A 71,779-nucleotide genomic window follows, 5' to 3' on the forward strand; every position below is an offset into this window, starting at 1 on the left:
CATCGACTGCCATTTCCTTGCATGCGTAGTCACGGGCAATCAGGGGCAATTTTGGAGGTGAATGACAGTGAACACACATGTTGTAGAATTATACCAAAAGGAGAATTGTAGATTGCGACCTCTTCTATGTTTGCAAAATAAGCACTCAAGCCAGGCGTAGTGGATGAAAAGTTCAATAATGTATATTATTCGATTAGGAGCCTCGAGGTGATAATTATCATGCTACATTCTGTCAGCCTTGCCGCATACCTTATGTGCAGAGGCATATTTCAGCAGCTGTCACCACCTAATTTCAAGAATTCTGTAAATCATAAGTTTAGTCAACCTGTTTATCCGTTCATGAATACGAAGATGTGCAACGAACGAAAAATAGACCGCATGGAGCGGATTCTCCAACGGAGCAAGAAGATAACTATAAACATAACTGAATCAGCACTCGCTGTTGTTATTTTGGTTCTTAAAATATTCCTCTTACTGCTTTAGTTACAGCGCATTCCCATGGAACAGTACAAGAGTTGCATTGTATGTTTACAGCGAAAATCCTACTTACTAAGCTTGTGCCCCCACATATCTTCTACGGCTTACTACATCGAAGGGGCCCGAGCCTACCAGATCTTTTCTAATGGATCCGCTAATCTGTTCTTAGATGAGTTTAGTTTTTTTTTGTTTCGCATTCTTCTTTTATTCTTTCTTTCTTCAGCCTAATAATGTCATTGTGCTGACCTCTTCTTGTTAATGTTGTTTGGAGTCGCTGCTCTCGTTTTAGAGAGCCCATAGAGGAATATTCCACCTACCCAGCAGCCTCTGTCCCTCGAAGCTACTTCAATATCTTTGAGTCCCTGGAATTTCTGCCCATGTGCATCTTCATTGGGACAGTTCGCAGGCGGAACCGGTGAAATGCTGCAGCATGCTGAATTCATATCGACTGTGTCTCTACCCATATGTAGCGCGATATTCATTCTGACATTTAGCTAGTTTATATTATGTTGTGTCCCCTTATTGCTTTTGTGTGTGTGCGCCCCCGCGTCCTCCTCCTAACGACAGTTCGCATCCTCCTCCTAACGACCACTCAATCCTCCTCCTAACGACCACTCGCATCCTCCTCCTAACGACCGCTTGCCCCTCGTCGCACGCTGTCGCCGGATGCCCCCCCACGGTGCGCCCCCGCACCCTCCTCCTGTTCTGGGAAGCCACTCCCTGCCGTGGACGCTTCTCCACTCCCTCCTTTCTTCGGGCGGCCAGTTCGGCTCCTGCCTCGGTCGACGCTGGTCGCACCCTCATCGGCTTTAAATAAACGAAGTCTTAAAGTACCGTGTGCGTCTTTCGCTGCATTCAACACAGCGACCGGACACGACAGTGGCGACGAGAAAGTGGATTCGACCCGCGCTACGCAACGCTATTGACAAGCCATGGCTACGCGAGGGTTTCCCAATCAGATACCAGAGTTCAACGGCTCATCGTGGTCATCGTGGGTTGGACGCCTTCAGTTCTACTTTGAAGCTAACAACATCACAGACCCAGCCTTGAAGAGGGCCAACCTGCTGACGCTGTGCGGGGAGCAGACCTACGATACTGTCTGCGCCCTTATTCAGCCAAGCACACCAGCGGCAGTGTCTTACGACGACATCGTAAAAGCGCTGCAAAAGCACTACGACCCAAGGCCATCCGAGGTCTACAGCCGGGCTCGCTTCCAACGACGAGATCAACTGGGAGGAGAAACTGTGAGCGCCTACGTAGCCGCGCTCAAGAAGCTCGCTGCCGACTGCAATTTTGGAACGCTGTCGACAACAGCTACCGGGCAGGAGGGAGACGCAGCTTCTTCTGCTAACACCACCATGCTTCCCTTGGACGTGATGTTACGCGACAGATTTGTGTGCGGACTGAGTGACGAGTCACTGCAGCGACGCCTGTTCGCTGAGAAGGACCTCACATTCAGCAAAGCTTACGACATCGCCGTTCGAGCGGAGAGCGCCGGTCACCAGCAGAGAGGGATTCGCCGGAACACCGAGCCGGTACACCAGACAAGCAACCAGGTGCGCAAGCCTTCTGTTGTTGTAAAATCGGTCAAAAAGGCACAACGCTGCTGGCGGTGTGACGACCAACACAACCCCCAGGGATGTCGATTCCAGTCAGCCACGTGTAATTTTTGCCACAAGCGAGGGCATATCGAAAGAGCATGCATTACGAAACGGAGACTTGCCAAGATAAAGTCACCTTCCCAGCCTAATCACAGCGTCAACGCCTCAGAGAATACGCCGCTATCTGATCTCCATGGAACAACATCAGCAACACCATCTGTGTTGTACGACCTGAACACCATGAATCTCGGCACGCGACCGAAGATTTTTACAGAAGTAAGCGTACATCACCAGCTGATTAAGTTCGAGGTGGACTCCGGCGCAGCCTGTACTCTGATCAGTGAGGACACGTTCCGAACTTCATGGCCATCTGACGCACCCGCCCTGCAACAAGACGACACGCACCTGCGAACGTGGTCAGGACAGAATCTGCCACTATTGGGCTCTGCCAACGTGCAGGTTAACTACAACGGCCAGACCCATACGCTACCTCTGCTTGTTGTGAAGGGCACAGGATCAAGCCTTCTAGGGAGAAACTGGTTTTCTCCACTAGGCGTGATGATATGCGGCAAACATCAAAACGCCGATGCGCTAAGCCGTCTGCCACTAGACGCAACTGTTGACGAACCATTTCCACCAGGAGACGTTCTGATGTTCGAAGCACTGCCAGAACCTCCGCTTACAGCAGGCACAGTTGCAGCATCTACGCAGAAGTGCGCAGCTCTCCGGCTAGTTTACACAGCTGTTCAACAAGGCAACGTGCATAAACTCAAAGGGGACAACTTCGACGCTTACCGCAGGCGAGCTACAGAGTTGAGCACCCATCGCGGCTGCATCATATTTGGGTCCCGAGTTGTGATGCCGAGAGAACTACGCGCACAAGCTATGTCTCTCATCCACGCCGGACATCGGGGCATCGTTGCAATGAAAAAGTGTGCCAGAAGCTACATGTGGTGGCCTGGCATTGACAACGACATCGAAACAGTGGTGCGAGAATGCAAGCCTTGCCAGAGCAGCCGGAGCGCCCCGCCGAAAGCTCCTGTCCCAGAATGGGAAAAGCCAGACACACCATGGCACACACTGCACATTGATTTTGCAGGACCAATTGAGGGCTGCACTTTCCTTGTGGTCGTAGATGCCTACACAAAGTGGCTTGAGATAAGGCAAATGGGACAGACGACTTCGGCAGCAGTCATTGACAACCTCCGATCACTATTTGCAACGTTCGGCCTGCCGCGCAAGGTAGTGTCGGACAACGGAACACCGTTTGTGTCTGCGGAGATCCTCAAGTTTTATCGCGACAACGGGATCTCATCAGTTACATCGGCCCCCTACCACCCAGCGACAAACGGACAAGCCGAGCGCTACGTAGCCGAGCTAAAACGCGCCCTTGAAAGAGATCAGACAGGCTCGCTGCAGCGCCGCCTTGCGCGCTTTCTCTTCAAGCAGCACACGACGGTTCAGAGCACAACAGGCGAGACCCCCTCGAAAATGATGTTCGAGCGTGAAATGCGAACCCAGCTCACAGCCATCCTCCCCGAGCCAAAGGCAGAGACGTTCCGGGAAGAAAAAGCAATTCCGCGCTGCGGCACGCTTAATGAGGGGCAGCGCGTCCTCGCCCGACAGTTTCTGAAAAAGCCACGCTGGGAGGAAGCTACAATTGTCAGACGCATAGGCCTGCGCTCTTGGCTCGTCAACATACATGGCACAGTAGCACGCCGACATCTCAACCAGCTGCGTAGATTTACGACGCCGTCTGAGAGCTGTCCGCCAGCGGAGAGAACACGTGCACCATTTTCCCACATAGCCTGGCACCTCTTCCCGGAAGAAGAGACTTCGCCCAGGACAGACCCAGGAGACACAGCGAACAACAGCCAGCCTACAAGTGTTTCTCCCCCGAGCGTACAAAGCCAGCGCGCCTCCACGCGTGAGCGCCGACCCCCTGCACGATACCAGGCAACTTTCTAAGGGGGAAGGAAGTGTTGTGTCCCCTTATTGCTTTTGTGTGTGTGCGCCCCCGCGTCCTCCTCCTAACGACAGTTCGCATCCTCCTCCTAACGACCACTCAATCCTCCTCCTAACGACCACTCGCATCCTCCTCCTAACGACCGCTTGCCCCTCGTCGCACGCTGTCGCCGGATGCCCCCCCACGGTGCGCCCCCGCACCCTCCTCCTGTTCTGGGAAGCCACTCCCTGCCGTGGACGCTTCTCCACTCCCTCCTTTCTTCGGGCGGCCAGTTCGGCTCCTGCCTCGGTCGACGCTGGTCGCACCCTCATCGGCTTTAAATAAACGAAGTCTTAAAGTACCGTGTGCGTCTTTCGCTGCATTCAACACAGCGACCGGACACGACATATTACGTTATAAATGGTTAAGTGATTAAAAAATATGTAATACAGCTATCAGCGAGCGACATTGAAGTTTTCACTCGGTGTGCATTGTCACGGCCACTTGATGCAAAGCGCACACCTCGCTTTGCGCTTTGCATGAAGCGGCCGTGGAATTGTCGACCATATGATACAAAGGTCAGCTGCTAGAATACGCCGAATGCAGGATAACGATATTTTACCAAAACCAAAGAGATGGTTCCTGCTCGCATGAAGTTTTAAATAAGGGTGGCCGAGACTTCACTTTTTTTTTTCATGAAATATGTCCCAATGATTGCCCATATGTGCTGAAGCCAGTGAGTAATGACGGCTGCCCACAAAAGTGGTCCTGGTTTTAAGATGAAATTTCTTTCAACGCTCTTCAAGGCGCCGATACCCTCAAGCAATCTGAATAAGTACGGATATGTAGGAGAAGCGCTATGGCCGTGACATCCTTGCTTCTAATATTCAAGAGTGCGTAGTAATGCATTACTCAGTGGGCGAAGTGTGGATTAGTGATCAGCGTATCATCTATATCAACATTTTGTCATTCTTTTCGTTTCTCACCAGAAATTTGACTGAAGCTTCTCAAGGTGCAGTAAGTGTTTTATTTACTGCAAATACTGAAGTCACTCTGAAAACTAATTTGTGCCTGCCGTTTTTAGATTTTAATTATTGTGATAGTTTAAAATTTTTAGGCAGGCACTAGGCGACAACGAAATGTTCGGATTATTGTAATGACAGGGGGCGTATAGTAACTAAGAAACTACCTTGCGCTGCCTGCCTGCGCCTAATGGCAAATAGCTAAGTCTAGACCGTCAACGTATCCATTAACAACGCAGGTTTCAACGTGAACTTTTAAAGTAAGCGGCGTCTTTTAATGACATGACATAGCGAGAGATGGTTAATAATGAATGCCCTTGATAATCTTGATCACAAATTCTTTACCACCCACATATGAATGATAACACCACGGCGCTGTGCTGTTCGTCTTTTCTGTGTCCGTGTCCTAAACCTGCACTGCGTCTTTTTCAGCTTTCATGAATTACCAACTAGCGTTATCAACCACGCTTATAAATATACTGTTTTTCCCTCCGTGTAAGCTACACCCTGGGTATAGCTTACACGGAGGGAAAAACAGTATATTTATAAGCGTGGTTGATAACGCTAGTTGGTAATTCATGAGAGCTGAAAAAGACGCAGTGCCGTATCTACACCCTCCAGACGCATTGTCCCTCGAGGTTCTCGCCATTGCGCATGCCCTCCAGTCATTTGCCCTCCTTCCCTCTCTCCAAGAGTACACAGTCTATTCAGACTCACAAGCCGCTATACGCCACATATAGAAACGCACCCTGACCCCTTCTCTCCAACAGGAGGTCGAACGAGCGGTCTCCGCACTGCAGCCTTCCATCGTTTTCCTGCGCTGGGTCCCTGGGCATTCAGGGATTGACGGCAATGAGCTGGCCCATCAGCTCGCCCGCGACACACTTTTCCGGGCACCGTTGATCCCCTGGCCCAAGCCCTCGGAGGACGGTGGGAGACTCACTCTTCGCCGCACCATAAAAGAGGTCTACCTTGAGCTCCGCCTCGACAAACGCCTTTACCCTCCCCTTAATCCATCACTCACGGTGCCGGAGTCTCGCCTTCTTCGGCACATTCAGATGAATGCAGATAACCCCCTCCCGCCTCTTCCTCTATCGCTATCGATCGGACCCTTCCTGTCCCAACTGCCCCTGTATCTATGCGGACCTGGCCCATTGCCTCTTCTATTGCCCGGCTGCTCAGCAGTCGGGTTCCTTCCCCCCACCATCTCTATCCATCACCACCTGGCTCGACTAGCTTGGCGCCGAAGGGGAAGAAGAACAGCGGCTTCTGGTCGCCCAGGCGGTCGAAATGCTCGGCCTATAAATTTTGGTCGAATAAAAGTCTTTTACTACTACTACTACTGTTTTTCCCTCCGTTCAAATCATTTCTATGCAAATGACAGCCACTATAAAAGCAACAGAAATTTCGCGCTTGAATATAGGGATTGCGTCGCTCACTGCGTGCCATTTGTCACGCAGATTTGTTCTCAGTCGAAGCAGTGGTGTGGGCAGTAGCTCCACGCATCTCTCGTAACTGGAGGAAGGTAAGCTGCCGGATTTCCGACAGAGACAGGGTGAGGTCATAGTCTCGTTCCAAGGTCCGCTTCACCTCGAGGCCGATAAGAGAGTCCATGCCCAGGTCGCCGAGGGTCATGTTTGTGTTTAGGCTTGACGGCTCATTAACTCCTGCAAGAAATCATTGCTACAAATGTCAAAGTTTCGCCTAACTCTTCTGAGGAGAAAACGATTTTAGGCACAACTTTAGCTCGCGCTGAAATGCTTAGAAAGATGAAAGAGACACGCCCGGAAGGTAACTAAGCTTCAGATATGACATGTGCCATTTACAGATTTATATTAAGATCTATATTATAAATCTTTTAAGGTTTATCAACATTTTTATCAAGATAGTTTGTTTAAGCAACTAGGTACAACAAGTATTAACTGCTTCAAACGCAGCAGATTGCAGCAGTGGGCGCTGTCTTGGCTAAGAGCTCTTCCGATTTCTCGGCTGCACGCGCCTTCTAACTCGTCCTCTAAGGATGGATTCACACGTTGTACCATACGCCTGCGGACCATCTGTCAGGTCCCGCTGCGCTGCCCCCTTGTGATGTCCGCGCCTGGTGAACGTAGGGAAGAAACCACGCACATCCCTAACACGATTTTCGCCCCCTCCTCCAACCAACGCCTCTGCAGTTGGCGGTAGGCTGCTTATGCGTGCTCATTGCCTTCCACCACCATCATGAAACAAACTCGGTCACCACGGAGTGGAAGTGAGACGTCCTGCGATACCTGGTCTACGGTGGTCCGCGGGACAGTGGTTCGTCGCGCCAGTCTGCCTTATTACTCACTCGGAGATTAAAAGAAACATTGCGATTGGCAACAATACCTTTCAAAAGTATTTAAGATCGAAAATGACAAGCGTGCATATGGTGGAATTTAGTATTATCAACAAAATGGTACTGCCTGCCTGACCGGTTTACGATAATGACTGCTCACCGAAGATTCGTGCGACGACATCGACAAGATCGCTTGTCCCAGTCTTCTCTTCCTCACTCGTGGTGGACTGGTCCGCCGTTAATAAGCTTGACACAACTGGCTGCTTCTGCCGCAGGAACCGGTCGAGCGCATTCATGCAGGAGTAGATCTTCTGCGGCGCGTATCCGGCTACGTCCACGTCTCCGCCCATCGTTCGACGCAGCAGTCCTACGTCAGCTATAGGGCCCCACTGGATGGCCAGGCCTTGATAAGCAAATCAATAGAAGGCTTGGTTAGAATGACGGCGCTGTTGCATTAGTGTCTAGATTCATCAGAAAGACTGCAAATCAAACCTTGTCAAAGTTTCCGTTTGGTTGACTAGCTAGAACTTCGTAGATTAACCAATACAGGGCCAAGGGCGCGTTATTTCACAGCTTGCTACGGTTTAAAACAGCGTTGAAACAAAAAAAAAATGGGGTGGGGGCGGACATCTTGTATGCTCCAAACTTCAACTTGTGCCTCTTCGCTCCCCGTGTCGTGTGGTAATGTGATTGTGATATGCACACGGAAATGCCGAGGGATTTTCGGAACGCGGCGTGTTGACGGTGGTGAGTCGGACAGCGGAGCGCCGCGCGTGCCAGCTCCGCGTTGCTCGTGTGCATGCGAGGCAGGCACGACGAATGGAGAGCTCACCTGTCAGTAAACCGAGGTTTGAAATAACACACCGCAGCGGAAGTCTGGTCAATCAAGCGTGGAGGTTGCAGCCGTCGGACGTTGCGTCCGTGCTGCCGGAGACTTCCCTTGAATCAACGACGCAAGCCTACTTCGTCCCCATTCAAGCGTGGAGGTGGCAGCCGTCGGACGTTGCGTCCTTGCTGCCGGGACCTTCCCTTGAATCACCGACGCAAGCCTACTGCGTCCCATTCAAGCGTGGAGGTGGCAGCCGACGGACGTTGCGTCCGTACTGCCGAAGACATGACTTGGATCACTGACACAGGCCTACTGCGTCCCTTTCAAGTTCGGAGGGGGCAGCCGATGGAGTGAGGATCCGTGCTGCCGAGGCTTCCTTGGATGGGCTGCATAAGCCTACGGTGTTTCAGGATGCCGTCGACGGGACTTGGCTACGGTTTTCCTGCTGCAGCTGCCAAGTTCTTGGGGCGGCTGACAGGCGTTCATCAGCGTCTCCCGTGTTCATCTCCGCTCCTTACCACCTGGCTCTCTACCATCGCTTCCCTCGACGCAACGCCAGCGACGCTTTGCAAGTCATCAACCCGTGTCCTTGCTGCCTGCAAAGCATTCGCGCTTTACCTGCGCTGCTTTGTATCTGGCGAACTCTTTCCTTTTATCTGTATTGTTGTACGCTGGTCGAGTGCGTGTTTTTCTTGGTGTTTTTGTTTTTTTATTGGCTCCTATCCTTTAAAGTATAAACTAGGCTTCAGTTTGTTTTGTTTGATTTGTTTGTTTTCTTGCATGAACCTGCACGCGAAAGCGTTCCCCTTCGGCAGTCGGGGATGCGTCACCCAATTCACGACAGTGATCCATATGAGCAGTCAGATTGGAGTGTGGAGCGTGCAGCATAGGCGAAGAACGCGTGACAGGTGAATGGTACTGCAAATTTCATAATTTGCTCACGCTTTCACGGCACTTTTACTTTATACTTTGACCGCTTTCAAATTTATTACAATCATCAACTGATTACATCGGTTTTTGTTTACAGTTTCCTTGTCACCATTACAGCTCTGAACTTTGCTTGAAGTTTTTGGCTGGTACAAAAGGAAAATGAGCGCCTGTTGGAAGAATTGCAATATCTTCGGTGTTAGTTCACTTAAATATCACAACTCTGCTCGTTTAATATTTTCCGTGAGGTATTGTTTGTGAAAGCGCTGAATCCTCTGTCGTACAAGGCAGATAACTTGCATTGTCTCAGCGCATGCAAGCTTTTTGAGTGCCACTTACGATACCGACGACTAAAAAGGGAAGTGAGGAACTGCAGAAGCAACAGGCATAAGCAGCGTATTAACGAAACCGAATTTAGGCAGCTGCACACTTAGGTAGAACGTTTATACGAAGGCACAATGTGAACCTGCCTGTAAAAGGGTACGGGCACATAATTTCAAGTGCAAACAAATATGATTTGCTTCATTTGCGTAAGCAGATGCCTTCTAGCAAGTATAGTAGAATATAATTCAACATGTTTTGAATGTTGTCCGTAGAGCCACCCGGCATTTCCACCCGCTTCGAGTGACGCCGAGGTGTGCTTTGCCTCAATTAGAGTGACGTCACTGAAACCACTGGTTATTCACATTAGAGACCAGTGGTTTTCGAGGATGCCGATGTCTTCAGCAATGTGATTGTCCAGGTTGGCCGGTCGAACACCCCTGCTCAATTTCACAGTATTTGCCCCCGACATGCATGCTCATTAGCAGCCAATAGGTGAATAAACATTTTAACTTGCCACGGCGAGGTTGAAGATTCCGCCGACGGGTCCCATGGCTAATGCTTCTTCCATGATTTGATGAGCACCTTGCTCCGTCGAGACGTCCGCCTTGGTCACAAGCACCTCAGCCCCAGCATGCTGCCACCGCCGGAGGCAGAGCTTCTGGTATCCGCTACGCACTCCAGTACGAGAGCTGAGCAGCAACTTGCGACAGCCGCGGTCCACCATCCAGTCGGCGAGCTCTAGACCCATGCCACCGAGCCCTCCAACGACGACGTATGACTTGTGATTGTAGAAGTAGGTGCGTGCAACGACTTCGAATGCAAATGGCGGAGCGGAGCCCCTCTTGTATGCACTCTCTTCAGCTCGGACCTACGCCGAACGAACGTCATTGAAATGGCGTTGTTTTTCTACGCGAGTAAAATTTATTTTCATGTTCTGGCGACACGAAACACGAAGAATACAAGGGGTGGAGTTTTAAATGGGGAAACAGCTGCGTTCATTCATCCGTCCTTTAAAGCACTGATTAATAGTAGTTGCTCTCTCTCTCCTTTTTGAGTACTTTAAATCAAAGGAAAGCGCACGGTGGACGTAAGCATGAATAAAAAACAGTATAAAAGAAAATACCTTCTTATATGACGCCAAAGAAATTTTTAAAATCTTTGATCGGAAATTTCAGAACTTTGTAGTAATTTAGAACATCTCCCTGCAGCTGCCACTAGTACACACTTCGAATTACATATGGCACCTCACTTCATGCACTGCCTCAACCACGGCGTTTGTTTTTATTAGTGTTCAATACTTCCTGGAAGTAGAAATGCAATGGGGCTCTAGCTCGTCCAGCAAAAATATTAATGGCGATAACATCCTTGACAATGTGGGTGATCAGAGCAAGCTTGTCCTACTTGTGTTTTGAGATAGTTGCATTTACTTCAGAGGCAGCTGCAGCGCATGAGTGTGTGAGGATCGTGTTTCTGCTTTGGGAGGGTTACGAGTGCGTTACGCTGTGAGAAATGGTGTTAGCATAGACTAGAGCACCTTGTCGTGCTCCGAATTCTTAGACAGCATCCCGATATCATTCGGCCTCTGTTCTACCTACTTCACGTTTGTGGTTCTGGTCTCCCGCATGTGGGCAGCTTTCACAACACGGCTTCCCCCCTACCCTCCAAAAGCGACTTATGTCCCACCTCGCGGCTGGTGGTTTTGTCATAGCTGCAGTTGCAGCTACTCCGCAGGCTTGCAGGATGCCAAGCCATCTATTAATAGAAAGGTGTTTCTGGTAGAAGCTGCTGCATTTCTGCATTTTAATGCAGGAACGCATTTTAATGCATTTCTGCATTAAAATGAGCACGAGGCATGGGCTTTGTGCTCGGGATAGTGACACGTTTATACACTTCTTTGCGCTCAGACAACGGTGGGCATTCATACCTGGAGCCTTCTCTCTAACAAATAAAACTTCGGTTGGGCCTAGTTGGTACATGATGTTGTGAAGGTGTAGGTTGCGCAACCACGGGACGAACCACGAAGAAAAGACACAGAGATACATAAGTGCGCTTGTGTGTGTCTCTGTGTCTTTTCTCCGTGGTTCATCCCGTGGTTGCGCAACCTACACCTTCACAACTTCTCTCTAACATCCGCCGCTATGAAAATTCCATACACATGACAGACCAGAAAAACAATGAATAACATAACTTACTTCGAGCACCACTTTTCCTACGTGCTTTGCGGACTCCATGAAACGGAAGGCCTCTTCAGCTTTATCCCATCGGAACAGATGTGTGTCAAGCGGCCGCACCACACCAGAGGCGATACCCTCGGAGACCAGGTGACGTACACGATTCTTTTCTTCTATGGCAATAGGATCAATGTCGTGCAGTGCTTCCAGCAGGATGCCGTGGAATGTGATGCTCTTGGATGAAAAATACTCTCGGGAAGTGGACTTTTTGGAGAAGTTGCATTCTGCGATGTCAAGGAAGCGACCACGATTTGCCAGACACCGTACACTGGCCTGGAACTTGTCCTCGGGAAGAGAGTTGAGCACAAGAGCTACGCCTAGCACGGAAAAATAAACGGAAAAGACATTTTTTGAGATTTTTGTACACGCCCGAGGGTATAATTAGGAGCATCGGCAAAGCATAAAGTTTGCGTTTTTTTTATATTGCTTGCTTACACCTGCCGCTATAATTTTGGTGCGACTATTTTCTTCGGTGATACTGAAAATTTATATCCTTCCTGAAGGTTTTCCTTTGCTGCAATAGGATAGGCATTATGTTAACACTCGTTTTCTAGTCTATACTGCGACAAGGTGACTTCGTGGTGATTAGCAGCTGAATATTTTTCGGTGCTCTCTATGATTGGAGAGTGTACTTACCCTTGCCTTTTGTTTCTCTAAGGACTAGTTCCTGAAAGGAACAGTCTCCAGAACCTGCGATGTTCTCATTGCCCAGCTCCGGAAAGCGACGTTTAAAAAACTCCCGGTCTTCATTACAGCCTAACATGTGAGAGAAGGAAACAAGAAAAAAAAGTTCTTTTGTTGTGTTCCAATCCAGTATAATGCTCATAAAAGATGGACTGTTTGTTATTAAAAATAAGCAGTAAATCACAGATCACAGCAGGGATTGCCATCTCAGGAATGCGAACGCCCCGAAATGCAAATTTTCTTTTCCCTCTAAACACTAGCACTGCTGCTTGCTTGAAAATGCCGCCGGTGGGATCATAGACTACGATCTCCCCAATATGCGGAAGTCAGAGGTTAGGATTCTACTACCGGTATTTTTTACTGCCCTGCAATAAGGAAATAAAAATTGTGATTTTTTCCTATACACGATTGCCTCTGAAACACGCTATATTTTCATTCCCTTACCTGCCTAATAACCTTGGATTCCATAGTCTTAATATAAGTTAAAAAAGACATGGTACGATCAAACTGTGGCAGCTCACTGTTAGCTAGGCGTTGATAGGCCTAACCTGCTTTGAATAGAAGCCGCAGCAGATGGTGCTTTAGAATCACGCACTGCCTATCATAAGGGTTCGAATTCTGTCAGCACTGCACTTTAAATATAATATTGTCATTAAAATTAAGGTGCACTTCGTTTCCGCAAAACCTCCGGCAGCCGAATGAAGGGCGCCGCTGTCTATAGTTGTTAGGTCGGCTTCAACGCATGACAGTGATGTGGCGTGGAACACACGCATACAAGATGCCGAAGCCCGTCCTCAGGCAAATCCCACGTTCACCCCACAACGCGATTCACAGCTCCTCCGCTGCCAGCAGGTTTCGAAGGATATGCAGCCGACCGGCCTCCGCGTTCGAAAAGTGATCGAAAATCTCCGTTGGGTGAAGCACCAAGTGCCGGGGCGCGGCGTGCTTTCGGTATATTGAATATTCCGCTGAACCCGAACTCAGTGCTCGTTATACGAACTTGCTGCACAATAAGCTAGTTGTATGTCAAAAGGAACATCTTAAGCTTATTCCGAAGAAGTTTAATTCTATCTTCCTCTTAAAACTCACACTTCAGATGGCTTATGATTGCCTTGTAGACATGGCCTCAGACATTGCAGTAGTTAAAATGAGGTAATGAAATTAGAGAACCTTATTACTTTTGCGGTAATATATTGTGTAATAAATACTTTCCTTGTCTAGAATTTTAGTTGTCTAATCTTTTTCTTTGGGCCATCAAGTTAGCAATAAAAGTAATTCACTACTTTTGAATTTACTGTTATTAAAACTGCACCACTGCTTTTTTTTTTCGGCAGAGTTTTGCTCTCTTCTATGCAACATAGGGCGCCTCAAAATCAGGAACGACGCGCGGCGAAACTGGCCCCGTGTAACTGATTGGTAGGTGTAAACCGATGTACGACCGGGCGCCCATAAAGCGCTCTATGTTTCCGAGACCACCGGTGTCCCCAGTTGTCCGGTCGCTGCTGCAGAGGAAGCGCATGTATAGTGAGACTCTGTCAGACAAGAATACGTAAAGTTGTGCATGGATCGCTGGAAGGCCAGATGGCGCACATGGGAGTTCGAGGAGAGCGAAGAACGCACGCCGGAACACTCTTATGTTTAAGTTAGTCAAGGGGACAGCGGTGTCTGATTGCGCTCGATACTACGAGACGCTGCGGGACATGTGGAACTGTCATGGCACGAACGTTCCCGAACGGAAGCTGACGGTGTGTATAGCACCAGCCAGTCAATAAATAACCTTCTTCGGAGGCTTCAGTTGGTGCAGGCAGCTCCTGGCAACAGGCAGCTAGTTTCACTTCTCTTTCCTCTCTCGAGTGCAGTGAAAGTGATCAGTTCTTGCTTCTTTTTTCCTGTTCTGTTTGTTTTGTTCGAATTGTGTGATGTTTTGAATGGACAGAGCTGGGAGAGAACTTATTATGGGGCGAGTATTTGTTTTTTATTTACTTTTGGAGATATTTGCTTAGGCAGCACAAGTTCAACAACGTGGCGCGCAGCTGAGCGGACCAAATATTTTTAGATTTCGCTTTTTCTGACTAATTAGTGTTTGGCCATTGCACCGCGTGTACGCTGGGTCGGGTGCCAACATTGTGAACAATATATTGCTGCCGTGTCCACTTGTGACGCAGAAAACAAATTTTTAAAAATCAAAATCAAAAGGGCGCGATTGCATGTCAGCTCGAACGTTTAAATTCACCGCCTGATGTAGAGAAACGTCAGCATTTTCACGATTTTTCAGAGGCGGCAAAGGCTGAAAGGTTTTTCATGCTCAAAACTAGATGATTGTCATAGGCTGCAAAAAAGTAGCTGCTCAGCACGGCCAAGGGCACCCTTCCAGCAACGTGGCCACAATTTTCTCTGCTCACTTTGAATCTGAGATGATTCCGCGTTGCAACAAATAACAGATGTGAAAAGCTTGCAATAGCTGTGACAACTGTACTTTTGTGCATGAAAACTGCAGTCATTTAAATATATTTTAATTTCTTTTCAAAAGTAACTGTAGTATAATGCCGTTATTTTGGATCAGTATTTCGTAATAAATTTAATTACAACCTTTTTAGCGAAAATTGATTACTAATGTTAATTAAATACCTGTAAAAAGTTATTTCGCCAGGCAGGCCTAGCTTCAAAGAAACACTACAAAAGAAAATGCCTTCACAAGTAGGCATTTGTACTCGCTATGTCACACTGACCAACGGTGGTAAATACGGTGCATCCCATGGAAAGAGCGATAGAGATGGCCGCCTGTCCGACGCCTCCGCTGCCGCCGTGGATGAGGAGGGCCTCTCGCGGCCGCATGTTGCCTCGTACCAGGAGAGCGTAGTAAGCGGATGGGTACGCCACGGGGACCGTGCAAGCCTCCTCGAGGCTCCAGGCGTCGGGAACCACCCACAGCCACTCCGGGTCAGCAGCAACCGACGTGGACACAGCCAGGGTGGGCGCTATACCCATGACTCTTCGACCGTGGGGATCGCGACCCGAAAATCCCCGGCCGAAATCGCCTCCCGAGGCTGCCACGTCACCTGCGCAGAAAGAAAGCTTACAAAGATTTCTTACTCTTTCTTCCGTGAGTAGACGTCAGAACATGAGGAATAATTACCGGCAAGAAAACAAAGAGCTATCAAAATGTCTGCATGACACTATACTGTAAAAGAGTTTGGAGACTGTGCAGAGATAATTCTATTAAGGCATATGAAGGCCATGCAGAGAAATTCGCATACAGTAATAGAGAGTTAATGCCATAACTCTGGTGAGCAGCGCAACCTGCTTAAAGTACGCAGAAAGCTTAACGTGCGTTTAAAATCATATGGGAATTCAAGAGTAGGAAGGGAGCCTTTGACTACTTTTTTAATGTCACGAGTAATTTATCGCAAACTGGCAAAAATGAAAATAGACGAAGAAGGGAACCACAGTTTTGAAAATGATCAAAAATTTATTGTCTGCCAGCTTTTGTCAGACCGGTAACTTCACGTTCCCCTTCTATGACGAGAGTTGAGGTTCCTGAGGCTAGCATGAGGCTTCCTTCATTCCGCAAAACCTCCACGAAACCTCAAAAAATACTTCTTAAGCCCAAGACCTCAACAAAACAAATCTCAGTGCTCATAACGGAGTAAAATAACCACGTGGTATATCGGTTACTGCTCTTAACACCACGTGATGGTCATTACCGAGATAAACAACGCAGAAAATAGGATACTCCCACCTGCCGCACGCAAAGCAATAAAATCTGCGGTCATTCGCCCATTCACTCACTGGGCAGCGCGCCCGGCGAAATGTTTCCGGTGGCAAGCCCGAGGTCGTGGAAGTTCAGCGGAGCATAATACACGTTGCAAAGGAGTTTTCTAGGGTGGCTGGCTGGGAGGCTGTATATCTGCGGAGATTCGCACCACTGGACGCTGGGAAAGTCACCACGATTCTGAAGGTTGAGGAAGGCGAACTGCGTGGTCCGCTGGAGGTCGTCATCTGCGATGAACGTGCCAAGAACGAAACAAATACGAAGACTTCGATTTAGAAAGAGCCACAGCTCAAAGGGAATGCTTACGGACTCGATCCTCAATTGCACTAATTATTTCACTGTTTTTTTTTTCTTACGATGAAATGAAGCCTCAAGTTAACACTGCCGACGTCATCATCTTGCGTTCACACTGTCTTACTTAGTTGCCACAAGTAGTATACGGCATCTGAGACATAAGTTTAGCCTTGCTTGTGCCAAAGGCGAGCTTATTCCTGCGCTGGGTTTGAAGTGCTGTCGACTAATACACGCTAATTTATTACGTAGAAATCACGGGGCGTCAATACCGACACTATACTTTTCTAACGGCCCTTATTTCATGCGCATTTGTAAGCTTTTCGACCACTAACCAGCTATGTTCATCCCCCATAGTGCTGTTCCCTTTAGACTTTCGTTGTCGCTTTTAAGTTCCAATTGGCAGGCAAAAATCCCAAATGAGAAATTTCGCAAAGACATTATGCTCGGGCCATCCCTGCCGCATCATACTTAAGGTAACTATAGCATGCTAAGAGCACTTTACACAAGGGTGAAATGCGGATAAAGGTACTAAGGGTGGAGTACTCACGCGGGTGCATTGTCAGGTGCCTGTAAGAACCCCACTGCCCGTCATGGTAGACATTCATCACGAGGTCTCTCTCGAGCAACTCGCTGAATGCCGCATCCCTGTCCCTGAAGCCATTAACCTTGCTTGAATTCTTCTTACTCGCATCAAATATGCACCTGTTGTGAATAAGCACAAAAATATGTGTATTGCCAGGTACCTGTGCCAGCTGTAGCTGTGTTACCGAATATAAAAAGGCACTGTTCTTGGACCCACTTCATCTCCTTCGCGCCTCTTACAGGTTGACCATTTTAACAAGATAATCCGCGGAGAACTCCGCATTCATCATCTCACTTGCATAAAGCCTCCGACATTCCTTTTCGAAACAATAACTTATAGCAATACAAACGGTAAGCAACCTGCCAAACAAAAGCAGATAGGTCATCTCTGTTCCCCAATAGCATGGGACGGAAACAGCGTCCGGAACGCAGAAGGTTTGCAGGTTTCTTTGTAACCAGCCCTCTAGACACTTTAAATAAATGTTAATGGCATCAAGTGACGCCTCCTTTTTTCCCGTATTTAAAGCTTTATGTGTATTCTCTACTGACGGCTGTTTTTAGCTATGCATATGGTGTTTTCCACCACTTGTTTTTCGTACGTAATTATGTGTGATAGATATAGAAGAATTATAAACTGAGCAATACAAGCTATGAATTGACAGAATGGTAAGATACATTCATGTGTCGCCACTATGTCATGAGTAAGTTTGAATGGCGCTTAAAAAAAATTTACACAATCCTCAACAATACTGCTAATCCGCTTCATTTTCTTTGGTTTGTATTGCGAACATTTTGGCATTTGCTGCGCTGTTTACATGCCGCTCTAAAACCCGTACACCGACACCCATCCGATGACTTGGGCGCAATTGAAATGATAGAAATGAATTTTATGAAGGAAGCCAACGGTGACCAAAATCAAGTAGCATAGGGAAATGTTTTCTCTTTCTTTTCATATGATTTCTGGTCGTAATGAGTGGAATAAAAATTGTGCAATTATTTTGTCCTTGAGATAAAATTGAAAATAAAGCAGAAAAAAAAAACACAACTACGTGCCTCCGGTTGGATCCGAAACCACTACCGCTCCTCTCTTTTTGCATTTCTTAATAAGCCGTAAAGACTGAAATCATCACATGAACAGATTTTCTTCGAATCTTAAAGAGTAACTGCTGTACAAATGGGGTCAAGAGGAGAGAAAAACCTAAAAGTTGTCAATCTTTACTGTATAGTTACGAGTCGTGCTGGCAATAATGTTCATATCTACGATATCGAAACTGGCTGCCGATTGAGAAAGTGGCTTCATTTCGACGTTTACCTTCTACAGCAGCGCGCATACTCCTCCGTCTACTGTTCACAGTGTTGTAGTCACCTTCTGAATAGCGGCCCCTTTTAGCTGTTTCATTACTTAAAGATGAGACTCAACCAGAACATGCAAACAACTATTAGGATGCTTACCTTATATTGGTTGTGCCCATCTCAGCTCGGAGGAAATTGATGAGACGAACGACACCACTATTTCCAGTATCGTCTGCAGCAAGCCACAAGTTCTGCCTCGTAGGCTTCCGTTCGCATTCTGAAGCGCGTGATTTCAGTGTCTCAACCCAGCTGAATTCTGCGTTGTTTGATCTAATCACTTCTTGCGGTGTTGCTTCGGCGACAACAGTCACTTTTCTGAACAGAAACAGTGTGCGCCAGTTGTTAGACTTCAGTCCCACGAGCTTCAGTCCGCAGGCTTCAAGAGCTCTTATCACACTCTCGTTTGTATGATGCGTAACTGCAGCCTCGCAAACCTCCCGCAAAAATATCTCTGCGGGTGTCAAGGCTGTGCGTAGACACAGAATCAGAAATCCCCGTTCTTTGCATCGGGAGGACAGTTGTAAGGCCAATCTTTCAAGACTGTTTGGAAGCCTGGAGCCAGCCCACGAAATGACTATATCAGCATCTGGCAGTTCGTTTGTGGAGGCACATAGTGGATCGCATGAAGCCACCCTCACGCCTTCCGGCAACTGCAGCGAACCAAGACAGTCCGGTCGTGGATGGACTACGGTGTAGTCAACCTTGAGCAGGGCATTGGATAAAGGGAGGAGTTTTAGCACTCTCGAAGCTAAGAGCAAGTTGCTTTCTTCGAATGCCAGTTCCAGCACTCGGATCTTCCTAGCATCCATGTTTTCCATAGCGACGTCGAGAAGGTGCCTGAAGGGATTTTCTTCTAAAATGGCAGTGTTGAGGACGTCTAAGTCAAGGTCATTCTTGTGTTCGGTCACCTCCCTCCGCACGACCGATTCCAATGAAAAAATGCAATCTCCCAGCTTCCTTTGTACGGTGATCAGTAGAAGTAGTAGGCCGCAGTTCATGTCATATTTCTGAAGGTATCGGGGGAGTAATTCTTCTTGGAAATTACAATGATCCTCTCTTAGTCCTGAGAAAAGAGGCATTGTCTCGCCGCATACCTCCAGGATTTGTCGGACGACACAGTTACACAACTCGACGTAATCACGCAGGGGCGTCTGTCGTTGCTGTTTCGCCGGCCCATCGTCAAAGTACGGCACAAACACGTATTCTTCCAGTCGCGGTGTCGGCTGTGCGGCACGCTGTGGCGGGATAGTAGTCTTGAGGCCCCGGATGGTGATACCTCCAGCGCGGCAAGTGTTGAGACAACTATCGTAGGTGATTTGTAGGCCTGCAGAACAGAAAAATTTGAAATTTGAAGAGCTACAGACAATGGCTTCTCGTTTCTCAGAAAGAAAGAGCAAATGTTAAGTTTTCGTCTCAGAGCGCGGACATAATGTCCCAGATTTGCTAGCCAGTTTATCTTCTCATATCCAGTGGAAGTTGTGAAGGACGAAACCGCGCGGTAACGGTGTCGCTTCCCATGGACACTGGTTAGATTTGGCTGGAAAAGATAAATGATAAAAAGTTGTAGGGTTTTAACGTAGTTAAACCGAGTAGACTTGCGAAAGCATATGTTTAGCCTGGTTGGCTCATGGTTTTGCTTTGCTGGGTTGTCGGCATGTCTGGCGACGATATTACGAGTATTTCGATAGGAGTATTAGATGCTTTATGAATACGACGACGTGCAATGCACAGCGCGAGAGTCCATATATTATTAGTTCAAATTTATTATTAGTTTAAGAAGACGGCGATGCGCAATGCACAGCGCGAGATTGCGTATATTAGTTCGATAATACTATTAGTCGAAGAACACGACGATGTGCAATGCACAGCGCGAGAGTGTTTCATGCCAGCACGAGACGCGATCGGCTGCTGCGATGTCATGGTGCTCTTGTGCAGTGGCTAGCGAATTATCTATTCCCGCCGCCGCTGGTTCGAATCGCCAGCTGTGGCAATATTTATTTGTTTATGGTGTGGCCAAGGTCACCCTCAAGGCCAAGCTTCACACAAACTCGATGAGCTGGTAGTACCTCGTGAAGTTGTGCTTTCGCACTAAAACAGTAGCACCTTGTTTAACTTTATCAAGATGGGAAGGACTTAGGGCTACCGAACAGAAGCCTTAAATAAGCGTCGTTAGAGAGAGCCTAAGGTTTGCACGGGTAGGCGCAACCCACGTGTGCTGTGTCTGTTACGTCCCAACGCATTTACACATAGGGCAGATGCAATTGGTGCGGGCACCAAAAGCTTACCCAGCTCACTTACTTTTTAAAAAAGCATCGCATGCAGCGTGATCATGGTTTGAAGCAGAAGACGCTACCAACGATGTTTAACTGACCCTCGTACTCCTGCATTAGTTTTCGTTTTATTTTTTTTTTCGGTACTTATTTTTCATAGCCAAGGCAGATGCGCAGGCAACATGACTGCAGAAATTATTTGCTGGTACGCATTACAGAAGGCTACAGCAGTAACTCGAAAAAATAACATTGCAGTGTCCACATTGTAGCTTTCACCTCTGAAATATCAGACATTATAAGGGTGAAGATACTCTCTATGTGAAAGCTTGTGCGTGCGTATGAATGCCTACTAACAATTGTATACGTAAATGAAGCGGCTTTGTTCCAGCATAAGGACTGATATGAATTTGCTAAAGCTCGTGTATTATTTTTAAATTACAAGTTTCTTCAGCTACGTACACATATCCTGATATTGTTTATTTTTATCGCAGTGACTTTGCTTGGTTTCTTTTCTCGTTTTAATATTCGCAGCAGCTGGAAACTGCCGCACTTTTAGGACATAACCAAATTAGAAAGCTTAGCACTGACCTCCATCTTTAGCTGCCCGGACGGCTTGAACGTGAACTTGAGGGTCAATGTTACACGACTGGATCTTCGCCAACACACTGAATGTTCGTTGCAGGTCCAAAAAGGCTTTGAACTGAAGCATGCCGTCGATGAAGGTCACCCAGTTGTCCTCCCACTTGACCTTGCCGTACGGAACTGAGTTAAAGACAAAGAAAGCAGTGGCTTCACACTACTCCACAGTGCACTAGATATACGTGGAAATGGACGACTAATCACACGGCAGCCTGCGAGAAGAATCGTAGAAGGCTGCACATCATCGCATATTTAATCGGCGGCTGCATCATCTTTGTTTAACGCTACAGCAAATAAAAAAAACACTTGTATATTTACCTACAATCTTAACAGATTGAACTCCTTAAATCCCGTTTTTTTTTTAAAGAACAAGGCTCCGTCCTTTTAAGTACAGTGCTGATGCAACGAGTGCACTGCGAGTACAGCGCTCGTCTTGTCTCCTTCTATAATCCTTGTCGTTCGCGCTGGTAGACTCAGCATGGCACGCTACAAACTAGTCAAAATATCTATTCTCCTGCAATAAGGAGCACGTTGACTCAGATTCTCAGAACCGTTTATAACCAGATAAGTCTACAAGAAAGAAACGCTAGCTGCTGAGAGGGTCAAGCGAGAGACGAACCGTCTAAGCTAGCCTTGAGTATGCTCTGGAATGCTCCGCGATACTCGTAGCCACGAAGCCTAAGCTCCTTGTAGACGTCCTCGGCGTTCAGCTCGTAGGTCAGAATGTCAGTGGGCAAACCCCGTGAGTCTTGGTGGGGGATCATCTGTCCGTCTTCGATGATGTGAGCGCGACCGCTTGCCACCAGTGTCCCGGCCTCGCTGATCTCGAACTCCCCGGAGGCTGGCAAGAAGTTCACCAGAAAGCGCACATGATCTGCGTGGAAACGATTAGGGTGTAAGCTACGCAGAATGCTGTGCTTGTTTCCTTATCGTGAATCCTAATAGTAGACATGGTCCTCTATATTTATTTTGCAATTTTCCTCTTTTGTAGACAGCTAACAAATGCCATCTCTAGAAATCAAAGCCATTATAAGGATGCTGAACTTTCCCAGGACTGAACTTAGCCAGCGAGTGTAAATTCACGCTATTTTATTTTTTGTTACACCTGCCTCGCTTGAGTCTATGACAAGATGGAAACAAAAAATGCACGAGTAAATGCTGACAGCCAGCAGCGTACGAGATACGAGGTCTGTTAGAAAAGTATCCGACTTTATTTTTTTTTTCCGAACACCTGATGGATATGAAACAAGCGCGCTTGCATCACGTGACATTGAACCTTCGTGCGCATGCACGAATTTTTTCCCGCCTGCCGATAGCGTCAGCCGCTGGGAAGCAGCATTTGAGTGAGGCGGTGCGCAGTGCTGTCGTCGGTTTTTTATTGCAAGGAAAATGGCGGAGTGACAGGAGCAGCGCTACTCCATCAAATTTTGCCATGAACTCAGCGACAGCCAAGTGGAAACCATTCGGAATATTCAGACGGCTTTCGGTGAAGATGCTATGAGTAGCACACAGATTAAGCAGTGGTACAATTGATTTAAAGATGGCCGCACATAGGTGGAGAGCGAGCCACACTCCGGTCGGCCATCAACATGCCGAAATGACCAGGTAATTGCCGAACTGAACGCTGTGGTGATGCGGGACCGCCGCGTGACTATCCGAGAAATTGAGGAAGAGGTGGACATGAGCAATTTTTCCGCACATTCCATTATCACCGAAGATTTGGCCATGGAGAGAATTGCGGCGAAATTCGTGCCGAAGCTGCTCACGGTGGAGCAAAAGCAGCTTCGTGTTGAAGTTTCACAGGACATGCTGGATTCCGCAAACAGTGACCCCGACTTAATGAACATCATAATAACTGGTAACGAGTCTTGGGTGTACAGGTACGACCCGGAAACCAGATCCCAGTCGTCACAGTGGAAGCATTCCACGTCATCAAGACTTCAGAAGGCCCGCCAAGTGCGCAGCAATGTAAAAGTGATGCTGACTGCTTTCTTTGGCACCCTCTGTGTGGCAGACCACGAGTACGCACTCCACAGGGTCAAACAATGACCAAAGAGTGCTACAGGGATGTCCTTTGTTGCCTACGTGATGCTGTGCGGCCCAGGAACCCGGAGTTGAGGTCAACAGGAAAGTGGTGCATCCATCACGACAATGCTCCCGCACATTCCTCGCACTTGATTCAGACTTTTTTGGCGAAAAACCAGACTCCTGTAGTTCAACACACTCCTTACTCTCCTGATATGGCCCCTCCGATTTCTGGCTGGTTCCCAAAATCAAAAGGCCATTTAAAGGAGCGCGATTTCAGACAAGGAAGAACATTATGGCTGCAACGACAGCTGAGCTAAACTCCATTCCGAAAGGGGCCTTTTCGGAATACTTCCCAAAATGGCAGCACCGCTGGGAGAAGTGTGTGGAGTCCCAAGTAGACTACTTTGAAGGTGACTAGGTTTGGAACGCTCCAGTTATGCAAGTTTTTTTTTCTACGGCCAAAGGTCGGATACTTTTCTAACAGACCTCGTATTATTAAAGCAGAAGGAAATGCACAGTAAAAACACCTAAGCTGCAAATCGCAGATTTTGAAAATTCTTTCAAAGGAAGAGCTGAAGTGCCACAAGAAGATAGTACCAAATGCCTATATTGCGCGAAATAAAAGCTATTTGCGCAAGACGGTACGAGGACAGAGAGGAGAAATTTTCAGTCCGATGTTACTTCTTCAGGACGATGGTTTCGAAGATTCGATGCAGCTATCAAGTGACTGAAATCGCGGTGAGTTTACGTGTGCGAGACGTTAAAATATTCAGGCGCTTCGTCCAGTCCTTTACTGTCTTGTTCTTTTTATACCCGGCGCATTTGTGCTAAAGATCCAAAAATGAAATACCAACCAGCCCCATTGGACGCATTTTTAAAATAATCAGTACGACGAAATGGGGAGAGTGGGTTATCACATCTCGGTCATGTCAGTAATATTTTAAAAGAACAGCCCTTATTTTTAGCCATTCCAATTAGCTCACATCAAAGACCTCACTGCTTCTCCAAAAGGTAAAGGCTCATTTGAGGATAGGGCGGGTAAGAGTTTTGCAGTAAGTGACGATGTCTAGTGGAGGAATCTACGCTACCAGATGCGGTAAATGCCGCGAAATTCAAAATATATGTCCTGTTTGGCAAGACTGTCTTACAAATTAATTATATTTTTTTTTACCGGAAGAGCGAACACTTGGATGCAGGTAATATGAAGGAACAATAACCCCAAGACTTCATTTGTCTCCGTGCAATCCTTTACTCCTCGGAAACTTGCTTTCAGTGTCCACAGACAAAGAGTAATGCAATGAAGAAAGAGTTAATGGAATAGCCTATCTTTAAGGTACCCGGATATTCACTCCGTATTGCTTGCCATAGAAGCAAAGCCACTATTACTACACTGATATCAGGTATTGTACAAAAAGCAACGGTTTTTTACCATTCTTGCCAAGATGAATAAAAAGCAAATTTAGTTGCGTAAGACATTAGACTGGCGGTCTACCCCACAGATGTATGCAAAGTCTGCGTTTAACCATGAGCCAGCACGCTATGTAAATGTCTTTTAGGATGAGGATCACCGCTCTTGGGCATGATGGTGACCCTGTGGAAAGTGACGTCCTCGAACTCCACCGGTACCTGGTGGAAGCGCTTGCCGCAGCGCTTGGTCATTGATTTCCAGACCAACACCATGTAGCCGGACGGTGGAAAAATTACGCGTCCGTCAAGCTGGTGGCCGGCCAAGTACGCGTCCCCTTTGTTGGACTCGAGGTTAATCTCTACGACCTCCTCGGACAACTGCGTATATGTATAGTGAAACAATTTACTCTCAGGCAAATGCAGCTCAACCTAAATTTCTGTCTCCCCTTGTTACGCCTGAGCCTTGTTCCTCCAACCTTCCAAACGGATGTACAGTGAAACAATTTACTCAGTAAAATGCAGCTCCACCCAAATTTCTGCCTCCTCCTGTTACGCCTGAGCCTTCTCCCTCCAACCTTCCGTCTGAAGGGTTGGAGGAAAACGCACATCCGATCACGGAGAAGCGGTGGCGCTCGCTACACGGGACAAGTTTAAGGAGGAAACGTTTTCTTGGTAAAGAAACCTAGTAGTTATATTCGTGAAGGAACTTAAGTGTAAGTTTGGGCTTGTTAGTTTGTCATGACGGAAGCCTAGACCACTCTAGGGACGAGGTCACAACGAAGGAAGGCACTTGGGACATGTGTCTTCCTTTCTTGTGTCCTATTCCCTTAGCTCGCTTTACGCTTCGGTCCTGTAGGAACCAGACTCTTGTTATCACTATATGTACAGTCTTTGTCAAAAGTAACCAGGCTGCATGGTTTGCAGCCTGGTTTGCAGCCAGGCTGCATGGTTTGCAGCCTTCTAGCTTGTACATTGGAGCCCTTACAACTTCTCAGAAGCTGATACGGTCGTTAAAGGTAAGGACTGGAGGTCTTCTTACCTTTCAACCCCTTTTGATCTCTAGAAAAGCCACAAGGGCTCTGCTGTACGAGCTAGAAGCAAACCCTGCAGCCTGGTTACTTTTAACAAAGACGGTACATATGACGCGTCCTTTCGTTCCAAATTCGGCTGGGAAGCAAACTGTATACTGTCGGTTCAAGGCAGGCAAATGCATTTATTGCCTAACCTGCCCAGAGCCAGCGAAGTCGTTCCAGTTTGCAACCATCCACCGCTGCGAGTGGTCCCAGCTGACCAGGTGTCCGATGCTGGGCGTGCCGCGTGGCACCGGGACTGGCACTGGTGGGTAGAGCGGGGAAAGGTCCAACTGCACGCCGAGCGTGTGCAGCTTGCCCAGCGAGTTGAGGAAGAAGGTCAGGTTATCCGTGTCCCGCTTCATTAGGCCCACGCAGGTGGCGCTGGAGCACAGGACACGCCTTAGTATCGGCTGCGCACGGTGGAAAAGAAATAAAAGGCAGTGGCATCACATCATGGCGGAAGCATGTGCAGATCCATGAAAGAACTCCTCTCTTTTCGCCACTCGAGGCCACATATCCTCCTGGTACAGTATGTAACGCTTTATTTTACACCCTGCTGTTCTGGCTTTGTCATTCCATTTCCAGTGCCTCCAATGGCACAGCAGCCGAATTATATGTATTGACAGATATCAGAGAATGTACTGAGAAATATTGTTATAAAGTAAGGTTCATGTGTGACCACATTTGCATAAAGCAAAAAAAAAAGAGCTCGTGAGTTATCGGTTATGATGCACTATTGCCAACCCCACTGAACATGCTTAATGTTTATATGAAGCAGGAATCAAGTGTGAGCACCACCTCAGTACCGGGCACTCACATCGTCCAATTTTCGCAGTATTTTTATATGACGTGCTCGACTGGCGTACGCACGATTTGCATGTATTCGTACGGCCGGATACAGGTCCACCGTAGAGGTGAGCCTAGATCCATGAACACCACCCTTTGGACTTCCTCGATGAGCAACTTCGCCTTTTCTGGCCTTTTTTTTCAGCTAAGTTAAAAGGTAATCAAGAAATTATCACGTATCGTTTCTGTTCAATGATTTATAAAACCAAATTTTTAGTGATGTGGTCAGCGAAGTAGTGAAGCCCTGAGCGGGCTTCCCCCAGGTGCTGCTTTTTAAAGGACCATAGACAACCAAGTTTAATTATACAGGGCGTTTCACCTAAGACTTTCTGCAATTTTAAAAATAAGCTATTTGAGTTAGATGCGCGCTTTTTCTGGCATAGCTTTGTGAGCGGTGTAGTACATCATAATGAAGCTAAGACGTGCTAACTAGCAGGCTTCTTAACCAACATTTAATAGTTAACTTTTAAACTATTACCGTTGGGCTCCTTAATTATTGAGAGGCATGTAGCACACCGTAAGTGATGTCCATATCCGTTTTTAGAATTTCAAGAACGCGATTATCCTCGGCGCTGTGGCCCAACAAATTCTGGCTATCTCGACGAATTAGGTTCACTGGAGAGGTTGCTTTACCTGCAAGCTTCTCAAACCGCATGTATTTTGGCGCAATATAGGCGAAATTTGTTGGGCCGCAGCGCCGAGGATAATCGCGTTCTCGAAATTCTAAAAAAAGATATGGACATTACTTACAGTGGGCTACATGCCTCTCAATAATTAAGGAGCCCAACGGTAATAGTTTAAAAGTTAACTATTAAATATTGGTTAACGAGCCTGCTAGTTAGCACGCCTTAGCTGCATTATGATGTACTACACCACTGACAATGCTATGCCAGAAAAAGCACGCATCTAATTCAAATAGCTTATTTTTAAAAATTGCAGAAAGTCTTAGGTGAAACACCCTGTATGTTTGCTTCTTTCAGATGATCCGTTATACATTAGATTGGTTTGGTTTGGTTTATCGGGGTTCAACGTCCCAAAGCGACGCAGGCTATGGGGGATGGCGTAGCGAAGGGCGCCGGAAACATCGACAACCTGGGACTCTTTAACGTGCACTGACATCGCACAGTACACGGGTTTCTAGAATTTCGCCTCCATCGAAATTTGGCCGCCGCAGCCGGGATCGAACCCGAGTCTTTCGGGCCAGCAGCCCAGCGCTATAACCACTGAGCCACCGCGGCGGGGTGTTATACATTAGAATAAATGTTTCATGACGTCCTATCCATCTACAACCGTTACAATTTATTATTGAATTTCTTTTCTCATGCTATTCAGGTTTCCGTTTCATCAATGGAATGATAGCTCTGACGCGTTCGAAATCTTTAGGTCACTTGATGCCGAAAAAAATGCGGTCTATTAACTAACACGTTGTTTTTACTTACTACAACATTAAGGCAAGCCTACTTCAGGAGCTAGAAGGACATAGAACACGTATCAGCGGCTATATTGTGTTTTTTTGTGTGTGTGTCTCGCGTAACCAAATACTCCGAACACGACACAGATGTTGTTCAGGTGATGAGACCGAAAAGAAAACTCAGTGAAGAAGAAATTAAATTTTCATTATTTGGAGATTCGTATTCGAATACTATGTGATGGATCATATATTGAAATATGAAAATCATCATTTGAAAGAAGAATACCGAACTAAAATTAGGTGTTTATGGTCACTTATTACATTCCGTTGTGTTTGTAAATTCTTTGTCTATTTTTTTTAATTTGTGAAAGAACGTTTTTCTGCTATCATGCCCAGCCTGCTGTATGTCAAAGTTGAAAGGCGCACCATCTGTAAATGAAACAAATACAGCAGAGCAACGCGTATTTGCCTTACTTCACGAACAGCGCGACTAGACTCAACTATACACGATATCACGCGTGAGCTCGAGCATCCTTGAAATCTAGAAGAAAGACAATCTTTCATACGTCGCCCAAAGACGGCAGGTTGGAAGCAGTAAGTTGATGCAAGTCAAATTATTTCGAAGAAAATGAGCACGCGTTCTCCAAAGTTTCTGTCCGTGTTCAACACCCGCTATTTCTTTAAAAATGGATGTTGTTTCGCCTACCTTTCAAGGCGAGCAAGTAAGTCCACAGACTCCAGAACTTTGGTGTGTAACTACGTCGGGCGCCTAAGCACAATTATGGTGCTTGACTGCTGACCCAAAAAACGCGGGTTCGATCCCGGCCGCAGCGGCTAGAATTTCTTTGGAGGAAAAAATTCTAGAGGCCCGTGTTACTGTGCGATGTCAGTGCACGTTAAAGAACCCCAGGTGGTCGAAATTTCCGGAGCCTTTCACTACGGCGTCTCTCATAGCCTTAGTCGCTTCGGGACGTTAAACCCCATAAACCAACCAACCAACCATACTTCTCAATTCTCTACCCACATTTGCGTTAAATCCTTTCCGTTCTAACTCCTATCCAAGTTCAGGAGAGTCTTTTAAAGTGAGATACACTGCGCACACTAGCTTTTCCTTTTCGTCGCAATAATCAGGAACTCGTCGATGTGCTCCGACCTCACCGCCGATTGGCTTCGGACTTCAGCGCTAGACTCTATATTTCTGTCCAAAAATTGGACGGTCGACGGCCACACGTTTTTCAAATATTAGAACGGGTATTCACCTGCAAAAGGCAGTGTGGTGCGACCTCTATCAGGATGGCATCCTTTGGGACGTGCTGGAGAGCCTCGTGGAAGAGTACCGGCACAACAAGATTGTTTACGTGATACTCGACCGAACAGTACTGGGCGGTAGGATCACACCATCGGCCTCTCTGGCACCGAAGAACTGATCCAGCGCTCGCTTCGACGCTTCGGCTTCAGCACTATCTGCTCAAGAAAACAAGAAAGCAAAATTCCAAGTACTTAAGGAATGCACCACAAGTATGCCATGTTCCTCCCAGTTATGAGCTGTCGTTTTACAGTGATCTTTGACCAACTAGTAAAAAATCACCCTGAGGTCGTGCGTAATTGAATGTAGAGCTTCTGAAAGAAAGCTCAATCTTGAGCTTGCATCCATTTCATTGGCCCCTAGTTTCAATAACAGCATTTATTTAAGCAGCGTTGTAGCTTTCATTGCGACTGCATTATTACATCCGCAACAAAAGGAAACGCAGAAAAGAGAACTGAAATTCTAGCATAAAAACACGAATATATTAGCTCCTGGACAGGAAATACAAGAGAGTTGGATGAATGCTTCTAAAAGGCAGCCTTCGGCATGAATTTGAGCTGTGCAAGTATTGAGAATCTGTACAGTAATTTCATTTCATTTTGTTGCTTGTCTTTCAAGTTTTTTTTTTGCTCGTGTTTCATTTCTTGCTGAGAGTGGAAAGCTGGTGCATAAAAGCGATAGCGATAAAAAAACTCACGACAAGCAAAAAAATCGATAGACGCACGTTAGTGTGGTTTCTCTTGTGTGGCTATAGCTCGCGCAGAAAGCATACATGTTCCGAGGTATTTATTGAACTAAACATTTCTTTGAGATCCACATTAGTCGTTAATGCTAGCGCACTGGAAATTCATACTGAGCACTTCTTGGCAAGAAAAGAAATGTCTAATTTAAAAAGGTATTCTCCTGTTTTTACGGGAGCAATAGTATAATTTGAAAGCGATATGAAAAATTTGGTGTTGTTCCCACCTGCGGAATTTAACAGGGTCACCAATGGCAGCCGGTTTGCGTAGGATTTCTCATGCTAAATCACGGGCCCTTCAGAGGGGTGCGCCATTTGTAGGTTATCATGGAGCTCCCTTACAGCAGCCACGTGAAGTGGTTATTGCAGTAACCTCTTCAGCTCGAACGAAGGTCATTTGGCTAATGGATAACACGCCTCACCCCCCCCCCCCCCCCGACACACACACACACAAATTGTTAGACTTGAGAAAAGAACCAATAATCAACGTGACAGGTTGCTTCAGACAATGACAAATGTAAGAATAAACCAAAATCGAATAAATTTGGTTCCACGTAGACGGAAACCATTACCCGGCCCGTGTCTCCGGACACCTCACCTTCTGCAAGGCATCCCGGAAAGCTGGAGCGATTCTTTCCATGTGCTCGCTATGGAAGGCGACGTTGTTGCTGTCTACCTCCCGGGCAAACACACCTTCCGCACTGAGCTCTCGAACCAACTCAGACACGGGTTCGGCTGGACCAGACACAGTCGTCGAGTCTTCGGCGTTGTGGCACGCTAGGACGACACCATCACGGCAGCGCTTCCTCGCCTCTTCGCGTTTCAGTCCTGCCGAAAAAGCAGCCGTGACAAGCCACGTATCATGATGTATACGCTATATAAACATCGTCATATAGTCGGAAACGCGAACATGGCTGAATCAAAAGAAAAAAAGATAGAACCGCATGACGTGACAGCCACGTTGCTACTGCGCTTACATCTAGGGTGATACCTACAACCTTACTGGCGTCTGTGATAAGGAACACTGCCGTCTAGACCAAGCTATAGCTCTACTAATTCTTCGACGCTAGAATGCCCTCGTACTGCGTTGTGGTTTCTTGCTATGCATAAACACCGAGCGTTGCTAATAAACAAACTCTTATTCACCCGTTTACTTGCGCTTGTCTTTACTACCAACGACGAGGACAGGGACCAAGTTATCAACGTCGACTTTAAGCGACAGCACATGCGCCTGTAATGCTTTCACCGCCGCCAGTGTCCGCGACCTTGTCAAGTACTGGTTGCACAGCATGCAGGGCACTCCGCTGTATGTTTCCCCGTCTCGTTCCTCGCCAGCTCCTAGTAGAAGCGATTCTTCTGTCGCTTCGCTTCGGCTACTGACTACCCGGTTTCTAGTCCTTCCGCTGCGGCCGACACAAAAGGTTGTCGTGTGCTGTGCAATGTCAGTGTACGTTAAAGATCCCCAAATGGCCAAAATTATTCCGGAGCCCTGCACTGTGACACGTCTAAGGCGTTAGGAACTCTGAAATGAGCCCCTCCCAGTTCGATGGGCGCAAAGTTCATTAAAGAATATAATGTTTTTCATCACCGTGGCCGCCCATCTTCCTCTCCTTTTCTTTCACTTCCACCTTGCTTTCTCCTTCATGGCAAGGTTGAGGTGTTCGCGATGAAGTTAGGCGGTTATGCGCCTTTCATTTAATGGAAACCAATTTTCATGTTTCGCGTCCTTGTGTTTGTGTCTTGGCTGTGTTTCTCGCCTTTGTACACCGTGTTTCATGGACAAAAATGCGTTGTATGGTCTAGGGATTCATGGCGCCCTTGCTCTCGTCTAAAACTTAAAGCATACGTCATTTATTCGGAAAGAGTGCGTGGTGGTCCTGTGTGACTCAGAAGCCATTGTCGCTTCTGTAAGACGTGCGTCTTTGACCTCCTTATGTTTCAATTTCTATCTTTCTGCCGCCGCGGTGGCTCAGCGGTTATGGTGCTCGGCTGCTGACCCGAAAGACGCGGGTTCGATCCCGGCTGCGGCGGTTGAATTTGTTTGGAGGAGAAATGGCGGTTGAATTTCTTTGGAGGAGAAATTCTAGAGGCCCGTGTACTGTGCGATGTCAGTGCACGTTAAAGAACCCCATCTGGTCGAAATTTCCGGAGCCCTCCACTACGGCGTCGCTCATAGCCTTAGTTGCTTTGGGACGTTAAACCCCATAAAACCAAAACCAAATCCTATCTTTCTGCACGTGGTAATGATATTTGCCTGTACTAACTACTGGCGCTTTTAAAGCGACAACGTGAAGGTCTCACCTTGCAGAAAACCCCACATCGGCGTCATTATGAATGCAAAATACTAATTGGCCGAGAGGTTAGCGTCATAGAAATCCAGTTTCGCAGAAGACGAATAAGGTGTCCGAGTGGAATCAAAGTGTCGTACTTTGAGTCCGGAGGCATGCATGCTACCTCTACACGACTGAAGAGCATTCGCTGCGATGAATAGATGGAGGCATTGTACGAGCACCTCACACCGGACTGTAGGCGAGTTACGTTACAGGAACACTTAGTTAACTTCTGTCTCCAATGGGCGTCACCAAATAATAGGAATAATGATGTGTCATAGGGCAGTATATAATGGCAGCAATCGTTTCGATATCTTCGAAATGGGGCTTTCCAGGAGGCCCGCAAGCAACCGCAGCAGTTCTGTAACGTTATCACGTCATACTCTTCCGGTGAACTTAAGCTTACTCCAAATTTGCTTTTTTTTCGGTGTTTTGCGTGTTTAACATTGCGCAGTTCTCTCTGCCCGGCAGGAAGGTGAAACAACGTAGGAATGCGCAGAAGAGAAAAACGCACGAATGCTCCTTAAGTCAGTTGAAAGGAAGCGCCTGTGCTTGTTCGTTTTATTATCCACTTTTTATAGTTTTTTCTTCATCTGTACAACGGCACTATCTGGTATAAAATACTCACTGATGCGAAGGAATTTTTCTTTCACGTCCAAAAAAGTATTGGGGATAATGTTGCCTACAATGAAGCGCGGTGATGAAGATTTCGAAGGAAAGTATAACGTCCGCTTAACCCCCAGTGGTAACTTTGCGATGACGAGTTGTTTTTTTTATGTTGACCAAAAGACGCATAAGAGGACACGTAAGCAATGATTAATTATAGCATATTAAATAACATCTACAGCATCCGTTAAACTGCAAATGATTCTTGTACATAGAACTACGAACCAGAAAGTTTGAAATGAAATGCAGTGAAAATACAATTTTTGTAGATGGAGACCTGTCTAGGACCTAGATACCCTGCATTCATACAGCCACAGTTTGGACATAATATCAATGCAATATGGCTGACAAAATATCAAATATTACTGGAAAACTGCAACATTTAACGTACAGCAATAAAGATAGCCATGTAAAATAAGTTAACACTACTGGTAGCCTTGCTGAGATAGCCGAGCATTTAGAGACACTGATTGGTACCTATGTGGCGGGGTTAGAGTCCCTCTAAACTATGTGAGAGAGTAGAGAGAAGCTCTTTAATTGAAAAACTGAGAATTGAGCTAGCGTTTACATTCACTGACTTGTAAACCGCGTGTGTTTTATTTCCTCCATTTTTCTCGTGCTGCAGACAAACGAGCGGACAAATATTTGCGAAAAAGGAGAGTTAAAATGTATCCGTTATATGCATTTCTGCATTAAAATACGCAAGTCCATGTCGGTGCTAACCGCTCAAGCGATGACAAGATTACTCTTAAAGCGTAAATTGTACGCTGCCTCGCTTTTGAACACGAAGCTTATCGAGATATAATTTAACTTTAATGTACACGCACATTAGCAATTCACTTTGCGCTTCAGTTTTCCTCTTCAAATCAAGCCAGTTCCATTGTTCCTTCCATTACGCACTTTTCTTGATATCCGGGTCTCCTTGACTTCCATTTCTGTTTCAGTATGTCGTCCGGATTTCGCACCTGGTTTTGACAATACGCAGTACGCACCCTCTACTTTCTTTCTTCCTTTCTTTCTTTCCTTTTCTTTCTTTCTTTCTTTCTTCCTTTCTTCTTTTCTTCCTTTCTTCCTTTCTTTCTCTCTTTCTCTCTCTCTCTCTTTCTTTCTTTCTCTCTCTTTCTTTCTTTCGTTCTCCCTTTCTTTCTTTCTTTCTTTCTCTCTTTCTTTCTTTCTTTCTCTCTTTTTTCTTTCTGCCTTTCTTTCTTTCCTTTCTTTCCTTTCTTTCCTTTCTTTCCTTTCTTTCTCTTTCTTTCCTTCTCTTTCTTTCTTTCTCTTTCTTTCTGACTGTTTCTTCCTCTCTTTCTCTTCATTTCTTCCTCTCTTTTCATTTCCTTCTTCCTTCCTTTCTTTCTTTCTTTCTTTCTTTCTTCCTTTCCTTCTTTCTTTCTTTCTTTCTTTCCTTCTTTTCTTCTTTCTTTTTTTTTCATCTATTCATTACCTCCTTTCAGAACACTATGAGTGAGCCGAAGCTCTACCGGCTGACATCTCTCTTTTTCTGTCTTTGTCTCTGACTGCATCCCAGCTCACTTGTTCGAGTCTCACTTCGAACCAGTCCTCAGCGCGATTTTCAATGCAGAAAAGGTGAAGTTTTTTACCACCTTTTATTTGATATTCTTCTTGGTGTTAGTGGAATTCTTTGCAATGTGAGCCGAAGAGGCAAGCTTAATTTATTCAAATTCAGATGTCGTCTAGCTCATGGAAGTAAGAAGGGCACCACTGAAGTAACAACGAGTTTGTTCTCACTTTTCGTTGACTAAGAGAATACGTCTTGGGTATTTAATTAACAGAACTTTACAAAATGTAACTCCTGTAAAATTATTCTGTCAAGCTAAAGCTACCAAAATATTCCACTACGCATTATAGTTAAATTAGAGGCTCTAATCAGTAATTTTTTCACCATTGATCTACAAAGACCTTGGAAAAGCCAAAATCCAAGTTTTTATTGCGGAGCTAGGAACGCAAATAAGTCACACGGAATGTTTGCGGCTTACTAAACGCAGTGTTGTACGCACAATTCGTGAGAAACGATCTCCTAGTACAAATAAGGCATTTGTGTAAAAAATAAAGTAATTGAAATAACGGCGCAAATTTACAGGGAATGATAAAGACTAGGGCAGAGGTCCCAACAGATGGTTAGTGGAGTGAACAAAGGGTGTCAGAATGAAAAAAAAAATGAAAAACATCCGAATTTGCTCACAAGAAAACGTTTGCCAGCGCGGCACTTACCGATAGCGGCCATGGCTCCTTTGGGAAGGCTTCCCTGGTCAATGCAACGCCCTCGCCAGTACGCGCACAACACTGTCTCTTCGCTCGTAAACCCGCCGTCGGTATAGGCGCAACCGACTTCGCCCACGGAGTGGCCTACCATGCCGTCAGGCTGAATGCCGACAGCAGTGAGTGTGTCAACAAGCGCCACCTGTTGCCGAAAGGAGGGGTCACAACCACTGTACTTGTACCAGCATAGTTAAACAGGACACTTTGTACCCAAGGGCCAAACTAACTTTACGACTGCATGGAACCAAAATCCACTGTAGGAATTCTGCATGCAGATAAATACTGCAGAAAATGGACAGAACAAAAGAACCTTATTTTTGCAATAGCGCCACATACCAAAAAAGAATAAAGAACGGCGAGATATGCTGTTCCTTCATCCTTTAGTTTTTCTTTTCTTTGACAGGATATATTAATCACATGAACCAACAACTCTGCCATTTGCGGGTTTTACTAAGAAACTTACCACTCTCGCAATTGCATAGGGTGCTCTCCCCAATTTCATGGTAATGAAGAGTCTCATTTCCTATTACTCGACATTTGCTCTTTCGACACGCTGCCATTTAGGCTCTTCGTTACATACAAAATCTAGGGCAGCCGAAGAAGAGTTTCCGAGCGCGAACAATTTTAATCGCGAAAAATACCTAAAGAAACGTGAATGGCTCGTGTTAATGGGACCGCAGTTACACTATCAATAAGCACTTGCTCGGAGACCGAAGTCTTTCTAAACTTCACGAACGGCTGCTAGGTGATTTTTATTCTAGCGACAAGATTAGGAAATCGCAGGCCGCCGCCGACTAACCAATTACTTGGAAAGTGGAGTTTATTGCACCGTTGCTAATTGTCCGTACGGGCAACATATAACAGCTCCAGTGGCGAATAAATTCACCCAATTTTAAGTCCGCTGCAATAATGCATTTCATTTATATCTTGATCATTATTTCGACAGAAGCCAACAGCCACAGAAACCAAGGGGCACAGGGGATTTTTAGTTTTATTTATTTATTGATTTATTTATTTATTTTGTGGTGTTGATAAATTTATAATATTACTGAATATGTTATCGCTTAAAGCCAATTGATTAGAAAAGCAGATTAGAAAAACAACCACACGCCGCCGGTGGAATCCGAACCCACGACCTCCGAATTACGCGTCCCGTGCTCTACTTCTGAGCTACGGCGACGGCTGTCAAACCTTCTGCTTTCGGGGGTATTTATGTTTACTAGTAACCTAACCTTGAGAGTGTTCATCAGCGCCACCCACGTTCATAAGCGGCGGACGTAGAACGTCGAGCATTAATGCCCCCAAAGCATGGCGTTTCTTCTTCGTACGCTACGGTGTTAATGGGCGATTAGGTGGTCGTGTTTTCAAAACTTGGGTTACGATACAACGCTCTACAGTTCAGTGCGGTGCATAAAAAGACAAAGTGAGCCCGCGTAAGGTCACGGGTTTCATGGGCGAGCCGAGTTGGTCACTCGGTGCAATTTTTCCCACCATTGTAAAGACTAGAAAGCTGCAAACCAGTGCTGTAGCATTCCCTATACACCCCAATTAATGATAATATATCAGTATTCAAGCAAACATGGAATGCGCACCACTCGAAGCGAAACACATAGAACGAGAACACACAACGAGGCCACGTTGTGTGTTCTCGTTCTATGCGTCCCGTCTGTTTTTTGCGCTGTTACTTGAACATGAATAACCAAAAAGCTGCTGTTCGAAGCAAAATCACTCCGAGAATTACAAACTATAAAAGAATCAGCATTTTCACAAAATGAAATTTAAAACATGCCCGGATTAAGGCATTATGAAAAGAAAAAAAACATCTGACTCTCCCGTAACCGAGAGTAGAGTAGCATGAAATGTTTACGGGTATAACACATTGGTTGTAGATGGTACTAGTCAAAATCTTGAAATGGGTCTAGTGTTCAACACACCACACCACACTCTTCTTGTTGCGTCGAAGCGATCGCCTGCAATAGTGCTGGCTTAGGTAGGCAGCCGCGAGCCGTGGCGGCCTTGTAGCTTTCGGGAGCGGCCGCATAATCATGGCGTTGTCGGCAGGGGCGAGCCGTCTTCTGCTGTGGCGTGTCACTCGTAAAGCGATCGCTTTCCGCAAGACGTTTCCTACCTCTCCTTTCATCAGGCTCCATTGCTCGGCTTAAGCAAGCAGCTGTGACGGTGGTGGTATTGGAATGCAGGACGATGCAGAAGCGTACGCGCACACGATGAGACGCAGGCCTGACAAGAATGTATATGCAGCGCGAATGAAGGCCAAGCGGCCGGTCTTTTACATGCGTGAGTGTGGGACCGCAGCGCCATCATTGGGCATGGCGCGGCAGCAGTTTTTTAGCCAGAAGCCCTTCTCGCCCTGGAGTTCCCCTCTTGCTCTCGTCTTGTCTCGTTAAATCTCGTACGGTGCCCGGATGTTCTCGTTTCAGTGCCCGGATGAGTGGAATTCAGTGCCCGGATGTTGGCTCTCGGTCTCGGCGTGACGTCACCACACTGCCGACAACGGGAGCTAAAAGCATTTCATGCTTAAAATGCACGCAGCAATATTTCAACTTCAATACCCTATACAGTATAAACAGAAAGGATTAAAAAGGAAGTAAGCTGTCCTCTAGCGCAGTCCCTTTTTTAAAAGGGAGGGCGCTAGAGGAGACCTTAATTCCTTTTCACTCCCACATATAGGCGTGTTGTTGTTAAGACTGTAAAGTTGGAAGGATGGACGTACCTGAATGGCTGCGATGGAGGCCTGCACCGACGCCATAGGCAGGAAACTTTCTTTTTCTTCAGTCAGCACGTCGATCAGATCGACGCCAAGATGCGTGAGAAGGTCGTGCGACTTGCGGATCGACTGGGCGAACACGTCGAAGTGCATCATCTGCCGTGCCATGCCCTTCCACTGACATCCCATGCCGGTGAAGACAAACCACACAGGGCGCTTCTCGCTAGGGGCCTGCTCGATGACCTTGACGACATCCCTCTCAGAGCCATCCACGGACACCAGAGCGAAGCCCCGGTACGGGAATTGGTTCACACTGGGTTGTCCAACCCGGTTCAGAAGCCCGTACGCGGAGTCTGGGTACGGCCCATCTGCTAACACACGGTCCAGAGTACGCTGCAGTGATGGCGATGACAATCAGGACAGTCTGCTTCTCGGCCTACTTCAAGCTATGAATAATAAACATAGTCACACTGCGTTACGGAACGAGGACAGAAGGCACACGACAACTCGTTCCGTAGCGCTGTGTTAAGCTGTTTATTAAGCATGAACCAACTAGCCCACACCAGAATCCTCTTCAAGCTATGCGTTGTTCAGAGTGTCTCACGCTAGAACGTTGAGGCGAACCGGGAAGAAGCTGCTTTCAGAGGTGTACAGGCTTTCCCAACAGACAACAGAGAGAGAGAACCCGAAAGACGGAAAAGCCGGAAGGTTAACCAGGCGATTCCAACACTAATGATGTCGAGACACGTGCCCGCAGAGTGGGCAGGAGCGAGGCTGCCGAAAGCAACATCGAGAATCGGTGCCCTGCCGACGAACGCTAATTGATGGGGCGATGTGTTGCTGCCGCCAGTACCACCGCTAAATGAGCCCCAGAGTGCAACGTGAGACGGCGCGACCTGTGATTATGAGCGTGAAATGCGGGTGAATCTCTTCGGCCATTCTTTCTTCGTGTGCGACAGAGTACGGTTCCAGGGAAATGCAGTACCCCAGCAACCGGAGAACTCTTTACTACGCCTTCGTCGGGTCTACCGTACTTCGAATCTAAACACGTTTCAATATTTCGCCACGTGTAAGAACTATGTGCGCAACGGAAATGTGCCCTACCTGGCCGTGTCCAACATTTACACGTATTCTCTGGACCCGGCACATCTGCCGCTTGTGAACAGCTCCATCATGCAGACATCTCGATTCGAATCTAAACGCGTTTCAACATTGCGCCACGTGTAAGAACTATGTGCGCAACGGAAATGTGCCCTACCTGGCCGTGTCCAACATTTACACGTATTCTCTGGACCCGGCACATCTGCCGCTTGTCAACAGCTCCATCATGCAGAGAGCATCTTGAGCGCTTTCGCTCAATTTGGCGCGCAAGGCAGCATAGCTTAACCGATGCGTAGCTTTCCCTCCGCAGACGTTAACAGAAAGTGTGCTTCATGGGCACTGATGGCCGGCTGAAAGAACAACAGATGCCGACTGTTTCGAATTTCAGTCAGTGCTCACATGTCGTACCCGTTCCAGGCAGCTGTCCTGAATGTCGAACTATAGTATAGCAGGAACTATTCTACATCCGTCGAGAGTTTCTCGCGTTGTGTGAAATCAAGACGTTTTGTGGAGGTCAGCCTAACTTTGTGTTTCTATTGTGGCGTTAATGTCGATGCCACCTTCTCAAAATATCTTCGAGAAGCGGCATATTCGTGAAAACATTTTCTCATTTGGTTACCTTCTTTTTGCCATTCGCCTTGGTCGACGGCGGTACTCGACATATGTTTTCTTGAGTTTAACGCCCGAGGCTGTGCATGCATTGTGAGAGAAGCCACAGGGGTCGACTCCGAATTAACTTCAACCACCCCAGTAAATTCGACCATCGTAAAATACGAGGTCCTTTTTTTTCACTTTGCTTGCATCTAAATGCAGTAGCCGCGACAGAATTTCATACTGGGACGAAGAGCAGAGCAGCCGAACAGCATTTCCAGTAAACCACCCCAGCGGGTCGGTGCTCGATATAAACTGCAGTGGCGCTAGCACGCAACTCATAGAGCAATGAGAGAGAAAGAATGACGTTGCAAATCCATGCGTTGTGCCGTTGAATTAAAATGGTTTTCATTGAGTAGCCAAGCCACCCATGGGTAAACGCTGTTTCTGTGTCGCAGAAATGCAGGATACCTAATTTCGCTGTTACACTAACGGACTGCAAAGCCGGAAATCAGTCCTTTTATGCATGCTGTCAGCCTTCTTTTTTTTCCCCTGTTTGTGAGAAGGGGTTGCAGCATGAAGCTCCCATATGACTAAGTTTGATTCCAGCAAGGGGCTTCCAGTACCGGCAGGTTGTGATACAGGCTGGCGCAAAACCAAGGCAAAGAAAAGCAAGCATAATGCGTACTTCTAAATCAAGAGTTCGACACAAGCACCTCTGGTCGGGGTTAACACCTCTGTGAAATTGAAAGGCTCTGACCAAAAACTGGAATACCGCTTCGGCTCTCACACAAAAAACTGGTTCACAATGAAATCTTCACAGATGTCCAATTTCGTTTCAATGCAGCTGGGAAAACATCGTTCTAGTAGTAGTTTGGTCGACATCGTTTTCGCCCTTTTCACATAAGCATCCACACTGTGATATTTAGGGGAGGTGTTTGAAACTTACTGTCAGTGATTTCTTGCTCCGTCCGGCCATTAGGACCAACCTCGGTATGTCAGAGTCGACTCGCGGGATAGTGTACACATGAGGCCACTGACTTGGTTCCAGAATGGCGTGGACGCTGGTTCCGCCGAAGCCGAAAGAATTTATGCCGACTGGACCGGCGGGGAGAGCAGTCTCATTATCCACTACCTCAATTGTGCCATCCATCAAAGATGGAATGTTCGGGTTGGGCTCAGCAAAGTGCAGGTTTCGTGCAATGGTGCCAGTCTCCATAGCCACGGTCACCTTGGCAATAGAGCTGAGACCTGCGAGGAGACGGTGAGGAGCGCAAGATGCTAGTCATCCTCTGGGTCCAGTTAGTGCCAATCCGGAGGTTATCACAAAAGGCAGAAATATCAGTAATACTCGGAACATTGTGAAAAGTGCGTTAGCCCTGCCGTAAGCAGGGATTGCTCTCTATACAGACAAGGTGGTGTGTGGAAGACGGCGGGTTCATGAAGTGCTATAGAGACTTTGCAAAACTCCTCAGGTCAGCTTTCCTGGACAGCGCAACACCTGTACCATGACGACAAGGAAAGTCTGGGGTAGAAGAAGGGTGGAGCGCTCAATAGTTCTACTCCAAGTCTTATGCTTTGCACGCACTAACGAGCACTGCTTTGACAAAGCTTCCTTCTTTTGTGTCTGCGGCGGGAGGGTACACCCCCCGTCAAAACATACAGCCCAAGGGGTTTGCTTGCGAGGCCTTCAGTGACCGCAATCTCTTGGCCGATAAACCGTTTCGATCATAAATCCTCCCAAGCTTTGCATTGTTAGATATCCTAGGCAGCCCCGCTAAACGGCTTAGAGGCGAACCCCTCAGGCTGTATACTTTTGACGAGGACTGTAACTGCAAAACAATGGCTTTATCGTCACAACAAGCGGCAGAAGAACGTAGGGAAGGGGTGCGGCAAAAACCCCCAAACCGGTTTTGCAGCCATAGTGAAAGGGTTTGCGCTATGCGGAAAAGCTGACTTCCAGAGTGTCGCAAAGGGCCCATACCCCGTTCAGACACAAGTGACGATGCTGTCGGAGAAAAGCGTTCAAAATTTCAGGTTTTTGGGCGGGATATGCCCACACAGATGACATAGAAATTCAAATCTTCCCGTTGAAAAATACGCAATTTTTTCGGTGCCTGAGGTATCCAGCTCAGGGCTATACACAGTTCTCAGAATCTCCATTGTACTTCTCTTGGCTCGTTTCTGGTAGAAATCGTGGCGTAAACAGTTCAGCTGATTTTCTTGCTTTTGAAATCGCTGTTTTATAGAAAGCAAGCGAACAGATGCACATACGTTCCGGAGCTAGATCGGCGCTTCGGGCAAATGCGGTAGCCTCCATGGTATAAAAACGGATTTCTGCGTTCAATTCTCATGCCTGGCATAAAGCGGTGCAACGTGCCTTATCTCAAAGGTCCAAAATATAGACTGCGGCCATTTACGGCCCATAATATCCCAGCATTTACCGAAGGCACTAAAACACAAGTTATGTCCACATTTGCGCACATCGCTAGTGAAAGGGATCAGATATCGTAGAGCCATGATGGTGGCAATGACGTCCATACAGGGTGAGGCGCGAGGACGAAGGGCACGGCGAAACTAGTGGCGCCGCCTTTTGAGCGCTGCATAAACAGAAGCTTGGTTTTGCTTAGTTTTGTTGCACACGCCGCCTACGCAGAGCGAACTGCTGGAAGTTACCGTATTCTCTCACGCAAAGCATGGAACATGGATTTTCAGTGAAAACGGTCATACGGAGGATTATAGGGCGGATTAGGAGGCGCAGAGCAGCAACATCATATGGCCTGTCATGTGGTGGCCAAGTTTCATCATGTGGCCAGCGCCAGGGAAGTGACCATTCCTACACTGCAATCGCCGTGGTAGCCAACTTCTCTACAAAGCCCGTGTTAAAAATTAGTCTTAGACTTTAGTGCAGGTCTTAACCATTAGCAAAATTCCGGCAGTACATTGGCGACATTTTTAGCTCAGTTCACGGCATCACGCAGAAATGCGTAAAATTTGATATTTTCTTAAAAATAAAGCTTTAAAGACAGAATAAATCATTCCATAAAGAGATGAAGGACGTGGAATTGTTAATGAAATTACGTAGCCTTGGTGACAACGCGCTGCCCACTACTCCACTAGTAGCGACATGCAGGTTGCCCAATAGCACGCACATATTATCATGTACTGTACATGAAATGTCTCCCCGCGCAAACCGCTCTGAATGTGGAGATACTAGCGTAAGATACAACTTATAATTCCGCCTTCGTTGTTGTCTAACTATCGCAGACTTTTAGGTGATGACAACCGCTGATATGTTGCGTCAAAGGTCGTGTGACTACGGAATGTTTTACACGGTGTCCCAGCTAACTTCAGCCAAGGCCCAAAAATATGCCGCAGCACTCTCAGACGACGCGACAAAATGCATGTTGCTGGTTATTGTATGGAGCAAGTCGCGCTTGTTTTGTGTTGGGCTTAAATGTATAATTAGTCAAAGATTAATTCATCTACTTCGCAAACAATGAAGATAGAGAAAATTCCAATGCGAAAATTTTCGCCTATCTTCGTTGCTTGCCAACTTTGTTAATTAATCTCGAATAATTACGCAAATAAGCCCAATACAAAAAATAATGTAACTTGTTCCATATAACAGCCAGCAACACGCATTTGGCCGAGTGGTCGTAGACTGCCGCGGCATATTGTAAAACCATGGATAAAGTTAGCTTGGACAACCTTATTGTAAAATTCTAAAGAGAAACATGAACTAAAGAAAAAATAAATGTGAGAGGAAGGCTGCACGAAACCAGAGGTTAACGCTCACTAAACTAATTGAAAATACAAGAAAAGGGGCAAGGCCCAAGACAAAATTTATGAAAAACCAACTAAAATAAGAAATAAGGGCAGAAATGACCACCGGGCCAAGATGATTTGTAGGGCAGAGATGCCCCAAAAGAATTAATAATTAAGAAGGAGGAAAAGAAACATGGTTCGATCCAGCGTGCCCACAAGCTTCCGACATGCTCGCAGGTGGCAGGGAGGAGGCAAGATGCAGGCATCTGCGGGAAGGAAGAAAAGACGAGGAGAGGAAGCGAGAAAAAAAAAATAGATGAACGGTTTTCAGAAAGCAGAAGGGGTATGTCAAAAATTGGGAAGAGAAGAAAGTGAACCTGAATAAATGAGAAAAAGATAGGGACAGAAGTAAAGATAAAGAACGAGTGAAATTAAAAAAATAACGAAAAAGGCTCGTATATGCTTCTCTTGCTCGTGAAACAAAGACCGGGTCACTCCCGCGAAGAGCCTGAGTCGATTGCATCGCGCCGGACGCTGAGCGGCGCTCAGCTCGCGAGATAACGCGACTTGGTGTACGAAGCGGCGACTGTCTAGCCGAGATAAGGTACCGGCGTCTGCGTGGGTGTTGGCACCTTTTGGCCAAGCCGACGGAACATGGCAAAAGGCGGCGGCTTGAAGAACTGCGACGGCATGTTCACCATTCAGCCACTGCCTTGCTTCAACTATGAGCGCACATCGGAGTGGCCTTGCTCCGGGCCACAATGCGCGCAGCGATGAAGCGCAGGTGCGGACATTGCTGTATACCACGGGAAAAGCAGCAAGAAAAATCTTCAGCACGTTTTCCTTGTCAGAAAAAGACGCGAAGAACTAGGACGTGATGAAGCAGCGCTTCGACGAGCACTTCGTGGCTACCTAGAACCCAACCTACAGAAGCGCGTTTTCACAGACGCCTTGAAGACAGTGCCGAATCTGTCGACCATTTCCTCACCATGCTGCATACGCTGTTGTTGCTGTTTTTGTTTGGACTGAAGAAAGGATGAAAACGAAATGCACTGGCATGCCAACTGGCTCAGCTGAGCCACAATCGCTGCCACGTGCAGACAAAGGAGAGTTGAAAGATGTGAGAGGAAAGATGGAAGGAACAGACGCGCCTCCCAACACCCGCGTCCGCCGAAGCGACGACGCCGCCTGCAACACATACCCCAGTGCCCCTCCCCCCTACGCTGGCCGCACGCTTGGACTACGGCAGTCTTAAAGAGCGCCTGATCCATGACCGGTTCGTAATGGGTAATCATGATCCGCAGCTCTCAGAGACGTTGCAAGTGGACGCAAGTCTCACACTGACCAGCGCTTTGCCGAAAGCCCACCTTGAAGGCGCCGTCGAAAGGCAGCAACTAGTACCGCGAGACGCTGGCGACCGATTTCCAGCTACTGCTACAGCGAAAACGCAACCTCGACGTTGTCAGCAAAAGAGGCCAGCTGAAGCGAAAAGAGAGCTCAATGAGTCAACCCTTCCAAGGACAAATCACCGGGCAAGACAAACCGTGTAACTACTTCGGCAAAAGGGCGCATGTCAGTACAGCCTGCCCGGCGAGGTGAGCCAAGAGTCACGACTTCGGCCTCTCGGGACATTTCCCTTCCGTGTGCCGCAAGAAAGTGGTCGCGTACTTAAGAAGGTACGAATTTTGCCTTTGCAGAAAGCCAGTAATGGCTACTTTATTCGTTCAGTCAGGAGCTTAAGCTTGAACTTTCTATTTATCCAGCTCACAATTAATGGTACGCCGGTGTTTGCTGAAGTAGAGTCGGGCGCGGAAGTATATTTCGCACCGTCTACGTTACCAGGCTTACTTGATAAGATGGAGAAGTCAGATGTCACACTATCAGGTAGCAGCCACAAAACGTTCGCAGGTCATACGGAAATTTAAAACGACTGTCCAGTAGAAACAGAAATTGGTAGAGCAGTAGGTGTGCGATGTCTCACCACTGTGCTCCACCCTACTCGGACTTCCTGCAATCCAGGCACTATGGGGGTTAAAGTTTGCAGGCAGAGTCAGATCGAAAGAACCAGTCGAGACATCTTATCTGCAGTTGCTCAACAGTCTGGGGGTCATCGCCGGAGAGTACAAAATCAACGTGGTGGTTGAATTGGTCTCTTTCGCAATTAACACGGCACGTCGCGTGCCGCTTCCCTTACTGGAATCAATTGAGGAGGAGCTAGAGCAAAAGGAGCAAGATGGTTTGATTAAAAATGTTGACGAAACGACAGAATTGTTCGCAGGCATAGTTGCTGTTTTGAAGCAGTCTTGCAGGGTGCGAATTAGTGTTGATCTAACGCAGCTAAACAAGAAGGTGCACATAGTGCCTTCTTTCATGGCCGCAATCAACGAGAAGAGTGACGTTGGAGAAGGATCATGAGCCACTTGTCAGACTTGAAAAATGTTCTATTCACACACTGCCACCTCGAATGCAGCGCTTCTGCATGAGGCTGATGAGGATCAATTTTGCAGTTGTGTTTGTGCCCGGCGCAACTGTTTTGCTGTAACAGCTGTTGTAATGTCGATGGCACCTTTTCGAGGGCAGCAGACTGGCTGTAAGCTGAGAGTCAGCGAGCTTGAAACGTTCCTAAGAGGCTGCCTGGAAAACGTCGTCGAGTTGTAACACTGTGAACAAATATGGAAAGCTCGGCCAAATGATGAAGTACGCAAAACTCTAAAGACATTATGCCGCAATAGCTGGCCGAGCTTTCTTCGTTACCAATGGTCTTGCGACCATACTGCCCCGAGTGAGCCACGCTGACTGTCACCGAAGGATTGCTCCTAAAAGTGGACAAACTGGTACCCGAAGGCCAATGGAAAGTAGAGAGAATGGTAGGGGCAGTGAAGAGATTGCTCTTGAATTCTGATTATCCTCACCTTGTTCTTCTAGCTTGCAGGGACTCTCCAGGGCCCCTGGCTTAAAGTCCAGCGCAACTTCTGATGGGAAGGCGCTAACGTACGACGCTACCGCAGAACCCTCAAAATTTGGAAAAACATACAGTCAACCTTAAGACTATACGAAACCGTGAATGGGCGCTCCGAGAAACACAGTGGAGGAATTTCAATCGTTGCCATGTGGCACAACCACTGCCGTCTCTGAGGCCAGGTGCCGCGGTGTTGGTAAAGGGCTTCAAGCAAAGGGCAGATGGACCAAGGCCTCATTAAGTGAGAACAGTGTGAGGGGTGGTACTGGAGAGAAAACGCAAATTTCTCGTTGTTTTACACTTGGAGTCTTCCAATCCAAGAGATTTGAAGGGGTAGCTATGAATTTCCATCTGATACAGGAACATCTCAGGCCGACAGTTAGAAAGCAGGTCAGTTCGTAGCTCGGAACGATGCAAGCCCGTCTAGAGCGCAAAGTACTGACACGGTCCCTAGGTGACACGACACCATCGCCCCGTGCGAAAGCCGGAACGCTACGGAAGAAGTAGCTAGGTCTGTTTTCTTGTTTCATGAAACATTGTGTTGGTGTATATTCGTTGTTGCATGAAACGTACAGCACTCTCCCTAATGAGTTTAAATAAAAGGTAAAACGGAGATCTAGCGTAGGCAAGTGCGCATATGTTGCGTCACAGGTCATGTGAATATGGAATGTTGTATAAATGTTATCTTTGGATGAAGACAGGGTCACTCCCGCCGCGAACCTGCATCGATCTTCGCTCCGGCCATTGCGCTGCTCGCATCCCACGAGATAGCCCGACAGCCTTTACACTGGCCGCCAGCATCAAATCGCTCGCCTTCAATTTCTCGAAATAAGATTATCTTCTTACGTTAATTTCCGCGACCCCGCCCTGTTGGCGCTAGAAGGTGGCTCAGCTCAGAGCTGGTCGTAAAGCGTGTTGCGAGCGGATACAGGGTTCTCTTTTTACCGCGCCGCTAGGAAATGTTTTTTATTTACCGCAATTATTGCAGGTTTTTCTTCATTTAGGTGTCATTTCAATCGCTGAATAAAGCTACGTTCCAGCCACCTGACACGTTTGCATAAAAAACAGCGCTCCAGCTGAACCAAAGTGACATCAAAGACGCAGCGACCGCAGTAAAGATGGTCTAGACAGGTGCTGACTGTAAAATTGATATTTTATGTGCAACTTGGCTTGGCTTTTATCCCTACCGTGCTTTTAATGCTGGTTTAACTTGGTTAATTTCCAAGTCAGCCCGTTTGTCGCTCTAATGTGTCTAAATGCGAACAAGATAGGCTATCTTTGTTTAGGGTATAAGGTGAGAAAAAATGCAGTATTGCTTCAAAAAAAAAAAGCTTTTAACCCAGCTAGCCCAGAGGATGAAGAGCAGCTGAACGTCTAATCTTGTTATGACAGAGCTGATGCCTGGTTGGTTCCACCAGTTCAAACGGTGAAGGAAAGTATTAACCCTTGAAAAGGGTGCCACTGTGCCGTAGTCCACCTTTCAAAGCATTCTTTTTAGAGAATTTCTCTGCAGGAGTGCTTTGCAAACGACAGTTAAGAAATAAGTTATAAAAGCAGCCATTCTACTGACCACCAGCACATGTGTAAAAGCTTTTGTCACGCGCAATGCACAGCACACGCTGAAAAATGCATCTGAGCTTATATACGTTGGGGAAACTAATTATCGCGACTTGTTATTAAGATTTAAGTTCCAGAAAAAAGTTGACGGAATAATAGATACACTTATCGGTTGATCCGAGAATGAGTTCATTAATATTTTAATGGTTGTTAGCTTAATTTTATTTCTTCATTTAATGTCTGACGGAAAGCAAAGAGCATGTCTCCACTGATATAGAGACTTGGTTAGGTGCTGAAAGCTAATTGCGTTGTCTTTTTTTACCTGAGGCGGCTTCAGCATGTCCCACGTTGCTCTTTACAGCCCCAACCTTGAGCGGGTTCTGGCGGCCGTGCTCACAGAACACCCTGCTGACGGCGCCCAACTCATGGCAGTCGCCCGCCTGTGTTCCAGTTCCATGAGTTTCAACGTACCCCACTTCGCATGGATCTACATTGGCTTCGGCGTAGACATCCCTGAGAAGCTGTTCTTGCGCCTTCCTTGAAGGGTAAGTGATTCCTGTCGGATTGCACAAAGCACATTTGAGATGTGTTCTTGCGCCCAGCATAGCGATCTGGGACAATCAGTCCTTAAATTGACTCCTGCTATGAGTCATCATCATCATCATCAGCCTGACTACACCCACTGCAGGGCAAAGGCCTCTCCCATGTCTCTCCAATTAACCCTGTCCTTTGTCAGTTGCCGCCACTCTATCCCCGCAAACTTCTTGATCTCATCCGCCCACCTAACTTTCTGCCGTCCCCTGTTACCTTTCCTTTCCCTTAGAATCCACTCCGTTACCCTCAAGGACCAGCGGTTATCTTGCCTTCGCATTACATGCCCTGCCCAAGCCCATTTCTTCCTCTTGATTTCAACTAAGATGTCATTAACCAGCGTTTGTTCTCTCACCCACTCCGCCCTCTTCCGATCTCTTAACGTTACACCTATCATTTTCCTTTCCATATGCTATGAGTCACCAACGCTTTAATTCATTACCACATATTTTTGTCCTTGGATAGATTGTGAATGAGTGCAGATCTTGAAAGGTGAAAGCAAAACTACATAGTAAAGTGATGATTGTATCTGCCCTCGAAGCATTGTGCATCAAAACGCTTACCTTCACTAGTGAATCCATCGGAGTAGGCTTTGATGTGTGTGAGCTTGGCGTAGATGCGCCGAGCATCTGGCGCCCACTGAAGAAAAAGTGCACCCACCGTTTCGCCTCGGGCGTAGCCATTTGCTGCAAGAACCGTGATTAAATGTGCTACTGCGAGCTGTTTCACCCGCTGAACTTAGAGCAGAATGGCATGAGAGGCGATTTTGTATCCGAAACAGCAGCGAAACTTGTTGAAACACGTTACACTTGCCTAAGCCAAGCACCAATTGAAAGGATGATTGTACCCATAAGCAAAGCTTTTGCATATATTTGAGGTGATGCAGAGTGCCAACGCAGTACTTGCCGCTCATGGGGGAGACATGCAACCACAAGATGGCTCTTTTGGGTTGGTTTCTTTGTTGCCTTGCTGATGCATATTCTGAGTTCGAAGGAATTTATAAAACAGCGGGTATTTTAGCAAAAAAATATTTACATAATCGCTCCTTTATTTTAAATTTCAGCCTGCGATATTTTTATTGGAAGCGTTAATATTTTATGCTTGCAGTAACATTCGGGTGCAATTGTCGGATATTTCAGAGTACCTCTGTTGCTGTGCAGCACTATTCAATTTATGTGAAAAAGACATTGATTTAAGCTCAATTTTCACAGGAATATCTCTTTGCATAGTCACGTGTCCAGTTTGTTTAAACAGAATGACTTGATGTGAGGTACGGAACTACTGCACATGGCAAATTGGGAAGAAACAAAAGGCGTATCTCTTCAAGCTATAACTCCGTGTCTCTTTTCTTGTGTCTTAATCAATTCATCATAAATAGTTATGCGGTTATGGCACTTCTCATATTGTAAAGGCTGTCCCAGCTATGATGGTTCAAGATTTAAAAACAACAAAATAGCAGTATTATTGATTTGGACAACTAATGTCCGCAGAAGCTATATAAAGGCCCAGACTGCATTTTTTTTATTCCACTTATTTATTCAGCTGCATTAATGAACTTTTTAAAAATGGCTTTATACGGTCAAGAGTGAATCGGAAAGTTTTTGAGTGCCACGAGAACGTTCGAACAAAGGTGCGTCCTAAAAGATAGCGTTCACGTATAGTTCTTTTTTTTTGGTAAATTTGAAGCCCCAAAAAATTTAAAAAGTACCTCATGACAGCGTTCAGCGTCAGCCGAGATGCCTCACAGTTAGAGCGCTCTCATTCACGAACTGATAAAACGATGCCGGCTTCACGCTTCCTGTGCTTTTTACGACAGGTCTTCGCGTTGGTGTTGGTTCCGAGATAAGTATCAACGGATTTGAAGGCGCGCTTCTTTAAAAAACTTTCCAATTCCTGTGTGAGCATTTGAGTTCATATTTTAAAAAATAGTTATTAATTTACAAGTGGTTAACTAAGTAGGCAGCTTGAATAACAGCGCGAACGACGACAAGCACAAGAGACAAAGAAACGGGCGAGAAAGCGCTTACTAACAGGTGAGGGTTTATTCATGATCATACAAGTATCAATACATAGATGTCGTCAGTGTGGAAAGATATAGAAAGTGCAAAAAAGCCATAAATGTGACAACCGCAACAAAAGCGCGCTAGAAATCAGTAGAGATTATCAGCCCCCAGGAGAGACAGCTCTTTTTGCAGTAATGTTAGTGAAGGAGATCTGATACATGCATTTCCCTGCTTCAATAAGTTTTAGGCGTCGATAATTTCCCTTGAAGTTTTTTTCCTTGCAGTATGGTTTTTCTGCACTTCGTATATCTTTCCACACTGCCGACATCTATGTATTTATACTTGTATGATAGCAATAAAACCTCAGTTGTTAGTCAGCGCTGTGTCGTCCGTTTCCTTGTCTCTCTTGCTTGTCGTCGTTCGCGCTATTTATTCAAGATGCTTAACCAACTAGTCCGCCAAAACGTGTTAAATAGGTAGCCGCCGCGGTGGCTAAGTGGTTATGGTGCTCGGCTGCTGACCCGAAAGACGCGGGTTCGATCCCGGCCGCGGCGGCTTAATTTCTTTGGAGGAGAAACTCTAGAGACCCGTGTACTGTGCGATGTCAGTGCACGTTAAAGAACCCCGGGTGGTCGAAATTTCCGGAGCCCTCCACTACGGTGTCTGTCAGAGCCATAGTCGCTTTGGGACGTTAAACCCCATGAACCAAACCAAAGCAAACCAAATAGGTCGACCAAAAAGATTATTGGTTGATACTCTACATAATTTCTAACGAACATATTAACTTGGCGTTAGTTTGGCACAACACTGTTTCGTTTTTTCCTAAGTTATAATATATCTAAGCGGTAAAAGCTTGTTTACCAAATTAATGACGCTAATCTGTTGACACAACTGCACCAGGAGGGTGACTCACCGCGGGAGTCGAAGGACTTGCATTTCCCATCCGGCGACAACATGCCGAGGCGCAGAAAATTGAGCGGTGTGTTCGCTTTGAGGCTGATCATGCTTCCGCCCACATTGGCCGCTTCACACTGTCCGGAGCGGAGACACAGGACGGCTTGGTTTAAAGCCGTCATCGTAGACGAGCACCCGGTGTCAACCGTGAAGCTGGGTCCTGTTAATGGGCGCAAGACAACATTGTCATCATTGCAGTGGAAATACTCTCGACTTTACCGTCCATCCTCTCTACGCAAGGAGACGAGGACTAGGCGAGACAAGGACGGCGCTGAACCAGAAACGGATCGTCCACGGGTAAAAGCTTAAGTTGTCGTTGCAAAAAACCTCCGACAGAATGCTGCCATGTTCCAGCTTCAGAGACAATGGTCCTTAGTGGCAATTCTGCCGCCGCGGTGGCTCAGTGGCTATGGTGCTCGGCTGCTGTCCCGAAAGACGCGGGTTCGATCCCGGCCGCGGCGGTTGAATTTCTTTGGAGGAGAAATTCTAGAGGCCCGTGTACTGTGCGATGACAGTGCACGTTAAAGAACCCCAGGTGGTCGAAATTCCGGAGCCCTCCACTACGGCGTCTCTCATAGCCTTAGTCGCTTTGGGACGTTAAACCCCATAAACCAACCAAACCAACCTTAGTGGCAATTCTAACTTATGGGTTTTCGCGATAAAGAATGCATTTAAGAAGTTTTGCTTGCTGTTATCGATCGCCTTTACAAGCAGTGAAAGGTTTAACTCTTCGCAAAGTTTCTTTGCGCGGGTCTTGACTTTAGTCAAGGACACCTTAGGATGGTTGTTGAAGACTGACGAAATAGCATCCCTAGATTTTGTTTTAGAAACTGTGCTAGGCATAACAGGGAATCCACCCACCTTATCGGCCAGAAGGAGACGAAGCGAGTGATCACGTAGAAAGGGGGCCACTCTTCTGACAGGCAGAGGGGGAACCGGGTTCTTGCGCCGGTGTAGGACATCAACCCCTTCCGAGACAAACCGAGCACCTGCCTCAGCCTGGGTATAACGAGACACCTGATGAAACAAAGATAGTTGCTCTAACCGAGATTCCCTAGGCGCCACCGCAAACTTTGGTCCGAGAGAAAGAACATGTTCCACATAGGCTGGCAAGGTAACGTCACCTACGATGTGCACGTTGCAGGGTGGGGCGGCCGAGCTTTGGGCAGGCTTGTCTCTGAGTCGTCTCAGCACTTGTTGTCAGAGGAACTCCGTTGATTGGTCAGCCAGGATGTGGAAGTTCCGCAGCTCACGTTGGTGCGAGGAGACCTGTGTCCTGCTACAGACCTGGGCGCCGACCAATGAACGGTATTCCTCTCACAACAAGTGCTGAGACGACGTACAGCCAAGCCTGCCCAAAGCTCGGCCGCCCCACCCTGCAACGTGCACATCGTAGGTGACGTTACCTTGCCAGCCTATGTGGAACGTGTTATTTCTCTCGGACCAAAGTTTGCGGTGCCGCCTAGGGAATCTCGGTTAGAGCAACTATCTTTGTTTCATCAGGTGTCTCGTTATACCCAGGCTGAGGCAGGTGCTCGGTTTGTCTCGGAAGGGGTTGATGTCCTACACCGGTGCAAGAACCCGGTTCCCCCTCTGCCTGTCAGAAGAGTGGCCGCCTTTCTACGTGATCACTCGCTTCGTCTCCTTCTGGCCGATAAGGAGGGTGGATTCACTGTTATGCCTAGAACAGTTTTTAAAACAAAATCTAGGGATGCTATTTCGTCAGTCTTCAACAATCATCCTAAGGTGTCCTTGACTAAAGTCAAGACCCGCGCAAATAAACTTTGCGAACAGTTAAACCCTTCACAGCTTGTAAAGGCGATCGATAACAGCAAGAAAAACTTCTTAAATGTATTCTTTATCGCGAAAACCCATAAGTTAGAATTGCCACAAAGGACCATTGTCTCTGAAGCTGGAACATGGCAGCATTCTGTCGCAGGTTTTTTGCAACGACAACTTAAGCTTTTACCCGTGGACGATCCGTTTCTGGTTCAGCGCCGCCCTTGTTGTCTCGTCTAGTCCTCATGTCCTTGCGCTACTATTTATTTGTTCAAGACATGTACCAACACGCCCAATTTTACACGTTAGTCTCTACGCCTACTTCCTCCCATCAGAATGCCTTCGCCCACCACCCATAAGCCGCCTCCACCCAAAACAAGGCCACGGAGCAGAGGTACGAGAAAGAGACAGCGAAATGAAATTCGAAGAAGCAGTGGTAAAACAATCAGTGCACGATGATGAAAATGCACAACCAATGCTCCATACATTGATTTGTCGCATCACACAGTATAATCACCCACCAATGTCTTTTTTTTTATTATTTGTCCCCTAGTAGGGGAAATTAGCAGCGAAAATATGTATTTTCAGCTCTCTTACACATTTGCATTGCCCGGTTAATAGGTTGTTAAAATTTAACTGCTCGAAACGCAATGCTTTGACATTCGTTCTCATCCTATGTATTGTCTGGGTCATATTTTTGCCTCACATGTAAATTTATTAATGAGTTATCATCTTGCAGTGCTATTTTCTTCTTGTAAGACGACGCTGTGGTCCCGAATATTTAAGGAACTGCTTTTCTGCGTAGTGGAACAATTTAATTCAATCTTGAACACTTGAGACATTACATGAAATAAATGACATCTGTATTGAAACTTGCTCGCGCTTTAAAAGCAATAAAGCTGTCGAAGAAGCATAGCTGCCAGTATATAAAACGGAACATGTTGACTCCCTGTCCTTGACATGAATTTGCTCTAAATCGCTATACATCACACAAAAGAAAGCAATGAGAAATCCAAGTAAGCGCACCGTGGATGTTGAGCGACTAAGACAGCCGGTTGGAAAGCATTGCCCGCGAACTTCCAATCAAGCCATATCCTTCGATCTTGTCCGCGTCCAAGCTGAATGCCTCATGCGACTCGGAGTGGCAGCAGCCGATGAAGACGCCCACCCTGCGTCCCCTTAGAGTGGCAGGGTCGTAGCCGGCGTCCACGATGGCCTCGTACGACGTCTCTAGCAGTAGGCGCATCTGGGGGTCCATCAGGTGCGCCTGCTTTGGGTGCACGTTGAAGAACTGCGCGTCGAATGTGGAAAGGTCCTGGATTTTGCCCCATCTCTCTGGCAGGCCCAGGTAACCTGTGGATGAAAAGTAGACGCAGGGAGATAAGTGATTGAGTTTGAACGGTACAAACTGTCGTTTGATGATGATAATTATTATTTCAATCTTGACACTAGAGCCTGTTTCAAAATGTATGCAGTAGCTAACGTGTTTTCTTTCTGTGCGAGGTCCGGGCAGAGATCAATTATTCAAAGCGTTATAGTACACTGAAAGCGGAGCATGGGGCCAATGCAAAGCAAGTTAATACCCAGCGGCAGTGAGATTCAAACCACGCACCTCAGCTCACCGTAGAACATCAGTTCGGAAATTATCTCACTTTTCATCTATGAAATCTTCGCAGCATAAAGTAGTGGCGCTTATCACCTATTAAAAGCATACCCTTCGAAAGTTGGTTCAGTTGCTTCAAGCGCCATGTCACTCTTGAAGTTTTGTTCCAAGTGGCTTACAGCGGTGAGGACGAGGTGCAATGCTAATTTATCTGTCATCACTTCGGCAGTTTTTGAAATTCGTACTTTTCCAAATCAGACTACCTGTTCTGCACCCCTTAGAAGCCGCACGGAGGCCTGTGTACTCTTAGGGGGCAAGCTGATATAAATAATGTCACGTTTTGAAGAAAAGCCTGCCTCGAGACGTAACGGATAGGAACGGGCACCAAAATGCTCCGGTCTTCGGAATGTGACGTCGACAGTGGACACCATGTCGTTCGCTGCCTCACAGGGAACAACGAACGAAAATAGTATTGAAGAGCACGCGCGGATCGTCGGTTACTCTGAATGCGGAAAGAGACCCAGTTACTGACATGCTCATCTGTAACTTTACTTTCCAGTCGGATAGTTTTCCAATGTCATTGCATCACCATCAACACTACCGTTATTATAGTAGTGGTTGGAATATGTTCACCACCGGTGAAATGCCTGCGCTGATCCTTTCAAATTTTTCCCCTTCTGCGCCAGCCTCATCCACAGCGTGACGCTGCAATCGGCATCAAAATGCTGTTACTTGCATTACTTTCAGTATGAAGAAAATACCAACATTTAATTTCATTTCGCAGACAAAAATGCTTCAGTGTGCTGAATGCGCGAAATTGAGAACATAAATGTGGTCTTTCACAACGTGGCACAAAACAAGACAAGGGGTGAAAGACCCAGGTTAAAGGGGACCTTGTAACACCTTCGGAGGCGAGTACATAAACACTTTCAATCGCTGCATGGTCTTGTAATGGCCCTGAGCCAAATTAAGCATTCCTACACGCAGCAGAGAACCCACAATCACTTTTAGAAACTTACGCTCCCTGGTCTTATGCTAACTCATGCTACTGGTCAGATTCTTCCAGACGTCACGCAGCTACCATAGTAAGTAAGGCTTACGGCCTAAAAAATAGAATGGTGTTAACGTAACTGCTGATGCGCAAAATAAGCGCTAGCAGACATGGACTAATCATTACGCACTGATGAATGCAGCCCCTGTGGGGTCCCTACAGACCCCGTTTTCGCATCACCTGCCCGTCTACTTATGGTCACGCTGGCCTGCTGCGCGGATGCTTTTTGGCTGTTACCACGACAAAATAAGCAAAGATGTCTAGCGCGGTAACATTCGCATTGGTAGATAAGGCTGGAAAAAGAAATGACAGTCGGAGTCTGGTTCTGCGATAGTGCGAAAAAAAACCATCAGCGCACAAGAACTCTAAGCTCTAAAAAACCACCTCACCTCTCCGCTGTAATTGTGCCCAAGCCACTGAAATCTACCGACACAGTAAGCTTTTCTCTCTAGCAGCGAAACATGGATATCGCGTGTATAGCATAACTAGACTTTATACCGTTTTTATGAAAAAAGAGGGCCTTAAGCGGTTTGCTTTATTTGATCGATAAAGTTACTTAGTGATCGATAAAGTTACTTAGTGGTCAACATCTGAAATTCTAGACCTCCCGAAGCACAGTGGCGCTAAAGAATAATGAATATTGTTTTCCTGCCTGCATGCATTTACATGCACCACCGACTCGAAAATATTATTGCGATATCATTAAAGTCCACATTCCCCAAAATCAGTGGCGTGTGTAAAGAAATTCGCTAATTGTTCGAGAGAGGTCACGTGTCATTGTGACGTCAACGCAACTGCCCACTGAGCAGGTGGGTTTGGTCGAGAGAGGTTCCCTGACCTTGCGACGTCATCACAGCTGCTAGTGGCCCGTAATGGCCGCCATCTGTTCTAAAAATGTTGAAATAAAAGTTTTCCAAGCTCACGGTGGCAGGTGGCAACCAGCCGGCCAGAATGAGAGGCATTTGACCTTGTGACATATTTATAACCTCACCCCCCCCCCCCTTATTGTGAGTAAACTGCCCGCCTTGGGAGGAGGGAATTAATCATTGGTAGAGAGTAGTCCCATGACCTGGTAGCGTCATCACAACCTGCAAAATGCCCGGAAAATGCGGTTAGAACCAATTAGTTCCTTGGTCCGGCTAGCAAAAAAGGGCCATCTTCTTTCCGACAGAAACGCAAAAATAGCAGCAGTCTGGAACTCTAAAGTTATCGCACTCACCTTTTAAGGTGCCTTTGGTATCCTCTATGTTATTTATTTTTTGAATCCTTAATAAGAAAGACTTAAACGACTGAAAAGTTAAAATCATAGAATTTAGAGCGAGGCGGCAAATTAGGATGAAAATGGCGAATCGTGCAAATCCGCCAGCAATCGCATAATGCAAGGATTGCAGTACAGCCGCTTCAACAAAAACGGCTCCGAACTAGCCATCAGCCTGTTAGAGCCGTAAGTGTCCTAGGCATTTTGCGGCGATGCTCATATATATCATCATTCTCAGAGCTGCTGCTCCACTTGGGCGGACAAGAGTAAAGTCGACATGACTCACAGAGGCCAGCATTTAATCGCGTATAAGCGTCTCATGCGCAATCTCCTTAAGTTACGTCGTGAGATAGCTATGCATTTCTCGAGACAAATGATGTTTCGTACAATTCTCATTGTTGCCATTAGTGACATGGCTGGAAATATTTCACACAAAGGCACCGATGATCAAATCAGAAGAAAGTGGTATGCTTTGGCTCATAAACGTTACCCGAAAATACGCAAAACTAAGGAGTGATTTTTCAGCTTGTTACTTCACAGAGCATGTTATTAAGCACAGGTACTCCACACATACCTCGCGGCCAACGTGTCTCATCGTCCGTGACGAAGTCGACACCTGCGTAGAGCTTTTCCTTGAACTCTGCCAAGCTGTCGCATTGCGGGAACCGGGCAGAGAAACCGGTGATCACGATGTCTTCTTGAAGCGAAGCCCTCTGCAACTAGAAAGGCAGCGTGCGCACCTTCATGCATGGAACATCTGCAACGGGAGTAACCTGCACTTTGCAACTACTAACACTGAGCTGCGAAGTGCCAAATCTGGGGCGCAACGCGCGCTCTTCAAAGGCAAGCGGTTGTCACCATGTGCTGATTTGCACCGTTCTGAAAAGTAAAAAAAAACGTGTGATGCTAGTTTTAGGTACATCCACTCCACGGTGCATTTTAGTTCGGAGTGAAACAACCCTCGTAAATACGTCGCACCGGCTTGATTTGTACTTTTTGTACTGCGGCCGTTTAAGTGTCCTCCCGGCGGAAATTGACGCTGGCAGCGAGTACATGCTTTGTGCGGACGTTCTTTAAATAGGGGCATTTTTTTGCTGTTCTTTGGTTGAGTATTTATTCTTTTTTAGAGCATCCACCGGCTCCATAACCCTTTGCTGAAGTGTCAACGACGAGAACCCAAAAAAACACTGTGGGACGAAATTCCAGCTGTTTCATTGGAAGAACATAGTGAGCATCTGCAACGCAGTTCTCTCTGAACATAAGACAAGTATCTATACTGCGAAAACTCGGGGTTCTTTCAGGGGAGACTCTGTAGCGCAAAGGTAGGTAAACACAGACGCAGTGAGGGAACAGGACGAACGCTTTACTTTCCACAAGCTTTCTTTGAACAAGATCGCTTATATACCTTAATTTTACGCATGAACCAAGGCATGGCCCCAAACAGTCGCGTGTCAACCGACATGACGCACATCTGTAAACGCGTACAGTGGTTCCTCTTCTTGATTCATGTCTGTTGACACGCGACTGTTTGGAGCCTATGGTTTGGTGCATGAGTAAAAATGAAGCTATATAAGCAATCTCAGTCAAATAAAGCCTGTTGCAAGTAAAGCGCTCATCCTGTTCCATTTCTACGTGCGTGTTCGCCTTCGCGGTACTCTTTCGTTCATCAATATCCATCAACACGCCCAGCTACAAGCGCTTCTCAGTTATCTTTTTTATATCGCTCCTCGTTCAGATGTACGCAAATGTATCAGAAGTAGTACAGAGCGCTGATAAGCGCTCTGCGCTATCTCAGCACTCTGTACTATCTTCTTCTCCTCCTTCTTCTGCTAGTCCTTAAGGGTAACGGAGTGGATTCCAAGAGAAGGCAAGCGTAGCAGGGGACGGCAGAAAGTTAGATGGGCGGATGAGATTAAGAAGTTTGCGGGGATACATTGGCCGCAACTGGCAAAGGACAGGGTTAGTTGGAGAGACATGGGAGAGGCCTTTGCCATGCAGTGGGTGTAGTCGGGCTGATGATGATGATGGTGATGCTGATACATATGGATCGCAACCAACTAGTCCGGCAGATGGTGTTCCTCGTTCAGGAGCTTCACATACGTGACGACTTGACTCCGCGGTATATTTTCTCCACAGCACCTATTCAAAGAAGGAACACGTCACACCTCTCCATGCACATGCTCGAACACTCCCGGAATTTTTAACCAAAAGGTAGGGAGAACTCAACAAGGTTTCAAGGTTGGAAATTAGGGTGCTTCAGACATAGCACAGCAAGGAACCAGTATCTCGGGCCCCTCCCGAACGTCGCCCTTCCGTCCAAATTTAGCGGAGAGATGCCCACATATCTTTCTCGAGTTGCTGACATTTGCACGATTTCTTCCCGCTCTTCAAATTTCCCTTCAGTACTTCGCACGTGTCCGTACGGGTTGTGCGCTTAAATTTTTAATCCCTAAAACATCAGCTTCTTACGAAGCAAAATTATCCGACCGGTGGTCCATGTGACCGCGGTTAGGCGAGTTAGTGCAGGTTGTCGTTCATAGCGTGAAATAAACAAAGACGGCACACAAAAGCCAAGAAAGAGAAAGCGATTACATTCGACTGCAAATAATACTGAAACAGTATGAAGTGTACAGCGGGTGACTGAAATCATTTGATACAGATTTGCGCCACAAACGGTCTGAATGATACGCTAGTTCGGTGTGTGTAGCTAGACTGGAACACATGGCAGACAATATTTCTGCGACGAAGTGAAAATACGAGATGAAAAATTTATTTCATTTGTTTAGTTATTTACCGAAATACCCTAAATGCCCAGCACAGCGTTACATGGGAGGGGTCAAAGTAAAACTAACTAAAAACCTACGAGCAGGATAAGAGACGATGTTCTCAGGACAAGTTAGAATAATAAATAACATGCCAAGTAAGCTGCTATAAAAGCAGAAAAATAGTCAAAGAAGACTGCAATTCAGAAAGAGGACTGTGACCAAAATAAAGAAAAAGGAAACAGTGATGTCAGATGACAGTTTAAAAAACAAGTACATAGAGCATGACGGCTTAAGAGAACGAACACTAGACGCTGAAATAAAAATAATCATGAATGAGCGGATCCAAGGAAGGGAAACAGACGAAATAAAAAAAGCGAAATGTTCCTTAATCACTGGGTTGACAACACACACATGGCACCAAAAAGCATGAGAAAGAAAATCTCTAGTGTACATAACAAAACAGAATGATATTACAAAGCGTCTAAAAAACTAGCAATGCTGCTTAGAATGACAATAAGTTGGTCGAAACGGCAACATTCGCTGACAACTCATTCCATTCACTTATTCATATAGTTAGCGGTGAATTTTTCCATTTTTGTACTTTGGAATATTGGGCAGGTTTTCGTGGTGGCGTCGAGATGAGACGTGCTGAATGGGATGATGATAATAGGGAGAAAATTCCGAATTACTATGACATAAGGCTGCAAAATGATACTCGAACCAGTTTTATCCTGCAATTACCAATAGTTTTTATTTCATCATCATTTTCATTAGCCTGACTACGCCCACTGCAGGGCAAAGACCTCTCTCTTATTTCTTCTTTTATGTTTTGCCTCAGGGCAAATATTATTTCGCGCACTTCAAGCCAGTCAGCACTGAAAGTGAGACAAATCATTAAAACTTCCTAATCGGCAATGTCGTTCGAGATCATTCGAGATATCGGACGGGAACAAAATTTCTTCGAACACTCTTTAAGTTGGTTTTCCTACGTTGTACAGTCCTCAAATGGCATCGCTGTACAAGGGCTCGCCAGGGAAGCATTCTCAACATCTTTTGACTTACAAAACCAATGAAGTGCTTAAGTATCTTCTCCATTAAAAGCCCATGTAATGGCCTTTTATCAAAGGCAACGTGTTCTCAAAAGCGTGTTTTCCACGCTCGATGTCTCGAGACACAATGCCCATTCCATTCCTACATTAAAAAAAAATAGCGTCACGGTCAGTGTTGACAGCGCTGAACATAGCTATATAGATGTGCGTCCTAACACCAAGAAAATCCCACAGGCTTAGTTAATTTATCTCATGTTCGTCTTTTAATGACACTAGAGCACCTAAATATTGTCCGCCTTGGCGCACAATCTAATTACACTGAACGCACCCAAAAATATTTCGCGGCTTTTATGAGAAAAGCTCGTACTGAATAATTTGTAACACTCAGTACACGTGCTACCATGATGACGCTAAATCAGGCAAACTCACAACATTGTGTCCTAAAGAACAGACTCTATGGCTAGTGACTTCTTTCTCACCTGCGTAATATCTGCTTTAAATATACGGAGGGACTCCGCTAACTTCCTAGTTGGTTTACTCATTCGCTCTGACATAACAACATCAGCAGCATCCACCTGACTACGCCCACTTTAGGACTAAGGCCTCTTCTGTATCTTTCCAATTAAACTGTGGAGCTTGGAACCTTTGTGAGCTTGGACGTGCTTTAAATGACCTGCATGAGCTAGAAAGAACTAATCCGATGGTTTATGTTGATAGCATAAACAAAATTTCAGGGGACACTTAATCTCCATCTTAAGGATATGACGCGGTACCTTTAATAAGTTAATTCTCATATATGTGGAATTGGCCATTTTCTACATTTATAAGTCCCTGGAAGTCCTAACAGGCTTCCTGCCGCAATGGTTCTGCTGCTAAGGGGTGCACCACTGCTATGCGATGGTGGGCCCTGTTTGTGCGACCTAAGTTGCTCTTTCCTAGCAACCTCTGGCAATGAATCATTAATTTAACAGCCACCGGCCACATTGGTCAGTTTGCTCGCAATCCGGTGTGGAGGCTGTAATGACGCCACAAGCTCACAGCAAGGTGGCCAACCTAGGTTGCTTCTCCAGCAGTTGGAAACTTAGGCGACCCTACGCCGCCCTATTTTTCGCTCACAACGCGTACTCCGGATTTTTTGGGTAACGGGAACTTTAACACTGTCGTGTTAATATTAAATCACCGGTGCAACAGCTTACTGCAGGAAAAGATCAGAGGGCCTTAATTAGATCTCGGACGCGTGGGGTGCTTGAACAACCATCTCGACGGGCATTAAATGATGCAAGGCTGGTTGCTCTTGGAAGGGAGGTCATAGAGTTTCAGTATCATGGAAATACTTTTAGTGACACCACATGAATTTTAGCGGCTTCTTATGACTATTATGCGCGTCGCTTTAGAGGGCGTTGTAGCCTTACTTGTGGGTCACACTTCAGTCACTTCTATGGAGCGTTTCCTCGAGTTGACGAAGAGCAGCGAGGTATACCCGAGGGTCTTCTTTCCTTTGACGAAGTCAAATTAGCTATTTCCGCTCTGCAGAGGCACACGTCTCCTGGCCCGGATGTCACGAGTGGCGAAATGTACAAAACGTTTTCGAATTGTTTGGAACTTTTCAGAATTCTCTATGATGTTGGCTTTTAACCTCCCACGTTTTATGCTGGTCATACCATACTCGTTCCGAAAACCGCAGGTAAGAGCCGGTGGGGGACTAACGAACGGTATCATACCATTTCTTTGTGTAATGTAGACTATATTAATTTCCTAAAATCCTTTCTTCTCGCTTGCAGCTCGTGGCGCTGGATTTAACTGCCTCTCATCCAGCATGTGGCATTCGAAGGCACAATATCCAAACTCATATGCGTATTGCATGTTTGGTGTTGGAGCCAGTAACAGATCAGGCCGGTCAGGGTGCTGTAATTTAGACTGATCTTGCGAAGGCCTTTGATAAGGTGCGTCATGAGTTTCTGTTTGCAGTCCTGGAACGTGCAAACGTTGGACATGTATTGCTTAAGTGCACATTATGCTACAAACAGTCCTATACAAAGGGTGGTCGTAAATAATGAACTTACCAAACCGATCCCACTAATCTCGTCTGTCCGGCAAGGTTGCACATTATCACCTCTGTCATTTACTTCATATCTTGAACCATTGTGCCTCAGTATCATCGGATCCCAAGCTTTTCGAGGATTTTTACGTGATCAGTCTGAAATAATATTTTACCATTTGGTGATGACGTCGACTTTTTCTGTTCCGCTTTGCATTTAGCAGCACAGTTTTGTAGCGTCTCTGGTGCGGCTCTAAATTTGAAAAAAATCTAAAGAATTCTGGTTTGGTTACTGGGCTACGAAACCTAACCGCTTTGATGGCATAAGCTGCGAGTCAGTCTTCCTAGAGTATCTTGGAGTTCCTCTTCATCAGGTCCGGAATAGTGGGTCTTTTTGGAAGTCACATATTCTCTCTCTGAGGCGCCAAACGCCGGGGTGGATGGCACAAGTTTCCTCGGGCACAAGTTTGCAGCATCTTCTTATTTGCAATGATTGTCTAAATGTTGCAAGTGATTCACTGTGCGAGGAATAAGATACAAGCGCTTGGCAGACTATTCGCGCCCTTTGTAGAGACAATTTGTTTCTTTTTCTCGAGCCTGGAGGAGTTAGCCTTGTTCAGTTGTTTTTCCACCAGCTTATTTAACAGTTTTTCATCTTTAAAGCTACAAAACATCCATTTCTGCTAGTGGTGCTCAGAAGGGACTGATGATGATGCCCTCAGGGTGGCGCTGTCCTGTTGTCTTCTTCTTTCTTTGTCCCACGTCTCCACGCTGTTTTTTTTCCCCCCAGCAGTATGTACCAACTAGCTCAACTCTCCGTTTTATTGAAGAGTCTGAATTGTCTAACTTGAGTTTGCATCGACTAGTAATAGCAGCGAGGGAACTTTGAAGGATTTGTTCGTTCGTTTATGGGGTTTAACGTCCCAAAGCGCCTCCGGCTATGAGAGACGCCGCAGTGAAAGGCTCCGGAAATTTCGACCACCTGGGGTTCTTTAGCGTGCACTGACATCGAACAGTACACGCGCCTCTAGAATTTCACCTCCATAGAAATTCGACCACCGCGGCCGGGATCGAACCCGAGTCTTTCGGCTCAGTAGCCGAGCGCCATAACCACTGAGCCACCACGGCGGGCTGAACTTTGAAGGCTTTCCTGAAGGGGGTTGGCGACGCTTTGATTTCCTGACTGTTGATTTCCTGACTTTGAGATGTCGCCTTACACTATAAGGTGTAATAATATAAAACAATTATTAATAAGCAATAATTAGTAATAATAGCAAATAATTCCGTGCCTTACACTCGGCAGCGCCTCATAGACTACACTTGCGCATTTACACGCAAGGTTACGACATACCAGTATTCTTATACCAGCCCCTAATAGCATTATAGGTAACCTTTATTTTTACAACATATGCTTGGCTCTGTCGCTAGGTGGGACCTCTAGCTAGAAGTCACTCCCTGCCAGTGTCCATACTGTCAATTAGCCGTTCCTCCGGCCATGCCTGGTGATGTGCTGAATAGCTGATTGCGTAGGAATGGCCAGGTACTGCCAGGCGATGTTGAGAAAGCGGGATAGTATGCGCTGTTTCGGCGTTGTTTGTAACCTCATAGCATTGAAAAACATTGACCTCGTGCGCCGAGTCGGCGCGACGAGAGCAATACAGTATTTCCTCCTAAATAAACAGTTGCTATTTTTATTTCTATTCGCTCATAACAAAGTACGCCTGATGGTCGGACGGAAAGTCACTGATTGCGCAGGATGTACACACGGTCTTTCGGTCATTCCTCTATTTAGCTGCATTGTTTTTATGTACTTCGAGCAGCAGCCATGGAATTAACAGTGGAAAAGTTGTTTACAGATTGCAGAACGAGGCGCCATTAACAGGTTTTGCTGAGGACACATCCATCGCAGCATAGCGGTAACTAGGATATCACAGAGCGATTGTTATGGCATTTGCGAAAGCAGAGCCTTCCATTTTTCAAATGAAGACCGACGGTAGAAAAAAAGGATATAAATGGAAAAATAAACACTACAGTCGACCCATGAAAAAAGCAAATAACTTGAGTTTATACTTTCCAAAGAAAAATACCATGTCATTTTAAGCACGACTTGTGGGAAACAAAGGATGATGACATCGCTAGTAGGTCTATAAACAAAATTTTTTTTCTCACACTATTGAAAGCTGTGCCCGCACAGCTGTTGACAGCTTCAACTCTACTGTACTGCAAGTGCTTGAGACATAGACAGCGGTACAAAATTCAAGAATAATTGAACACAAATGCCGACTTGCTCGCAATTGTGGCTCTGGTGGAAAATGTCAGCTTTTCGTGCTGGACGATATCAATGCTCTGAAGAAGCATTTCTTTTAAATGACAGCCGACTATTCTTTGTTTAGTGTTTTATTGGTTTATATGACAGAGAAGCACTTCAGTAATTGAGAAAACAATCCAGGGCCCGTATTCAAAGTTTCCTCGTTTTCGGCTACACCCGGCTGGTCAAGATTCCAGAGGAAGATGTAGAGATGTCACAAAAAGTGTTAAAGAAGCTAGACGGTGGCTTCCTACACATAGCGTACACTCCAATAGCAGATGCCCACGGACCCCAATGAGGTAAATAGCCAACATGGTGGTCCGCTCTGTGCCGGACTCTCTCGCTCCCGAGTGAACTCGTCATAGTTACTGCGTTTTTCGGCACGTTAATTGGATAAAACCTTGGCCCAGGCCTTTCGTTTCGTCTTTAGCCAATTGGATGCTGAGTAACAGTAGTTTATTTTTACTCAATTGGACGATCGGATAGCTCGAGGCCTAAAGAGAAACGCCGGTGCGTTGCAGGAACGGTTCGGTTTATGAAAAACAGATGGTGGCGCTATCACCTGCGTTACCGTTGTGTCTGCGTTTGCCTGCATTGGACGATGTGACGTAAACCGTAATGTCCCGCAAATTGCTTGTGTTACTGTATGCAAACGTGTATTCGCTATTCTAGAACCCCCTTTTAATTTCGGAGCGTCCCGAATTATATCGTGTGCAGTTCAAGGATGCATGAACCCGCATATCATATGGGTGGTCAGTCGCTAGCGATGCGTCACTACGGCGGTGCCTTTGTCATGCCGAAGGTAGTTTTTCGGAGTCACTTATTGTTTTCGATATGCTCGGTACTGTTGGTCTGTGCTGAGCTCTTGAATTATTTCTGCTAGTCAGTTTTCAGGCATCAGTGGACATTCGTGCGTTTCCCGCCATGGCGAACGTCTCAAAACTTCGTCTGCAAAGTCTCCCAACGCATGCATTCCTCATCTCTTGTCCTTATTTACTGCAGAGAAAAAAAGAAATGCCGAACAGCGGCATCTCGTGGTGTTCACAGTGCCTGCACAAAAGAACTCTAAACCTAAAATAACATCTGCGCCGAGGTCCGTTCAGAGTATCCCCCTACGTTTAAGTGATGTTAGAACACCAATTCCTAAGAGCACATAAGTAATTATTTAGACTGAGCTGATCAACAACCGATTTAGAGGTATTATACAGGACGCAGTCATCGTCAAACAAACTGGCACGCAGAGGACGCTCAAACTTGTAGTCATATAAAAAATAAATAAAAGAATGGCCGCAAGGACAGAGCCTAGGGCATTACGCGCATTTCGGCGCACTCCACGCCGCCGCAGCATACAGTTTCCTGCATCGCCCTTTCTTCCAGCTTCAATGCTGTTCATTTCTCCTTTATTTTTGCCTTTTTATTTTCGCCAGGCGAAAACGCAAACGTGCTCTACGATAATGTATCAGTTGTTTTCGGCCCTCAAAGCAAACACACCATCATTTGCACAGGAGGTTGCAAATGCATCCGCGCAAAGGCGAACGTTTGCACGCTGTACAAAGCCATTAGCTAATCAGTGTCCGCTCAGCCACGCAAGCTGTAGTTTAAGTGGCAAAGTAAATACACTGGGTCAACGAGCTGCTCCGGCATTCTTCGAGACTTTTGCTGTGCGTAATTTAATTTCACTGGAGGGAAAGTAGAAGTTCGCATTGTTCACATGCGACATTTCTAACCGAAAGGCTGGAAGTCATTAATTCTGTAGATAAAAGCTATCGTTAAAGCCGTGTTTTTCGGAACAGAGTCCAGGGACTATGCATGCCTAAAGAACATGAGTTAGCTCTTTGGAGGCAACTATGGACTTTTATTTATTTTAGCTCGCTGAATTCTATCTTCTAACATATACGAACTGACAGTTTCGTTGATTCTAAACAATATGTATTGAAGTCGCTATCGCTGTTTCGAACTCCGCTTAACTGTAATACATTTTTCAGACTCGTTTATTCAGATCGATCAGAGTCAACTACGAGTTCCCATTTTCAAAAAGTCTCCTTTAACATCTCATTCTCACCATGATTCTCAATATTGCGATGTTTTTATTTGTTGCACGGTTGAAATTTCACTTTACACCAATCACCATGGCGGTGCGGACTGCTTTTATGAATTCTTGTACTGGCAGTTACTGTGCTCTTGATTTAATATCTTTTCATCGAATCTTCAATTCCATTTAAGAAAAAACGTGTCTAAACATCGCCGACACTCTCATTAAATATATAGAGCTGTGTCGCCCCGCAAGCAGGTCAGTGTGTGTGTGCGTGTGTGAGAGAGAGAGAGTGTGAGTGAGTAAATGGGTGAGTGAGTGAGTGAGGGAGTGAGGGAGTGAGTGAGTGAGTGAGAGAGTGAGAGAGTGAGAGAGTGAGTGAGTGAGTGAGAGAGTGAGAGAGTGAGAGAGTGAGAGAGTGAGTGAGAGAGTGAGAGAGTGAGTGAGTGAGTGAGTGAGAGAGTGAGAGAGTGAGAGAGTGAGAGAGTGAGTGAGAGTGAGTGAGTGAGTGAGTGAGTGAGAGAGTGAGTGAGAGTGAGAGAGTGAGAGAGTGAGTGAGTGAGTGAGAGAGTGAGAGAGTGAGAGAGTGAGTGAGAGAGTGAGAGTGAGTGAGTGAGTGAGAGAGTGAGAGAGTGAGAGAGTGAGAGAGTGAGTGAGTGAGTGAGAGAGAGAGTGAGTGAGTGAGAGAGTGAGAGAGTGAGTGAGAGTGAGTGAGTGAGAGAGTGAGAGAGTGAGTGAGTGAGAGAGTGAGTGAGTGAGTGAGTGAGTGAGTGAGAGAGTGAGTGAGTGAGTGAGTGAGAGAGTGAGAGTGAGTGAGAGTGAGTGAGTGAGTGAGAGTGAGTGAGAGTGAGTGAGTGAGTGAGAGAGTGAGAGAGTGAGTCAGTGAGAGAGTGAGAGTGAGTGAGAGTGAGAGTGAGAGTGAGTGAGTGAGTGAGAGAGTGAGAGAGTGAGTGAGTGAGTGAGAGAGTGAGAGAGTGAGTGAGAGTGAGTGAGTGAGTGAGTGATATGCTCTTAAATACTTTGGTCACAAAGCGGTGCTTTTTTTAAGAAACTAAGCCATAAAAAATTTTCCTGCAGTTGCAGCCTGTATTTATGTGCCATGAACCAAAACCCTAGTAAATCTTTCCTGATCAAGCACTGAGTCCTGACCACTGTAGATAGTGTGAGCGGCAATCCACTCGCCATGGGCTTCTTGTATCTATAGCGAGCATTCGCAGTCTTTCGTGGCTTTTCCCATTCGACGGTGCCATTTTATAGCGATTTCGGCGAGCGCTGCCTCGGCAAGCGCTGTGACAGATGTCGAAACAGGCGCCGACCTCGCCAACTGCTCATTGTTATTCACGAGATGGTGGTATTATACTCACTGGACATCAGAAGCTGGAGTACAGACGAGGGTGGGGGATATCTCCCAGTGTTCGCAAACTCCGCAACAGCTGGCTCGATGGAGATTCGACACGGCATTGAGCGCCGACTCTTTTATGAGTTTCAAAAACCAATACAGGCGCGCCTGAAGAAGAAGGAAACCATTACAAAAATGAAAGCGTTGAGAAAATATGAATAAGGGGCTGTAATGTGGGCATGATGGTGCATGCAAAATCTGGATTAGCTGTATCTTCCTTCATTCACTGCTCTTCTGCTCGGCTGTAGGCGCGTGTTAAAAAAAAAAACTTTCTGACTACAGCAATTGCTACCACTTCTTAGTTTCTTTGAAAACCGAATTGCTTTTTTCAGCACAAGTCAGGATTTTGATCTGCGCCTGATGCATCGCTAATCTAATGTTGCGGAAAAGTGACGCCTGGTACTATTATTGTTTTCAATGCACATTTCTAATTTATTTATTTTTTCGCATTCCTTCGTTTTCCTGATTTTGGTATTTTCTGTGCTATTCTTTTCCTATCTTCCTCTCCTGCCGCGCAAAAATGACTCACAAACTTACACCAATGCTTAAATATTGAACGAGTTAAAGAACCTTATGCATACCAACAATAAAACCTTGCATGAGTATATGGAGTATTATTGTTGCTTTGGTTGATGGTGTTTTAGCTCCACGACAGCACACCCTATAAGGGACGCGATAGTGGAGGGCTCCTGATAATTTCGACTACTTGGCTTGATTAACGTGCACTGACATCGCGCAGTACACTAGTCTCTTGCATTTCGCATACATCAAAATGTGACCACTTGGGTCGCATCGTAAAAGCGTCACTAGGGTCAGGAGCCCAGCAACATAACTGAGCCGCCGCGGAGGCCTGTAGTACGTGTTGTTGTGTAGTATGGCTAATAAATAAGCTAGCAATGCGAGTACCAAAACTAACACAAACGATTGCTCATCAGCATCATCATCATTTATTTTACCCTTAAAGGCCTCTGTTGAGGCATTACATAAGGGCCCCCCCCCCTTATGTAATGACTCAACAGAGGCCTTTAAGGGTAAAATAAATGATGATGATGCTGATGAGCAATCGTTTGTGTTAGTTTTGGTGGACAAAGCAAATGCAACTGAGAATAATACGTTAATACAACAAAACATAATGCAATACAATAAAATGAAAAACGATACATCACAATACAACGTTGGTAAATAATGAAGGGCGCAAGGCTGAATTAGGCGATAACAACAACAACAAGAAAAAGAATAAGTGTAACTGGGTGAAGTTTGGGATGTATCTTTAATTCAGTAACGTGATTAATTAATGCCTTGTTCACCTTGCTCGGTTTTAAACGCAGTATGTGTTGTGCGAGAAAACGTCTCGCATTCGCTGTCCAAGTGGCGAGGCTTGAATAAACTTTTCGGGCTAGTTGGTTTATTTTAATGTGACAACCTTAGAATTTTCAGTCCCGAACTTTGCCCATGATCGGTGTCACGAAATTCACTGGTTGGTAGACAAAGGTCACGTCGCCTTGTGACGTCATCGCAACCTGCCCACCACGTTCCGAGAAAAACTTTCTAGACAGCAGCCGAGATAAAGAACAAAAATCGAAAATCAGAAAACACTCTGATATATTGTACGCAGTCGTAAAACGCAATCAATCGCGAAACGCTTGCAGTACTGAAAAATGCTCGTGGCAGTTACGGCGCCCTAAATCTAGGCCTAAGCAGTCATCGGACACGTGGATTTTTTCAGGAAGGTGTAGGTGACTGCGGTAAAGATTGGAATTTCCAAAGAACATAAGCAATTTTACGCCCGACAATGACATTAGATGCCCAAGCGCTCGAGCGCCAATATTTTTATCGCCAAAGTTAGCCTTCTCTCATTGCGAAAATAGCAATGCTCTATGTAATGCCACCTGCCAGGTGGCATGTTACGGCAAAGACTACAGCGATGACGACGACCGCCGCTGGCTGCCACCGCTGGCACCTGGCGTGTCACGCTTCTGGCCACCTTCCGGGATCCACCCGTGGCAACCACCTTCCAGGTGGCTTTTCATTCTGCTACTTGGACGATCCGTCTTAATCGAATAGCGGCTGTCTTCGCTCCCCTAGTTGCGCCAAAATCTTTTTTTCTCCTACTCTTTATTGCAGATAAAGGTCATTAAGGCGAGTGTGTTCCCTAATATGTCCTTATGGCGTATGCAGCCCTGCCAGACCACGGACGTAGACGAGAAGGAGGCACAACTGTACACGTCAGCACAGTTGTGTGTCCTCGTCTGCGGCCGCCGTCTGCCGGCCCGGCATATTCCATAACGACAGCACCCAACCAGCAAACTCAATAACATACGCTGCTAGTGCTCTCTAATTAGAGAGGATCAACTTTTCAACTATGTAATCACTGCCACTCCCTGGCAGTACGGACACCCTGCCAGTATATTCTAATATCATGCGAATTTTCGATTCCCACTGATCTCTCGACAAAAGGGATCGATTAATAAAGCAGATAGCTGCTACAGCTCTCTTTTCTGTCAGCGATGAATAAAATCGAATTTCACGCATGAAGAAAAACACCCTGAGAGTTGCACACGTTATAATTAAGAAATGCTAGCGCCCCTCTGCAAGCGCGATACCGTTCTGTATGCCCTCTAGCGTATATTTTGTCCGCGTAGTGTTTTTTCCCCCTCTTGTGCTTTTATCGAGTTTTTTTGTCACATGCTCTTGTTTTTTTTTTGCATAGGAATGGAATAAAGTCCCAGTTAGTAGGTTGCAGTTAACTGTTCGTGCTGTCTTTAACTCGGTCCTTGTCGGAAGCGTACGTCTTGCATATGGTCATGCGCCAAATAGCCCAGTCACACCCACTTTTTAACTTTTTATTGTCAATATATTTCGGCCAAATTGTAGCTCAACTATTTTATGTGCGGTAAG

At 46.3% G+C, this 71,779-nt stretch overlaps 1 pseudogene; it reads right to left on the minus strand.

Moving 5' to 3' along the window:
- Nucleotides 1-6,497: 6,497 nt before the first annotated feature.
- On the minus strand, nt 6,498-58,798 carry LOC149348174 (fatty acid synthase-like; annotated as a pseudogene).
- Nucleotides 58,799-71,779: the final 12,981 nt, after the last annotated feature.

This window comes from Amblyomma mixtum, chromosome 4 (assembly GCF_055824585.1).
Source record: "Amblyomma mixtum isolate Tamu chromosome 4, ASM5582458v1, whole genome shotgun sequence".
In the NCBI taxonomy this organism is placed as follows: domain Eukaryota; kingdom Metazoa; phylum Arthropoda; class Arachnida; order Ixodida; family Ixodidae; genus Amblyomma; species Amblyomma mixtum.